Genomic DNA, 72,089 nt, shown 5'->3' with positions numbered 1-72,089 from the left:
GCAAAGAATCACCGAGCCAAATGACAGATGAACCCAAACAACTTATGGTTCATCCAGCCGCAAACCCGTTGTCACAAATGATTCGCCATACAAGCACTCTCCACATCGCAGATAGTGAAACGGACTCAACAGACTCAGAGGGACAAAGTTCTTTGACTAGTTCAGACAATTCTTCGGGTGACTGGTCTGAAGAAATAAGCTCAACTTCTGATGATTCCATACTGAGTGACTCCGGAAGCTTATCCAGTAAAACTTTGTCTAGCGATGACGATGAAACATTTCCACATCTGATGGTGCAACCAGCTGAATCAAACTCACAGACCGAACCAATTATCACAAGTGAAGACGAAAGTGGAAATGAATCAACAACACCACATGTTCCCCCAAAACGAAAAAGTAAAGGTTCAAATTTCCAAACTTTTACTTTAGATGACCACCCTCCATTAAGATGGCGCGAAAGGTTCCAAGAGTTTCAAGCATGGCTCAGCCTAGAATCACAAAGACCGGAAGCACAGACAGGAACGATTCTCCTCAGCTTTGTTTCCCGTTCTACAGGCACCCTACAAGATTGGTGGACAAGTCTGGGCGATTACAGACAAATGACGTTCTTGCAACTTCCATCTGTCACAAATGCCCTGACCTACCTGTATATTGAGTTATGCGGACAAGATGCTCAAGTCACTGAAAGACTTCACACAGAATTCTTTAAACTAAAGTGTTGTTCAATGGATAAGAGAGATTTGGAAAAGCATTACAAAAAGATGACTCAACGATTCTACCAAATAGGTGGAATTGATGACCCAAATCTAAAACAAGCGTTCCTCTCTTCCATACCAGAACCACTAGGAGAAGAAACCTTCAGACTTCTCTCGGGAACAGGAAGAACCTTAGCTGATGCCACGATTGGAGAAATTTATCAACTAGTTCTAAAGGCGTTGGAAAAGATGTGCTCTCAGCATAAATTTATCCAAGAATTTATGAAACAATCCAAGAAGCTTGGAAAGGTTTGCAACCAAAAGGGACTACGAATCAAATGCCAGTCAGAATCAGCATGTTCCTGTCGTCCAGAAAAAAGGAAACACAACAAAAGGTTTAAAACCTTTAGGACCTTTAAATCCTCAAGGGGAAAAGAACGCCGCTCCTTCAAGTTTCTAAGGAGGAAACGCTCTTTCAGGAAAAATTCTGACAGATGTTTTATCTGTGGTGCAAAGGGACATTATGCCAAACAATGCCCCAAAGGGAAAACCGCCAAACTGATCACCCACATTCAACAAACAACGGGCATATCGCTCGAAGAAAATGATCTGGAATCCATCTTCTCTACTGATGACGAGATCAATTCAGAATCCCTTTGTGCGTTCGAACAGCAAAAGACCCCAGATGAGTTCTACCACAGGGCAGCAATCAATACAATACAACCATCACCAATCATCTCTATGCAGATCCTCCCTACAAAGTATGCTCGGCCAGTCAAAGTAGCAGCCTTCTTCGACACAGGGGCATCATACACCATGATGAACCCTGATGTTCTCCCTCCAGAATATTGGAGGAAAGAAAAGCAATACTTCCACGCTGCAAACGGAAGCATCTTCTGCACAGAGCTCATCAGTAAACCGATCAAATTACAGTTCTTCCCAGGATGCTCTATTATTCATAGAGTAATTGGTTCAAAATTACCAGGAAAATATTTAATCATTGGTTTAGATGTCTATACTAAGAAAAGGGGTTTAAGAATTCTTCCTGGTGGCCTTGGTTTCAAACAACATTTTGCTCCATGGGAATCAAACCCAAACTATTTTCTCATGCCTCCTGATCCATTCTCTAAAGTCAAACAAAGACTCATAGAAAACTCGTGTGCCACAAATCATGCTGAATTCCTCCAGAAATGTGACCACCCTCTTTGGAAAAATCATCAGTTCTTCATCAGTTTAACATTTAAGCTCAACGAAGATGTTAACCCTACCAAGGCAAGCCACCCTGGTATGAACCCAGAGCATCAGAAAATGGCAACTGAGGAATGCAAAGAACTACAACAACAAGGACTGGTCGAACCAACAAGGCATGCCATGCTTTCTACGTCAACAAGAGATCAGAACAGGCCCGAGGAAAACAGAGGCTGGTCATCAATTATAAGCCTCTGAATGAATTTTTGGCAGACGACAAATTCCCCCTACCAAATAAAAATTCTCTATTTGCGAGCCTGTCGAAGGCCCAAATATTTTCTAAATTTGACCTCAAGGCAGGGTTTTGGCAGTTGGGTAATAAAGAAGAAGATAGGCCCAAAATGACCTTCTGCATTCCGAACCACCATTATCAATGGACTGTCCTTCCCTTCGGACTCAAAACAGCTCCATCACTGTTCCAAAAGGCCATGACTAAGATCTATGGCTCTATTCTAGATCAGGCCCTAATCTACATTGATGACATATTGCTCTTCTCACAAGATGAGCAAGCCCATCAAAATCTTCTGGCCCAGTTCATATCTCTCACAGAAGCCCATGGGGTCATGCTATCCGAAAAGAAGATGATCATCGGACAAGCCCAAATTGACTTTCTGGGGATGAAGCTAGTCAAAGGCCAATATGAAGCCCAACCACATATAGCCCAAGAGTTGCTAAAGTTTCCCGAAAAGGACTTCACAAAGGTGAAAATTCAACAGTTCCTAGGGATTGTAAACTATTTACGGGATTTTGTCCCGCAACTCTCGGAACTGACAAGACCACTCAGCGACATGCTTAAAAAGCAGACTCCACCATGGTCACAGGAGCAAACTGTAGCAATCAAAAAGCTAAAAGAGATAATGCAGACACTGCCACCTCTGCAGATTCCTTCTGACGGGAAAAGAATCCTACAGACAGATGCTAGTGATCGGTATTGGGGAGCGGTCCTACTTGAACAAGACAAGACAGGGAAAAGAAAAATATGTGGATACAAGAGTGGCCACTTCAAAGATTCTCAGCTCCATTATCACTCTACCCTGAAAGAATTATTGGCAATAAAAATGGGCATCACAAAATTTGAATTCCATCTGATAGGGCACCATTTCTTGGTAGAAACAGACTTTGCCGCGTCAAAAGGAATGCTTAGCCTAAAAAAGAGCAAAACGACAAATGGCCAACTGTTGAGATTAGCAGTTTGGTTTGACAACTACTCTTTTGATATTAAACACATTCAAGGCAAAAACAATACTATAGCTGATTTCTTATCCAGGTCACCCCCTGCTATAAATCTAGCCTCAGGATACTCACCAAGAACTATCCCCATTGTCATCAAAAAATCACCACATATAATCTCAATCATATTCATGATGGCCTCTTCCTCTTCTATCACACACACCCAATCTTTTCCCCGGGATGCAAAGAAGATCCTTTCAAAAAAATCCAAAAAATCAGCCAGAGAAAGAGCAACCCACAGAGCAATCTTCATCCAGAATCTCATGATCTCCAAGCTTGGACCTTCCATACAAAATGACTTTGGAATCCATCCAAAGTATCCATTTGCCCAAATCCTACCTCTTCGAGATGCTATCTTCACACCAAAACCGATAGCCCACCTTTTTTGGTACCTGGCTAGTGTCTTCACCATAGCTGTCGAAGTACAAACTATGGCCTTGCACACTTTGTAGGGAGGATCTGCATAGAGATGATTGGCGATGGTTGTATTGTATTGATTGCTGCCATGTGGTAGAACTCATCTGGGGTCTTCTGCTGTTCGAGCGCACAGAGGGATTCTGAATTGATCTCGTCATCAGTAGAGAAGATGGATTTCAGATCATTTTCTTCGAGCGATATGCCCATTTTTTGTTGAATGTGGGTGATCAGTTTGGCGGTTTTCCCTTTCGGGCATTGTTTGGCATAATGTCCCTTTGCACCACAGATAAAACATCTGTCAGACTTTTTCCTGAAAGAGCGTTTCCTCCTTAGAAACTTGAAGGAGCGGCGTTCTTTTCCCCTTAAGGATTTAAAGGTCCTAAAGGTTTTAATCCTTTTGCTGTGTTTCCTTTTTTCTGGACGACAGGAACATGCTGATTCTGACTGGCATTTGATTCGTAGTCCCTTTTGGCTGCAAACCTTTTCAAGATTCTTAGATTGTTTCATAAATTCTTGGATAAATTTATGCTGAGAGCACATTTTTTCCAACGCCTTTAGAACTAGTTGATAAATTTCTCCAATCGTGGCATCAGCTAAGGTTCTTCCTGTTCCCGAGAGAAGTCTGAAGGTTTCTTCTCCTATTGCTTCTGGTATGGAAGAGAGGAACGCCTGTTTTAGATTTGGGTCATCAATTCCACCTATTTGGTAGAATCGTTGAGTCATCTTTTTGTAATGCTTTTCCAAATCTCTCTTATCCATTGAACAACACTTTAGTTTAAAGAATTCTGCGCGAAGTCTTTCAGTAACTTGAGCATCTTGTCCGCATAACTCAATATACAGGTAGGTCAGGGCATTTGTGACAGATGGAAGTTGCAAGAACGTCATTTGTCTATAATCGCCCAAACTTGTCCACCAATCTTGTAGGGTGCCTGTAAAACGGGAAACAAAGCTGAGGAGAATCGTTCCTGTCTGTGCTTCCGGTCTTTGTGATTCTAGGCTGAGCCATGCTTGAAACTCTCGGAACCTTTCGCACCATCTTGATGGAGGGAGGTCATCTAAAGTAAAAGTTTGAAAATTTGAACCTTTACTTTTTCGTTTTGGGGGAACATGTGGTGTTGTTGATTCATTTCCACTTTCGTCTTCACTTGTGATAATTGGTTCGGTCTGTGAGTTTGATTCAGCTGGTTGCACCATCAGTTGTGGAAATGTTTCATCGTCATCGCTAGACAAAATTTTACTGGATAAGCTTCCGGAGTCACTCAGTATGGAATCATCAGAAGTTGAGCTTATTTCTTCAGACCAGTCACCCGAAGAATTGTCTGGACTAGTCAAAGAACTTTGTCCCTCTGAGTCTGTTGAGTCAGTTTCACTATCTGCGATGTGGAGAGTGCTTGTATGGCGAATCATTTGTGACAAAGGGTTTGCGGCTCGATGAACCATAAGTTGTTTGGGTTCATCTGTCATTTGGCTTGGTGATTCTTTTTTCACCTCAAAAAGCTGAAAAAAGACTTCTCAATGGTTACTACCCATAGATGGATACTAATAATTATGATGATGTGGTAAATATAGTGACTTGGTATAGCAAGTCACCGACAAGTAAATATATTTTTTCTACATTAATTTCGAATTTAGTTATTTTTTTTCCATAATTAATGTTGTTTCCAACCAATGAGAGACACTAGTTATATTTAGAAATTGACATGTATTTAAAAAATGAAAGTTTGCAATATTATATTTTCGTAATAAATACACGTTTTTATCAGGTAAACCTTCAAAAAATTTGAAAAAATCAAAATTTATTTTTAGAAATATTAATTAACAACTATAAATATGGACCATTGATATTAATCTAATTGTTAATATTAAAGTAACCATTCATGAGTAGTAACCATTAAGAGTGCACCCATATATATATTTATATATATATATATATATATTTGTAGAAGCAACATGCAATACATGTTTGCTTAGTTTTAAAGTTGTAAACAGTGTCTATAATTTTAATAAAAATAGTTCTATAGTATATATAAATATTTATATCAATAATCTCTATATATATGATATCTAAACACAACATTGACATAGATTTATATATATTTACATGGCTACATGACATATATATATATATTACAATAATATTTAAAATGAATAAATTATTAATAGAAATTAAATAAGAATAAAAAAATTCATGGTGTAGATAGTATACATGCATCAACTATTTTTAGTTTCTAAAGTATCTCGCAATGTTATCCTTTGGTAGATTTGATGAAGAAAAAAGGGCTCCAATCACTTGATAAAAAACAAACATCACACAAATTTATAAGATAAGAAAAGTCTTTATTATTTTTAAATAAATATGATTTAATTATTTAAATTATCATAAAATATCTTATTTGAATTAATTAATTTTTGTTTAAGTTTATGTTTGTTCTAGTTTTTGAATTTGGCAGTGACAACAAGATATTATATATTATATGTTTAATATAATATTAATATTATATGTGGATTTTAAATTTAAGTTTGTCGTTAGTTGATAGTTGATTATATTATATTATATATTTAATGTGAGATTATTCTAGTACGTGAAGTTTAAGTCTAATTAAATTTTATTTAATTTATAAAACATATGCTATTATTATATTTAAATAATTATCATTGTAAAATGTCTAAAAAAATATCGTATTTTAATTTGTTTAATTATTTATTTATTTAATTTTATCGTAATTTAAGTCATGTTTACAATCTACCCTTAAATAGAAGAATATTCTGTTAAATATAATAATATTTCGTTAAAGTTAACGGAAAAAAAAAATAAAAAACCGTTAAAACCAAGAATTTCTATTATCTACACTCTTTTTATGTAAAAGATATATATATATATTCTTTCGCTTTAATTTTTATTGAAGAGGCATCATTTTGCATCAAATTGGTGACATGAATTTTGTAAACCTACTCATTGCGAGCAGGTTGGTATACAGATAGATATATATATATATATACATACATTGCCTCAAAATAGTAAGACTCTTACAATTCTAGGAAAAATAATATAAAGACAAAATTATTAATTAAAAAAGATTACAACTCAATAATCATAATACAAGTAAATGTAGAAATAAGAGGAAGAAGAGAATTATACGAAACACAACTTTAAAACAAAAGAATACTACTACAAAATTGGGCTTTCCCGATAGTTTTTAACTGTCGCTATTGAGCAACGATGACACTCTACTAACTGTCGTATTTGCCTATGCTGACCTAGGGGTAGCTACGCTGACAGTTAAAATCTGCCACTGTTGCCGGCAATACCGACATTTATTAGTTGTCGCCGTTGCTGGCAACATCGATAGCTATTAGGTGACGTCGTTGCTGACAACACCGATAGTTGTTAGGTGTCGTCGTTTGCTAGCAACGCCGACATGTATTAGGTGTCATCGTTTGCTGGCAACGCTGACAGTTATTAGATGTCGCCATTGCTGGTAACGCCCACAGGTAATAGGTGTTGTGGTTGGCTCTCTATGGCGACAATTTTCTATTGTCGCATAGTGCACGCAATCGATTCAAGTAATATAGATGATAAATAGAGTATCGTTCCCACAAAGGCTATTAACCAATTACCAATAATTGTTCTTTGATTTCTATTTGGCTGTAAAAAATAGAGTGATTTTTTTTAATCTAAGACTTAAAATTAGAATAAACTTTGCGAAAATCAAGATTAATTCAATAATTAAAAACCTAGGGTATTAATTTCATCAACTTTTCATTCTATTAATTTTATTAATCAGTTATAAATTTCTTTCTTCCTATTCTAATAGCAGGTTAACATTAATCGATTCCTATTTATTTTAAAGATATAAGATTTCATCCTATATGCAGGTTTTCTACATCTTTGTGATAAATTTAAACATATAGCAGACATTAAGTATAGAAACCTAATTACTACACAAGTCATACATGTACTTTCATCCAATATGCAACCTATGTCTATATAATGATAGCATATTCTATCGAATTTTGAATACAAATCATAAATCGAGTCAATATTGATCAGGTATTTACTAGCATTAAGCAACCATTATATAGATTAGAATAGAGAAGAAAAATCAATAGAACATCATAATTAAATTAAATAGAAATCCAAGTGCCTACATTAAACCCTACATAAAAATGTTTAGTTCATATCAACCATGACTAAATCAACAAAATAATAATTCAGAAACAAAATATTCAAAAACTTGAAGAAGGAAGAAAAATATAAAAATGTAGAACAACTAGTCTAAGAATCAAAATTAGTCTCTAAAAATGTAATTAAAATTCGACCTAATTAAACCCTAAGTGTGAATTTATAGTAAAAAAATCGCAAATCTGTAGTTTTCCATTCTCTAGGTCGCGGCTCGTATAAATTTTTAAAGGCCCTCCGAATCTACTTGTGTCCTCAGGTGTCGCGACTCAAGCATATCAAGTTGCAGCCCGTGTCTTCTTTGCCCCCTTGCTTTAGCCTGTGACTTGCCTAACGTCGTGACTCAAAAGGGAAAGTCACCGCACTACTTCCCTTCAACGGCCTTGTGTTTCTGACTTGCCTAGAGTCGTGACTTATAAGCTCAAGTCGCGACTCTAATTCCATTATTTCTCAATTTAAGTGTTTCAACCTTGTTTCTTCATCACAAAGTGACTTTTACTGATCCTTAGCACCATTTTGAGTCGAACGACCACCAAGAGCGTCGTTTTTCCACAATTTTCTCTTCTTTTTACATTTTTCTCATGATTCTACGCATCAACCTACAACAAAGACAAACAAAAGCGTAATCTTGCATAAAACACACATATAGACTCAAGATTACCATAGAAACACATTCTAAAACAACACTAAAATGAAGTTATCAAACTCCCCCAAACTTACTCTTTGTTCGCCCTCGAACAAAGGACTCAAAACAAACCTAGACTCTAACAACTAAGACAATGTCCACAACATTAATTATACAAACAACAACAATTATGTCTCGAAATCATGAATGTTAATCATAAAATTCTCATAAAAACTACTCAACAGTTTATTCAATCTAGAATTTTGATCAAAAGACTCCATCAACACACTTTAGTCTACTAATATTTTGGATTATCAAATCAAGATCATTAAATAAATGTATTTGAAATTAATTATGCTAACCAAATTCTTTCCAAACAAACCATTCAAACCAAATAATTCCATAAGCTCACTTTACTTGTTATTCTCCACTAATATAAATCATGATATGCATAAGAATCAATAGGACTTGTATAGGCTTGTAATGATGGCTTAGGTAAAGGTAGATGAAAAAGTAATCTTTAAGACTTTACTATAAGCACATGACTCAAAAAATCACCAACTTTACTTCCATAGTAATACAATCCCATAATCTCCTTTCTTGTTTTTCTTTAGAGAGATGTAAAATATAATTTTTTTTTCAGAAGATAACTACACTCCCCCAAACTTTATTTTTCTATATATTCATATTGGGAGTGTATTGAACTCTTTTTTTTTCAATATATATACTCTCTCTCTAATCTTTTGTACTTTTCATTTTCTATACCCACTAAATTCACCAATAAACCCCATTACACATCAATCTCCATAAAATCATATACTCATAGTATATTAGGGATGGATATATTACTAAGTTTCAAGTATTAGGCGTAAATAATGGCTTAGAACAAAAAGATACAATATTAGGCACAAAAGGGGTAAACAAAGGATAAATTAATTTAAGGTCGGCAAGAAAAGCTCAAACGCTCCAAATGATAGCCTAAATCATATTCCTAAGCATACATGATATATTATTTCGCCTCAAATAACAAGTAAGCAAGTTCTAGAATTGTAGAAAATAATTTTCACTTTCTATTCATCTTTCCATTAACCAATTTCAACAAGCATAATCAATATCAAAAACATCAATTTAAATATCATGACAAAATATTCAACAAATGTTGTTTAAACTAAAATGAACTAACAGAGTGTTCAATCAAGCACACATATTTTTTTTTATATTTCATTTTCTTAAAATTATACTCATAACATTCACTTTATTCTCATCGGCACTTGTTGTCAATCATCATTCATGTTGATACTAGACACACTAAAACAAAACTCCAAACACTAACATAAACTAAACAAAACAAACAGAAAAATAAGCTCCCTCCCCCAAACTTAAGCTAAACATTGACCCCAATGTTTAAAAATAAGTTAAGAAATAAAACTTACTTGGTGCAAATCAATTCAAAAAGGTGGTGGATCTGGAAAAGGAAGCCAAGGTGGTGAATAAGGAAAATACTGTCGGTTTGCCTCCTGATTTGACCATCGGTAAACCAACTCATTTTTCCTGTCAACCTAAGCTCTATAATAATCATGAAGCTCTCCCAAATAAGTATGAGTATGTTGGTTTTGCCAAATGATATAATCTAATCTGGCCAAGTGCAGATCCGGTAGAGCCTTACGTGCCAAATATTAACGATATTCTCCTCTCCTTTCATCCTCAGCTGCCCTTGAATCGGCTGGTTGATCATTGGCAGGCGCAGGTTCCTCACCGCATCTCTTTCCTCTTCAACTCTCACCTGCCTGGGTTGTGGGACTGGTGGCTCCAAAGATGGGTCATTAAAATTATACACTATAGCACGAGAAATAGGCCCCATTGCCTTCCTATAAATATCACTAGGATATTTAGGTACCTCCCACACTTCACATAGATCAATAATCATTGATCTGTGCCCCAAACCAGCAGTGGTAGTTCGTCGACATAAATCCCTGATACTTGTTCGGATAACTACGCCAATATCAATAGAGAGTCCCGTCATAATAGCATATACCAGAAGACACCGATTAGTTCCCACTTCAGATAAGTGAGTGTTGGGCATAAGTCGCACACTCACAAAAAGAGTCTAGGCCTTGGCCACACAACTCATTTGATATCTTCGAAAATGCTTCAGTTCTCCATTTTGCATGACAAAAGTAGCACTAGGAATGCCTAATATTTTTTCCACCTCAACCCAATTTCACTATTATACACCAATTTATAATATTCATTCTCGTCTTGCGACAACATGGGTAATTGATATAGGGCATCAATATTATCAATATCACATTCTACCTAAACTCCTCACACAAACACCTTTCTATTAACTGCCCCAGGAAAATTGGCATAGAAATCATAAACCATTAAAAAAATTTCCTTGGGCATTTTATCATCCACAAAAAGTTTCCAGCTCGAATGATATTATAAGTCTCCTGAGGATAAGGGTCTGCTTGATATTCCATACCCCTCTCTTGAATTACCAGATGCTGAGATAACCTTTGATAGTGATCAAAGGCATCCTTACTAATAAACCTTGTTGGATCAAATTCTTGAATTGGTGGTGGTGGAAGCAGGGTTGGCTGAGGTTGGGGTGGTTGGGTGGGATGTGGAAGGGCGATTAGCACTTTTAGAAGAGGTAGCCATAATAGGTTGTTTTCTAGGATCCATAATCACATAATGTAGCAAATATAACAAAAAAAATTTGGCAGCACTTCCTCTAATTTATAGTACATTCCTCTACAGATTAACCCCTAAAAATACCAACTCAAAGACACTCAATAAATTAACAATGCAAGTAAAAAAATCCAATTCAATTCCTTAGCAAAAAATTACTTCAATCACAACTTCAAGAACATCAAAAAGGAAGACTAACATGCCTTTGAATCTTGGAGACAACCCACTGTTCAATTTCTCTTTCAATCTTCACTTACCACCAATAGAAAAAGTTAGGGTTAGAATAAAAGAAAGGAAGAAAGAAATAAACATGGAATTAGGGATTAGTGGATATGGCTTTAGGGTATTTTAAACTAAAGAATAATGGAAAAAAACTGAGAGCTTATGAAAAAAATATAATTGTTTTGGAATGAAAGAAATGGGAAAAGAGAGATATGGGCTGAAAAAAATGATTTTAAACCACCATTCCTCTTTCTGACACAGGCGCGTCGCGACCTAGGCATAGCAAGTCCCGGCCCGCATCAAATATTTCTCAAATATTTGTTTTGCAGGCGCTGCGACGCAGCCTAATCAAGTCCCGGACCGCTCCTTTTAAATAAAATAATTTGCTCTCTCACTCGTTATAGGGTCGCGACTTATAACCTTAAGTCACGGCCCGCCTCCTCCTTAAATTTTCATGCTCACTGACATATTGTGAAGCCGCGACTTAGAACCTCAAGTCGTGACTTAACCTTATTTTACAAACATGAAAACAACCGTTTCACGAATTGCACGGTTTTATTACAGACTTTGTACTAAAAATAAAGAAAAAAAATTAATAAAATAAATGAACTTTACAAATCTAAATTGACATTAAATAAAATTTTTTACTAATTAAAAATAATAAAATAAAAATAAAGTATAGGAATGCCTCCTCTAGTGCTGTCGTTAACGTCATTTAGCCGGACGCTGAATACCAAATTTAGAGGGGTTCAAAAACCATCACAGATTTGCACTTTTCCACAGGTCCTTCCAAATAATGCTTTAATCTATGACAATTTACTTTAAAATGTCCTATTTTCTCACTATGAATCTGTATCGCTCTATAAGGTAATGAGCAAACAACTATGAAGGGTCCCGACCATCTAGACTTTAGATTTCCTCAAAACAGCTTCAATCTAGAATTAAATACAAACACTTTGTCTCCCAGTTAGAAATCCTTTCTAATTATCCTTTTATCATGAAAAACCTTAGACTTTCTTTTATATAAATCTTTGCATTTTCATAAGCTTCATTTTGAAATTCATCAAGCTCATTCAACTCAAGAAGCCTATTTTGTCCTGCCATAAATAAATCAACATTTAGCTTTTTCTCCGCCCAATAAGCTCAGTGCTCAAGTTCTACTGGTAAATGACATGCCTTCCCAAACTCCAACCGATATGATGACATACCAATCAGAGTCTTAAAGGCTGTGCGATACGCCCATATTGAATCATCAAGCTTTTTTGACCAATCTTTCCTTGATGTATTTACAGTTTTCTCCAAAATACTTTTAATTTCCTAGTTTGACACTTTAAGTTGACCATTAGCAAGTGGATGATAAAACATAGTTGTAACGCCCTGGTTACCCCAGAACAGTTATGGTGAACAGTGAACCGGAAATTTGACTCGCTACCCGAGTCCTTTGGTTTAAAACGTGATCTAGATGCTATTATCAGGTTAAGGTGAAAACCCAATAAAAAGGAAAGGGAATATTTCATTAAGTTAAATAAACTGCTCATGAGCCTTTCAGAATGTTTACAAGTAGTTCGTAATACAAAAGTTTCGCTATTGTTTCAAATTTACAATCCCCGCCGGCCTAAGCGGCAAAAGTAGGGTAAACCCTTAGTCCCTCTAAGAACTCCTTGACCGTGGCGGTCAAGCGGCCCAGTATGTACACCACATCGCCCAAGCTCTCCACTCAGGGTTGGTTAAGCTTTTCCTTCCCTTTATCTGCACCACATAGCACCCATGAGCCAAGGCCCAACAAGAAAACACCATAAAGCATGATATAATATCAACAACGATCATAATAACCATACAGGACTAATAGTCCAACAAATAGGTGACAATAGCCAAAAGTCACAATAATGAGCATTGCTCCCTCTAGCCATGTGACGATAGGGTCACCAGGGCTTAACTGATAAGTGATTCTTTCATAAGCTTGGTCAGGACAGGTGTATGGTGATTAGTCACCAACATAACCTTCCTCACGACTCTAGAGTCGAAACTATGGACAACGTCCCCTAGCCATGTGACAAATGGTCACCAGGGTCATATACCTTGGCTATAGTCATCTGGTCCTAAACCAGGGAAGCGCTTATAAGTTCTTCGACTCTAGGGTCGGTCTAGCATTAATGCCATAGAGCCATTCAATGCATGATTCTCGACTTTAGAGTCGGTCCCTGACTAGTCAGTGTCTTAAACAGGTAATCAACGTACATCAGCATTTAATATGCAATCCACGTCCATATATATCAATCAACATGCCTCAATATCAAATCATGCATGTCATATACCTATACAGGGTGCAACTGTAATCATACACTGTTTTCTTACCTCTGGTCCGAGTGAGAATAATTATATGAACGACCCCTGAGAATGATCAACCTTTATATTCCTTGACGGTCACCTAGTCATAACCAAATTATAGGATTCATCAATAAAAATGATAACCGAGGGTTCCCAAACCAAATCCCAGCCCCCGAGACATCAAATACTACCCAACCGGGTACTAGGTCCAACCCCGAGGCCTGTGGTTTGAATCCCCAAGCTAAAAACCACATTTTGGAAAAATTGACCTTAAGGGCCGCGACCCTCCCCTGCTGCGCCGCGGCGCGCCCTCAAACAGAGAGGGCTTCCTGTCTGCCAAACGCCAAGGGCCGCGGCGCACCCCTGCTGCGCCGCGGCGCCCAGCCTAAATCAGCAACATGCCTACGCACGAACTAGTTTTTCCCCTATGCGATTTCCTCTCAAACCAGTCCTTCAAACCTTCATAAAACCACTTCCTAACATACAATTAAACCCCCAAACAACACCCTTAGCTCACTCTCATCAAACCCCAATCAAACTAACACTAAAACCCCCTTTGATTTTCACTTCCCACATCAAAAATCATGAATTGAAAACCAAAACGAAAACAGAGCAACACCTGAAACCAAAGGCTAAAACTCACCTTGAAACCGGTTTTGGACCTCCCTTACAAGCTGAACCAAGTCTCCAACCCAGCCTTTAAGTTTCCCTAGCTTGAATCCCCACCAAGAACTCAAAACCCTCAAAGGAGAAGTGAAGAAGATGATGTACGGGAAGGATGAGGAAGTGTCTCTGTTTTGCTCTGTTTATTCTACAGCCTTCAAACATGATATATATCCAAGCCAAAAGACTAAAATACCCCTAGGTCTTTTAAAGCTTCTAAAGCCACTTCAAGGGTAATTTCGGCACATTCCATTTATCCCGTTAATCATAATTAACGCTTCCCAATTCCCGCTAATCTCAATATCCTCAAACGCCAACAATTCATATCCCGTTACCCTAAAATCCCCGGTAACGCTATAATCATCAATATCACCCCGAGACTCACCCCGAGCCCTGAGCTCAAACCTGTTATGACCAAACCGTTAAATCATGTTTAAAGATCGTCTCATGTAGAAATACTCGAACCAATCCACAGTATAATGTGGTCTCACAATGTATCATAAGCACGCAAACAAATATTCAATTATACCCTCAACGGGCCAAATTACCAAAACACCCCTGTAAACAAATGTGGACTCACATGCTTGCATTTAACTTCATATTATAATATAATTCTCATAAACATGCATAAACACATTTAATGGCATAATTAAGCAGTTATGGCCCTCCCGGCCTACTAATCCAGCCATTAAACCATAATAAGGAATCTGGGGCATTACAATAGCCTTTTGATGATGACCTCCATAACGAGCGCATAGAGTTATGAATGATTTATTACAGAAATGGTTGCCTCTGTCACTAATACTTGCTCTTGGAGTACCAAACCGAGTAAAAATATTTTTATGAAGAAATTTAAGTACCTCCTTACCATCACAAGCAGGAGTTGTTGTAGCTTCCACCCATTTAGAAACATAATCTACTGCCAGCAAAATGTACTTATTATTATAGGATGATGGGAAAGACCCCATAAAATCTATTCCCCACACATCAAACAACTTAACCTCCAGAATTCCAGTCATTGGCATTGGAAGAGATCACAACTCTTAACAAAGGCACTAAAATCTTTAAATAACGTAGGCCAATAAAACCCACATTACAAAACTTTTGCTGCTGTCCTTGTTCCTCCAAAGTGACCACCACAATGCAAAGTATGACAGTGAGTAAATATGGAAAGCATTTCCTCTTTTGGGACACATCTTCTAATTACTTGATCAGCACAATGACAAAAGAATGGGCTCATCCCAATAATAATGCTTAACCTTTGAATAGAACTTTTTAAGTTGTTGTCTTCACATGTCTGGAAGCACAACTTTAGCTACCAAATAATTGACATAATTCGCAAACCAAGGTAGCTACTCTTCACTTTCCATAGAAAATAATTGTTCATTCAGAAAATTTTCATCAATTTGCTCCTCTTTCTCATTATGCTCTTCTCCCTTTGTCCCCTTCTTATCATGAATTTCCAGATCAAACTCTTGCAGTAATAGGACCCATCGAATCAGGCCAGGTTTAGCATCCTTTTTGGTCATAAGGTACTTAATAACTGAATGATTTGTATAAACAATCATCTTATTACCAATTAAATATGGCCTGAACTTGTTGAATGCAAAGAAAACTGCAAGTAATTCTTTCGCAGTTGTTACATAATTTAATTGAGCATCATTCAAGATTCGACTAGCATAATAAATCGTTCAGAATACCTTGTCAACTCGCTGTCCAAGAATCGCTCCCACTACATAATCACTAGTTGATAGCTTCATTTTAGTGTCATTTTAGAATGTGTTTTTTGCAAGATTACGCTTTTGTTTGTCTTTCTTGTAGGTTGGTGCAGTGAATCGTGAGAAAAATATAAAAAGAAGTGAAAATGGTGGAAAACGATAATTTTGACAGTTGTTTGACTCAAAATGACGCTAAGGATGATTAAAAGTCTGTTTTGGATGAAGAGATGAGTTGAAAGAAGTAATTTGAGAAAAAATGGAATTAGAGCCGTGACTTGGGCTTACAAGTCGCGACTCTAAGCAAGTCACATATATGGTTGTTGGAGGCAATTAGTGTCGTGACTTGGGCTTACAAGTCACGACTCAAGGAGAAGTCAGAGGCTATGCAAGGGAAAAAATGGGCATGGGCTGCGACTTGATGATGCTTGAGTCGCGGCGCCTGAGGACTTACACAGAATCGAAAAGCCTTAAAACTAGACACAGGCCGCGACCCAGAGAAGGCCAAGTCGTGGCCGGCATATGAAAAAAAAAACTTATGTAATTTTTTTACTATAAATTCGTATTTAGGGTATAATTGGGTCGTTAGGTCAGTTTTTAATTACGTTTTTAGAGACTAATTTTTATTCTTAGGCTAGTGATTCTGCATTTTTATATTTTTCGTTCTTCTTTAACTTTGTGAGTCTTATGTTTTTGAATTCTTATTTTGTTGATTTAGTCATGTCTGATATGAACTAAACAATTTTATCTAGGGTTTAATGTAGTCACTTGGATTTGTATCTAATTTAATATGATGTTCTTTTGATTTTTCTTCTCTATTCTAATCTATATAATGTGTGTTTAATGCTAGTAAATACTTAATCAATATTTGCTTGATTTATGATTTTGATTCAAAATTTGAAAGATGAGAATTGAATATGCTATCATTATATAGACATAGGTTGCATATTGGACGAAAGTACCTGTATGACTTGTGTAGTAATTAGGTTTCCATGCTTAATGTCTGCTATATGTTTAAGTTTATCACAGAGATGTAAAAAACCTACATATAAGATGAGATTTTATATCTTGAAAGAGAATAGGAATCGATTTATGTTAAACTGCTATTAGAGTAGAATGAAAGAAATTTAGAATTGATGAATAAAATTAGTAGAATGAAAAGTTGATGAAATTAATACCCTAGGTCTTTTTTATATTGATTTTCATCTTTAGTTAATTTTGTTCGGGTTGTACCATATAAATACTTTCATCAAGTTAGCCATTCAGAAATACTATCTTGACGTCCATTTGTCATATCTCTTAATCATTGGCAGCCGTTGTGGATAAGAGGATACGAATGGATTTGAGCATGGCCATATGAGAAAATGTTTCTTCTTAATCAACACCTTCTCTTTGAGTGTAACCTTTGGCTACAAGCCTCACTTTGAAAGTCTCTACTTTCCCATCTACACCTCTTTTCTTCTTGTATATCCACTTACACCCTATGGGCCTCACATCTTCAGGTGGATCCACAAGTTCCCAGACAGAATTGGAATACATCGACTCCATTTCTTTATTCATGGCTTCATGCCATTTCTCCTTTTCAGGATCATCTGTTACCTCTTTAAAGATTAATGGATCGTCCTTGTCTGTATCAAAAACAAGGACATGTGCCTCATGTTCGTAGTGAACAGGTTGTCTCACAATCCTCCCACTACAATGTTGCACCTGGATTTCTTTTCCAGGAATCATGGTTTCCTCGGTTTTTTGTTTACCATTTAACGATGATGGTGATTGAATCTTATCAGCTGTGAGTTCCTCCAATACTACCTTTCTCCGAGGTTTATATTTTTTCATATAGTCATGTTCAAGGAAGTTCGCATTTGTTGAAAAAAATTCCTTTTGATCCTTGGGACTATAGAAATAACCACCTCTTGTTTCTGGAGCGTAGCCAACAAAAATGCACACTTCTGACCTTGATTCAAGTTCCCCTAATTTAGGTCTAAGAACATGAGCAGGACAGCCCCAAATTCAGAAATGGTGCAAACTAGGTTTGTTTTCATTCCACAGTTCCAATGGAATTTTGCTAATGGTCTTAGATGGGACTACATTAAAAATGTATGTCTTTGTTTGAAGTGCATATCTCCAGAATGAGAGAGGAAGTGAAGAGTAGCTTAACATAGATTTGACCATGCCAAATAAGGTCCTGTTTCTTCTTTCAAAAACACCATTTTGTTGTGGCATTCCTTGTGTTGTGAGTAGGGATAGAATACCATGCTCCAATAAGAAATATATGAATTCTAAATCCAAATAGTCTCCACCTCTATCAAATCGAAGTGTCTTTAGAGTCACACCTAACTGCTTCTCAGCCTTAGCTTTGAATTCTTGAAACTTACCAAAGGTTTCAGATTTCCTAAGCATTAGGTAAGTGTGACCATATCTTGAGTAATCATCAATAAAAGTGATGAAACACTCATACCCACCTCTTGCTTGTACATTGATTGGAAAAACAACATTGCTATGTACAAGCTTCAAAGGTTCTTTGGCTCTATTGCCTTTCGCTGAGAAAGGACGTTTGGTCATTTTTTTTCTTCTAGAAAAGATTCATAAACCGGAAGAGTTCCAACTCTTAGTTCTCTCAAAGGTCCATCTTTTGTTAACCGATTTATCCTATATAGACTATATGACCAAGTCTAAGATGCCAAAGATATGTGTCATCCTCGTTTGAAACTTTTTGTCTTTTGTTACCTTGCGGTTTTGCTACTTTAAATAATTCTGAATTATTGAGCATTCGTTCATTTGGTTTGAGCATATACAATCTGTTATTGTGTTCTGCTTGACATATTTTGAAACCATTCTTTGAAATAACAATCACATTATGACTAAGAGAAATATCAAAAAATTGTTCAAGCAACATAGATAAAGAAACTAAGTTACTAGAAAATCCTGGAATAAAATAAACATTAATCAAAATTACATAATTGTTCCCAAAAATTAAACGGATTGTTCCATTTGCTCTTTGTTGTGATCAATTTAATATTTGATTTTAAATACGCAAGTGCACGCAATCACACAAGTAATATAATGATAAATAAATCGTCTCCACAAGGATTGCAAATTAGAAAGAAAAAAATAAGCAAAATAATTACTAAACAATTTAAAGAAATTAAAAATCAAGTGGTTTGTTTATAGGCTAAGAAAAATATTAAAAAAATGGAAATGCTGAAATTAAAAACTGAACTGAACAAGAAAATTGAGAGAAATATATGGATTGCAAAATGGACTTGAATTATTGAATTCCCCTATATTATTCATCCTGAACAACTTGCGGACAGATTGCTGCAGCAATATTCTAGTAAAACTCCCAGGTTAACAAGAATTCATTTAAACACCCATAAAACTTTCCCAAATTTTATGACATTATTTCTTCTACCTAATTAAACATATTCCTATGCAAAATCAGATTTAAGAATGCAAATCAAAGTTTAATTCTCAAAAGTTACACAAGGCAAATAACATATCCCTATGTTACTTACTAACATAACCTAACCTAGATTATGACTTGTGTCATCCAAGTTCTTCCCATTACATTTAATCTTTCCAGCATTAATCATAATTAAATAACTTGTCATTGCTGGACAAACAACAACAAGAAATTAATATAAGCACACTTGAATGAACAAAGGAGATTTTACTAGAATAAAGTGCATGAAATTTATAGACTATAACATAGGGTTCATCAACAATTCAAGCCACCAAAAATTTATTTCATGGCTGAGTTCATAAACATTAATTCACAATCAAAACAGCCCATAATATTCAGATTTAGAATCCAACTCAGAAATTAATGAAATAATGTTTAGGAAAAGAAGAAAGAACAAATCCAAAATGATGCTTGAGCTTTCTTTGTTTGTCCTCCTTCTTCCTTGTTGATATTTTGAGTTTTTCTCCTCTCTTTTTCTGGTTTTCTTTTCCAAAAATGGCTGCTGCTTTTTTCATACGGCTGAAACCCTCTTTTGTGTATGTTAGGTTTTTTTCCTTCCTTTTCCAAAAGTACCATATTGCCCCTTTTTCCCAAAAAACATGAAGTCCTCATTTCTTTTGATTTTTGTCCTTTTCTCCAATATGCTGACTAGTTCTTTATGCCCTTGCCACCTCAACCAAAATGTCAGCTCACCCATTGACTGCCACACGTTCCATGTGCCACAAAATCTGCCTGATCAAAATGCTTCAATTTCACTGCAGTAAACCTGAATATTCAGCCATCAACAACATAATTTCATCAAAATAGATTCATATGTTAGCTCATTCCTTTGTGCAAATATTTGTCCATGAAATTATTATCTTTAGCCCGCTAGCTATTAAAAACTAAAAAAATAATTAAACTTAATTAAGATAATAAAAACACCAAAGTTAGCAACAAAAGCTAAAAATAAACTAACATCACCCATGATTTTTCACAATTATAAGTTCAAAAGCACATGAAATAACTCTTTATTCAAGAGTTATCACTCTTGCTGAAACGAGCGCTCCACTTCCAACTCGCATGGTCACCTCGCCATCTGATGGCTCCCTTGATGACTCAAGTATCTGCATGGAAGAACAAACATGGTTAGTGGCTCCTGAATATAAAACCCAGGATGACATATCGTCTTCCACTATAGAAGCTTCAAGTACAAGTAAATCATATTTAGCTTTCTTGTTCAGCTTAGAGAGATACTTCTTGCATTTCTCTCCTAGTGACCTTCAACTCCACAGTGGAAACTGTTTCCTTTTGGTTCTTTCATCTTGGAGTTGTTGTCAATTATTTTGTCCTCGGCTTTTGGTGCCTTCTTGTCTTTATTGAACTTTTTGCTCTTTCCCTTGTCCTTATTATTGTTCTTCTTTCTCTTCTTGGATTTCTCCTCAGAGTTTGATGATTTCTCCTCTACCACATTTGCTTTAGTCTCTTTAGTAATGGATTTGTTAAGAGACTGAAATGTCTGTAGTTCATTCCCCAGCTGGGTCATGTTGAATTCCAACTTATTCATAATATAGTTGGTTGTGATCGGAGAAAAGGCAGTAGTGAGCAATTCCAGTATGATGCTTACTTGTGTACGCTCATCAATGATGGCCCCATGTATTTCTGCTTCACGCATCACATTAATCATGTGTAAAACATGTTCACGTACAGAAACACCTTTCTTCATCTTAGTAGTCATGTAGGTTCTAGTAGCCTCATGTCTACTTTGATCAGATTGCTCCCCGAACATGGCCTGTAGAGAATCCATTATCTCAAACGCAGTTTCCATGGTTTCATGCTTTGTTCTCAGAATATCATTAATGCTCACAAGCATGTAACACCTTGCCTTATTATTGGATTGAGTCCAGGCATCATACTTGTCCCGAACATTCTTCGAGGCAGAGGCAGCGGGCTCTTCAGGACATTCCTCAGTCACGAAAAATTTGTGGTTCTCACAGATTAACATAAGATTTAGATTTAGATTTGATTTCTCTCTTATAAAATTATCACCATTAAGTTTTTCAAGCGATAGTAAAGCGGTCATAGGATTGTCACCGTTCGACATTAATGAAATAAATAAATAAAAAAAACAATAATATTATCATTTGAAAAAATATCAATGTTTTGGAAAGTAAACACGATGCGTGAATGCAACAATTAAAATACATAAATTAACATTTACTTTTCCACAATAAATCTACCCAACAAATAAAGTATCGCCTTAGGGTCGGTCAAGTTAAATTCATATAGCTTATAAGACAATCTTATCTTTATAATTTAAAACTAAAAATAATGATTTATTTTCTCTTTTAAATATAAAGTACCGCTAGTTTGGTCAAGATGCAATTATCCATTGCAAAAGCTTAATTACATCTTTGTAAGTGCAACCCATTATTTCAAATTTCCTGATTAACTTAGAGAGTTCTGCCTTAGGGTTGGTCAAGCCTAAAATACATCACTTCCTCCTTTCTTCGTAAGAAGCCAACCCTAATATTGATATGTCTAGAATCCTTCCTTAGGGAGACGAAAACAAAGCCGCCTCAAGGCCCTATTCATATCTCACGGTGTTGTACTAATAATGGAGACCATAGGTCACATTGAGATGTTCACCTTCTCCCACTTACTATTTAAAATCAAATGTGTTTTATTAAACTAATCAATTAATTCCAAATTAATTACTAGTTTATTAATAACCCTATGAATGCAATTAATAAAAAAAATCATAATTATAAAAAAATATGTTTCTATAATTAATGTGATCTAAATAATTACACATTACATTCATGTAACTTTACTAAAACATTTTTTACATAATGTTGGTTATCTCTTAAAGGCCTATAAAAACATATTGTCTTTATTTTAGTGTGAGTTACCAAGTTTTAACTAATTTAATACTTAGTAAATTACATGCAATTAATTCACCAAAAAAAAATCATATAAACAAATAGGACAATCCTAGATAATCATGTTTCTAAAAGATGCATGATTAATGAGAAACTGTGTGGGGTTTCATAAATGACATTTAATGGACTAATGAATGATCATGTTATTAATCAAACATCAATGAACATTTATTTAAATAAATACAAAAAATAAATAAATAAACAATAAATGATGAACTGAGTACTAATGGGTATTTCTAAGATTTACAACCCTTTGAAAAATTAAAAATAAAATTGCAATATAAGCCTATGTAGCTTTCAAAACTCTCCAAGAATGCTCCTCCTCTCATTTAATCTTTAGGAACTTTGTTTTGCCCAACTTATTAATTAGAAACATATTTTCTAATTAATTTATTTAATTAAACTAATTTTTAATTAAATAAATATTTTTTCCATCTTTTTAATTTAGTTTAATTTAAATAATCAAATTCAAATAATTATTTAAACTTATTATATTAAAATATCTTAACCAACTAAAATATATTTTATTTTCTAATAAAATAAAATAAGATAATTAAACTTTTAACTTCAAATAATTTAAAAATTAATTAAATAAAAGATATTTTATAACAACTTAGGAATTAGGGTTTTGTGCACCAAGATTGGGGCCCTAGGGCCGGCGGCACAAGGAGCCAAGGGCTCAGGTGGGTGGCAGGCAGGCATGCAAGGGCTCGGCCAGGGGCCTGGCGCACAGGGAGGCAAGCGGGTGTGCATGCACATGGGCGCTGGGTGCACGCTGGGAGCCATGGGGTTGCACGTAGGGAGCCACAAGGCTGCACGCTGGGAGCCGCAGGGCAAGGGTATGTCTGGCTCCCGCGACAGAAGGTGGAGGCTCAGGGCCTGGGTGCCCGGGCGGGTGAGGCAGCAACGGGGCTAGTGTGTGCGACTGCAGGAGGCTCGGGTCGTGTTCCTCTTTGGTGCATGGCTCGGGTCTTCTTGATTTTATTTGTGTACAGATTTTTAAATTTAAATTTCAAGAAATAAAATTACAAAAAATCTTATACCCTTTATGACTTACACAAGATCTAGAAAAACAATAAAATTCCCAACCCAATAGCACCATATAATTAACGATCCATCATTCAACCATGCATTCAAAGAACATATCCATCCATTCAATATACATATCAACATACATATAACAAATGCATGAAACCCACACAATATTTAATATATATATATGTATAGACTGCTCTGGTACCAATTGTTGGTATTAAATGATCAAATCAAAGGTACGCATTGGAATATATGGACCCATTTTAATAAATATTAATACTAGCTAGGATCATGTACATATATAAATATTAAATCACATAAAAATAGATCAGGAATTACCTCTTGTAGCCTATCAAGTGTCCTTGAGTCTTTTTGTATAAATCAACGATCTTCCTATCCAGTGTTCTGAGATCTCACACACTGCTCTTCCTAAACAATCCCCAAACACACAAGGAAGTGTGTAGGCACATAGGATTCAAAATGTTGATTTATGTGACTTCCTAGATGTACTCAACACATGAGATCTAGAGAGTTTTGATAGAGAGAAGGTTTAGAATAGTTTTCAAGTTTAGAGAAAACTATCGCTTTTGAGATAGAGTCTGATTAACCATCATTATCTTAATATTATGTATATCATATTTATAAAGATATTTAATCTAATTAAATAGTCTTTATTTAATTAAAATATAATTCAAATTAAAACTAATTAGATATTTTCATTTAATAATCTATTTAAATCATATTTAAAAAAGAGTAATTAAATAACTGATTAAACAAATTTATTTGAAATTCAAAATTCAAATCCCAGGAATAAAAACCCTGCTGCTAGGCACCACATACTCTACTGTACAGTGTGTGTCGCCCAACCCTATTAGGGTTACCCTAATTTTCTCATTTGTTTATTTAATCAACTTTTAAGATAAAATAACTATTCCAACACAAATATCAGTTAATTTAAAATTAATTTTATCTTAAAATATCAAATTTAAATTAAATAAATATCATATTATAAATAAGATATTTATTATTTTCTCTCTTTATATTAATCTAAACAAGATTAATATTAACTTTAACATGTAGTTTTTAAAAATAAAAACTATATAGTTAAATAATTAATTAATTCATAATTAATCAATTACCCATAATTATCAAATAATTATTTCCTTGCCCTAGAAAATTAATTCCTTTGCAACTTAGTCCTTTCTCTTAACAAATCTTTCTTTTGACATCCTTACCCTTGACAGTGTAGGACAGAGATGATCTAGGGACCATGGACCTATAATATGAAGCTCCAATAAACCAGAATATTAATTAAACTCTTTAATATAATAATCTTATTTATTAATTCCATTATCACTCCACTATAAATATGGAATTTCACTCTAAGTATTTATAGAATTATATTTACAGAGTTTTCTTTAGTAGTCCATTGATATAATCAATATATGTAGTTATATCCTCCATTATTGGTTCGTTAATTAGTGCTGGTCAAAATTGCCGTTTTACCCTTATAATTGCCTCTTGATCCTTAAGTACCATTAATTCACTAGCGAATAATTAATCCATAATCGAATTCTAGATTTGAGTTCAATAACAATTCAATTCGAGAATCAACCCTTAAGGGAACCAATATTCGATCCGTTAGGAAAGCATGGATTCCAATATTGTAATTCATGTTCCCAGCCATCCATGATATTGAATCTCCAAAAGAAAATTAATTAGCCTCATCATTCTAAGATACCTTAACGAGTGAATCAAAAGATACAATAAACATAAACAGGAGTTCATGAATACTCAGGATTTAGACTGATATACAAATGATCATTTGTTAGGACAAGAATTAAATCTTTACGTCAAACAACAAGTTTATAAATATAATTAATTCTCATCGGTCCTGTCATATATAATCTCTATTATTTACATCACGTTTACTAAGATGTCTATCCACATCAGTAATCTGAATCTAGATTACTTGCATCTCCTATGCTTAGCAAACCGTACTAGTAACCATTCATTAAAGATTCCTTACTTTAATATGTTACTAACTATTTTATTCATTATATATGATCTTAATTCTTTCATACTAATACTATATTATATTCTCTTGAATGAATAGGGAATTTTCTGGATATTATTATATAATTAATTCACACAATAATTATAACACTCAAACATAATAAAATTGTACGTTTATTTAAAATCAATAAAATGTTTTTACATGCTTTTAAGGCATTAATCCTAACTTATATAATATATCGAACTGACTGAGTTCGATGGCCAACTTTAGTAGACGTCCCAACATTTCAGACTTTTGCAAGACCTGCCTTAAAGGTTGTTCAATTAAGACGTGGATGGTGTGGGACTAAAAGTATGGTTTGAGCTTCTTGGAAACCAAAATAAGATAGAATGTGAGCTTTTCTACTAATGGATATTGGGACTTAGCTCCAAGAATTCTTTTATCTACATAGTACACTGGTTCCTGCGCCCAATATTCCTCTCGAACTAACACAGTTCTGACTGCATTTTTCGTCATAGCCAGATATAGAAAAAAAAACATTCTCCAGATGCCAGTTTTGATAGTGCGGGAGGTTCAGCCAGGTGAGCTTCCAGGACGTGAAATGCATGTTCGCATTCTTCGGTCCACTCAAATTTTTTGTTTCCTCTGAGCAAGTTGTAAAATGGAAGACACTAGTTAGTGGATTTTGAAACGAAGCGGTTTCGGGCCGCCACTTTTCCAGTTAAACTTTCTACTTCCTTACACGACCTAGGCAACGACATTTCTAATAATGATTTTATTTTCTCTTGATTTTCCTCTATCCCCCTTGTGTTGACTATAAACCCCAGAAACTTTCCCGACGAAACTCTGAAAGTGCACTTCTGAGGATTTAACTTCATGTCGTACCTACTTAGTATGCTAAAACACTATTCCAGGTCGGACACATGGTTACTGGTAGTCTTTGATTTAACGATCATATCATTAACATACACCTTTATGTTTTTCCCGATCTGGTTAACGAACATTTTGTTGAATAATCGTTGGTATGTTGCATCGACATTCTTCAGCCCGAATGACATAACTTTTTAGCAGTATATGTTATGCTCAGTCATGAAGCTGGTATGCTCTTGGTCTGCAGGGTTCATCACAATCTAGTTATATCTAGAATATGCGTCCATGAAAGACATGAGCTTGTGGCCGGCTGTGGTGTCTACCAACTGATCAATTCTAGGTAATGGGAAACAGTCCTTAGGATAGGCCTTGTTGAGATCAGAGAAGTCAATGCAAGTTCTCCATTTCTCGTTTGGCTATTGGACCATAATGGGTTTATCAACCCATATAAGATATTTTGCTTCCCTAATAAATCATCATTCAAGTAGGCGAGCTACTTCTTCTTCTAAAGCTTCCGACCATACTCTCCCCAAAACCCTTCGTTTTTGGGACTTTGCAGGCGCATTCTTGTCCAAGTTCAAAGTATGCATTATCACATTCGGACTGATTCCCACCATATCTTTGTGTGACCAGGTGAAGACGTCAAGGTTCTTTCTTAAGAATTTGACCAGCTCCTTCTTCCTTTCAGATCCAAGAGTTTTCCAAACTTTTACAACTCTTGAAGGTGTTTCCGGGTCGATACTAATTTCCTCGAGCTCCTCCAGAGCTTTGAGCTCAAATCTATCATTGCCTATTCGCATATCAGTGTCATCATGTTGGGCAACCTCTTTATCTCCTTCTCGATGTTCTTCGGTCCCATGTGTAACTTCCATTACCCAAAACTCCGCTCCTTCTTCGACTATGACCATTGCCTGCTGCCCGGGTTGTGATTTTCCCTTCATGGTAATGCTTTAGCATTCTTGGGCAGCGAGCTGGTCTCCTCTTACAGTGCAGGTGTCAGATTGAGGTAATGGCCTCAAAAACCACCAGTGCAAGTCATCCCAAAATCGCATTATACACAGCCAGACAATCGATTACAACAAACTCAAGTATTTTAGTAACAGTTCGTGTATCATCCACCAGTCCCTATGGTTGATATTCCTTCACATGAAAATTCATACTGTGTCATTGAGGTCACCTTAAGATTAGTTACGGATAATCCCATCTTTTCTAGGGTGGACCTGGAAAGCATATTTACTAAACTCCCGTTGTCAACCAATATCCTTCATACCCTTCTATTAGCGAGGTGAACGGTTACCACCAGGGGGCATTATGTGGGAACTGAATGTGGTTAGCATCCTCTTCTATGAAAATGATTGGTTGTTTTTCCAATCGCTGTTGTTTTGATAACTGTTTCTCAGGGATAAATTCCATGTCATTGTGAGTTTTCATCTCCTGTATATACCTCTTTTGGGCTCCATTGCTCGTGCCCGCCAAATGGGGACCTCTGAAAATAGTAGTTATATCTCCTCCCACTATTGGTGGAAGGTCAACTTGGTTCTCCTAATCAATCTAAACCCTAGGCTCACCTATCAGAGTTTCCGGAGCTGGACGAGAATTCTGCCCGACAGATTGAAATGGAACAACTCGGTTTTGGACGTACTGGGCTAACGATCTAGCTCGAATGAAGGTTTCGATCCTATCCTTCAATTGTCGGAAATCATCAATGTTATGGCCGATGTCATTATGATATCGGAAAAACTTAAAGGGGTCTCTCTTTGTCCTCTGGTGCCTTAATGGCTCTGGTTTCTTCCACAGAAGGCGATTAGAGTTCACTAGGAAAATATGTTCACGTGTATCCGTCAGGTCAGTGTAGGAGACATAAATGGGCTTGAATTTCTCCCCAGGCTTGTTCTTCTTTCTGCCATTCTAGTCGCCCTCACCATTCCCTTTCCTCTTATTGTTTCCCGCTTGGTTATTCTGGGTAACAAGTTGAGTCGTAGCTGCAACATCTACCACTGCTCCAGCGGGCAGAAAAGGGACCTGGCTAGTTCCTGTGACAGCAGATCGTGCCTCCTCCACGTTTATCCATTCCTAAGCCCGGGCTAAGAACTTATCTACACTTTTAACTCCTTTTTGCTGGAGCTCCTACCATAAATCGCCCCTATAAGGATTCTCATTCTCATTGCCATGAGCTTGGAGCTATCATTAGCGTCTCCAGCTCGTGCTGCAACATTGGTTAACCTGCTCAGATATGCTTTCAAGGATTCACTAGGTTGCTATATTATGTTGGCCAATGAATCAACCTCTACGCGTGTTTCCTTTGAATCTCGGAATGCTCTCTTAAACTAGGAAGACAACTTTTTCCATGAGCTGATCTAATGTTTTTTGCACTTTTTCAACCACTCTTTGGCAGGTCCAGTCAAAGTTGTGGGGAACAAAATACATCTTAGGTCAAAACACAACATTGTGGGCCATCAACAGTGTATTGAACATCCCAAGGTGGATATGTGTTTCCATCAAACGCAGGCATGGTCGACATCTTGAAGCCAATTGGATACGGAGCTGCTGCAATGTTTTGGGCGAAAGGTTCGAGCTCCTCATCAAAATCACAATCATCAATTACTTTTCCAGATAAGAGCTTCTTCATTTGTTCCTCCATCAAGGCCAGTTGCTCGAGGGTTGGATCTTTGGTCTCTAGGATAGCTGGGAGCTGTCCATCAGCCTTCATCCCATTGTACGTGTTTGATGGGTTTTTTTTCCTCCATGTTCGAGGCTAGTTAGGTGGGACATTCCCATTGTCATGTATAAAAGACGAACCTCCCCCATGCTGAGTATAACTCATATCGTCATTGTGAGTTGGATACCTCCTTTGTGAATTCAGATGGCCACGTAGGTCAGGATGTGGATCAAAACGAGGACTTTGCGTGAAACTAAGATGATTCCTCATGTCACTTTCAGACCTACCTCCACGCTGGTCCCCATCCAGTAACTTCGATTTGCGAAACTTACGAAAACTTACGACCTGTGGTTGAGATCAAGGACCTAGATTATCAGCACGTGCTTGTGGGAAGTAAGTGTCCACTAATGGGGGAGGATTTCTCCTACTATTTCCATGAACTGGAGCATCTCTTTGTGGATGCAGTGGTGTAGGATGTTTGACCGGTGATAGCGGATGTCTTATTGATGAGGCTACCCTCGTCCCATCAGGTCGGACTAAATTAGCTCGTCTCGGTTCTACCTCGATCTCCTGAGTTCTTTGTGCATTTGGTTCTGATCGCAATGTATGGGGATTCTCCAGGGCATTTTGTCTTCGTGAATTCATCCCAGCTCGCCCTACTGGGTTGTTGTGAACATTCCTTGGAATTTGGGTGGAAGGCATGGAGCTGGAAGTCGCAGTTCTAACCGGTCGACTAACATGGGGATGATGGTTCCTGTGATGATTAGCAGGTTGAGAACTCTATTGATTTCACTCTGAAGGTATAGAGCTCGGAGTTGCGGTTCTGACAAAATGACTTGGATTGGGTCGATTATTCCCGCGGGACCTATTGAACCCACTTTGCCTCTTTCCAACGTTAGCATCGGTCGCAAGAGGGGGTAACCGAGCCAGGACCTCCCTGATCTGTCTGTTAGCTCGAGAAAGATGGCTCCTTAATTGGGCATTCTCCATCTCCATGGCTGTTAGCTATCCTAGATTAGGATTTGGTGGGACTCACGTGGGACTCCCTGCATCATCTTGGCCCACCTGTTGTTTTCCAAGACGTTGTTGAACTTATGGGCCCTTTCCAGTGGGAACGGTTGTATGATGCACCTCTTGCCCACCAGGCTGCTCCATTTCATTGTCATGCATCAATCAAGTAACCACCATGATGAACGTTGAATGAAACTTGTAAAGGATTAAGAATTAATGTCCTCTCAACGAAAGCACCAAACTGTTGACGCAGTTTTTCACCAACAGTAGATTAAGAAATCCAACAAGAAAGATATTAGTGCTTATTTGTAATCCGTAATGAACTATGTGAACAACTTCTCATACACACAATTTGACATGATTCAGTGGTTAAAATCCACATAGTCCACGAGACAATATTATTACTCTCTCACAATTTCTACAGAGATTTTGTACTACAAAAAGGAGTCCCTTTTCCTGTCCATCATCCCTGATGTTTATATTGGAATTTCTTGGACATGTTTGGATAACCGCGTGCACAAATATGGTAAACAATCAATTAAGATAATTCTCATTTACATAGCGATACTATTGCCTATGAAAATTACTCTCGTTATCATGTGTAATGTCGGTTTTCTCGAAATGGTTATTTTGTAATTTTTCCACTGAGAGTATTTTGTCATTTTACATATTTATGGGTTTAGATATGTATGGATTCCAGTGATAACAAAGATTATTAATTTCTTATGTTTGAGAACCTGGAATGAGATTTAAATCTCGGAATGTGCATAATGCCTAATAAATAATTAATTACGTGTGTTAATTTAATTATTTATTTATGTTGTGAATGTTATTATTATTATGAGCATAATAATATTAATAACATGATATGAATTCATTTTTATTTTATTACACGGTTTATTGAATTATTATTCAAATGGATTAAATAATGGTAATTGCATGTAATTATGAAATGACTATAATGTCCCTATGTTTGAATTTACTTGGGGGCATTTAAATGACATTAGAATATGATTTCAAATGCAATTTAACTGATTAAATTCGAAATTTAATTCAGTTATAATAAGATCACCATTTCTTTTGTTTAATTTTAAAAGAAATTCATTAAGCATAGGGTTAGAATGGGTCAAAAACAACCAAGTGGTTAAGCCTTCGTTTCTTTTTGTTTAAGCACGATTTAGAGGGCCTCTCAACAGTTCAAAATCGTGGGAAGAGAGGGAGAGTCGCACTAGTGGAAGAAAATAGACGTTCTTGAATTTTCTAGAGAGAGAAAGGGAGATTTTGGGTTTGAGAGCTCTAGGAAATTTCTGGGTGGTTTTGAGTGTTTGAAATATCTTTCCTATGATCTAAGGAACGTTTTTGACATGACAGAAGGGGCTAGAAAGTTCGTTTTCAAAAATCACAAATTTTCACCATTAAAGTGGGTGTTCTTGAATAATTTCGAATCTAAGAGAACATGGGAGGTTCCGGGTATTTTTGAAGTGTTTAGAAAGCTTAGAGGGACCCTAAGAAGTGTTTTGAACGTAAAGAAATGGATCAAAAAGCTCTTAAACAAAATTTTGTATTTTGACCACCATTTTTGGCGGTACACTGGCGACAAGACAAGCACGATCCGCCCAATATGGGTCGGTTTTCTTGAGCTTCAAGGGTTATTTGAGGTGTTGGGATCTTTTGGAACAAATTCCAACCGGTTTAGAGTGTCAAAAATAAGTGGAAAGAGGAGTTAGAATCTCACCGGCAACGGAGAAGAAGATTTCGGCGAGGCTCCGGCAAATCCTATCTGGGTATTTATGGAGGTTTTTTTCTTTGATTTTAGAATCCTAAAAATTATTCCATTAATTTTAGAGCATTTTCCAACTGGTTTGGTATTTTTCTGATTTTTCTTTGAATTACTATGATTTATTTAAGTTTAAATAGAGATTAATTATGAAAAATATTTTTATTATTTAGAAAAATATGAGTTTATGTTCGAATGAGCTCTGTATGATTTAGAATTGTTTTGTATGTTTATATTTAATTTTTTATCATATTTGATAATTTTATTCAATTATTTACTTTTAAATATGTGATTTAAGAAAATAAATATGGAAAAATTATATAAAGTATTCTAAAAATTCTGAGAATTTTTCTATATGTTTAAAATGAGATTATAAGGCTCTTTGTAATTTTATTTCTAATTTTTATCATTTATGTAATTTTCATGATTTATTTGGCTTATTCTATATTTTAAATATGAAAAATATTAATGTTACTGTTCTAAACCCTAGGTAATTTTTGTGTGTTACTTTAGGGTATCGAAATCAGTCTGTACAGTTAGATTTTATTTTTAAATCGTTTATATATTTTTCTTGAATTAATTGGTTTTCTATTAAATCAATTAAGAAAAATAGTTATTTTGCCCAGAAAATTCTAAAATAATTTTTATAAGTTTATTTTGGATTTTTGAACAGTTATGTATGATTAGTTTGAATTTTGGCCTGACTCTATAATTATTTTGAATTATTTGGGAAATTGAGAAAAAATAATTTATAAATGTTAAAAATTATTTTTCTGGTCTTATATGAGTATTTGCTGATTATTTAGGGTTTTGGAAAAGTTGTTTATTAAATTTTGTTGTCATATGATAATTTTTATAAAATTATTGAGTCTGTAATGTAATAATGATATTAAAGGGTATTTTGGTAATTTTCACATAAAAATATTTGTATGAATTCATGCAATATGTTAGAAACATTATTATTTGTGCATGTGACATGATAGTTTGAACCTTTGTGGAAAATAATTTTAATTTACGTGTCATGCATGTTAAAATTGCATAGCTAAATTATTTCGATAATTAGGGTTTCGAAATAAAACCCTAACACCTATTTTTATTTTACCTGAATTGTCGTTGTGTAATTGGACGTCTAGGAGCTAGTGGTCGTCGATGTGACACAACAAGTTGTTCAGGACAGGTCAGTGGACAATTCACTGCTTAAGGTAAGAAGAGTGGACATCTGCGCACAGGGTATACGTTATGCGTACAACCTTATGTTTCTTATTTGTTTAATTATGTAATTATATTTGTGACTTGAATTGTTGCATTAGGTTGACTAGCATGAGGATAGTGCAAGGAATTTTAGTTAGTAGACATGCTTAGATGATAGAGTAGGCGTGATACTAGATTTTATCTGCTTGTGTGAGTAAAGCATTTGCAGGAATTATCTTGGGTGTGTATATCTCAAGATAATAAGATGCCACCACGGAACTGTCGAGTGTGAGTACAGTGCAAGCAGGGCAACGATGTCTCGAGGGAACGGCCAAGTGTGAGTATAGCGCAGGCTGGACTAGGTGCCACCGTGGGAATGCCGAGTGTGAGTACAGCGCAGGCAAGGCAGATTACATTTCATGTCCGATCAACATGGCTTGTCAGTATTTATGTGTGTGAGTATAACACACATTATGTTAGTGTGATATGGTGTTTATATATCGCACAATGATTATTATGTTTATGATGTTTATTCTTTTGTTGTTTTCTAGTTTGGGAGTTATGTCCGACATAGCTCTTCTTACTGGGTGTTATCTCACGGGTACTCCGTGTCCAGGTAAAGGCAAAACAAAGCAGTGAGTGGTGTGGGCTTGAGGCATGGATGGAACAGAGGCTGGGCTCCAGTTATTTTATGTTTTTAGAAATAAATGTTATGTTTTAAATTTTCAAACTTGAACAGTTATTTTCTTTATGTTGTTGTTATTAAACCTAGCGTCCAACATTTTTACTTTTAAATAATGAGATCTCATTGACTGTTTAAATTTTAAATAAATATTTTCTCTTAGTGTCTTAAAGTATTTATTCTTTATTATTTTTAAAAGGACTCCCTAAGTAACGTCTCGGGAAATCAGGGCGTTACATCATGGGCAATAAATGTATAATACAACCTGGACATTAATGAGAGTATAAGTGACCTCCAAGTCTTTCGGGATCCTTCATGTGCGTCATGATCAGGTTTCCACAAGTTGAACATCTTTATCGAGCTGTTGATTTAAGAACGTAGGAACTCAGATTCGAGTTAAGTTCAACCCTCCTAAAGGCGATCTGGATATTACTTGCATGTCGCCCAGTCAATTCCTAACTCGAACTATTCATATCATCACAAGCTAGATGATTTACTCGCTTGATATTTCTATGTGTTTATCTGCTAGATGTACCCCTAGCTGAGTGGTTGAATCCATGCTAATTTTTAGGGTATAGCAGAACTAAATTCATAGAAATTAAACAAACAAAAATAATATATAACATAATTATCATGGCTAAATTTAAAACGAACAACACTTCCACTATATTTGTAACTTAACCGTCTGTCGATACCAGTTCAAATAATTCAATCAATTAAAAAAACATGCAATTTTTCTTCTTTATATCTCCCCCAGCACGCAATTATATATATCACAGAACCTACTTAACTAAGACATGCAAGTTCTCAACCTTCTGTTATCACCACAACACGCAATTATAATCCAAGAACCTACTTCATTATGGATGAATATTTAAGATATTCAAACTCCTGTAATGTACACTTGTATAATATTAAAAAGAATAAAAGATTATACCTCTTCCAATCAATATCAATATTTTCTAATGCTCCATGCTAATTTCACTACCTAAAAATAAAATTAATGCTTGAAATATTATAACATGGAATATATTGTACTCAAAAGTAATACAAATATTTTTATTTAATTTTGTGTGTACAGAAATAAGTATTTTATATGTATTTAGTCAAAAATTTCATAAATAAAACAAGGTCCAATTGAAATAAAACAACCTTTTTTTTTCTTTTCAAAATGTTGTTGTGACTTTCCCAAAATCTTCTCTCAGTCTCGGAAACTCTACTATAAAAAAGAATCCCTCTTCTAGTTTTCAAAATGTTTAAATACTTGAGAGTTGTAGATATAAACATGTTATATATTTTTTATTAGACTATTTATTCTCATTATTCTCACAAAAAGAAAAAAAAATGAATGAAACTCAGAGTCCAATATACATATGATTTATCAACCAATATGATAATATCAAACAATGTAGAGCCAATGCATAGATTAATTTATTTATTTATTATGTATAGGTGTTGAATAATCAACTTGCAATGATTTAGAAGGGAGTGGTAACAGTGAAAATTTGGGGAAAAGAAAACAAACTCAATTCAATATTCAACAAATACATTAAAAATTTCCATAGTCTCAATCTCTGTCTCATAAATTAAAGCCTATAAAATCTCCCAAGACCTTGTGAAAATTTAACCCATTTGATTCCAGATATACAAAAATTAATATATATATATATATATACAATCCCACGACACCCACCCAGAGAGAAATCAATATAGAAATCCTCTCGTTTGTCGATTCATATGTCGCACTCATCACACCCACAACTCCTAAAAAAAGCAAATATTTTATTCTTTATATTTTTCCATACTCAAAAGTTTCAATGAACTAATTTTTTATCTCTAATACTCTGATTCAAAACAATATCAATAAATTAAAATTTTCAAACTAGAACAATTCAAAGAAAATACAAAGTATCAAGGCAATACACTAAGTGTATTATATCAAACACTTTGTGTGCAACTCAAAATCCAAACTAAAACACATAATTATTTACCAAAATACATCCATAAATGACAAAATCAAAGGTAATGTGTATATAAATGAATGTAATTTTGCATGAAAAAGGTATACTAACCTTGAATTTACAAGAACAAATTTGGACCCTAAAATTTGAGATTTTAGGGTTTTAAACTTTAAATTTATACAAAGAAATCAAACAATAGGTCAAAACTATAATTAAACACATATTAAACATAGCTTTCCATGCAGTAAATAACAAATAAATGGGTTGATATAACCTTGGGAAAAGATGGACACTACAACCTTCGCCAAGCTTGAGGAATTCAAGTCCCACGGCTGCAAATGCAGGAGCGTCGCACGATGTAATGACCCACTACTCTAGACTTTTGGACCAGTAACGAAACTATACATACAAATCCTTAATAAAACTTACATTTGCGAAAATACTATAACTTTATTAGAAAAACTTGTAGAAATAAGAGTTACTTTCATAAAATAAGTAGGACATGGGATCTCATTGTCTTTAAAACAAAACATAATTTAAAGTGAAAAGGAATTACATAGAAAGTGCGGAAAATACATGTAAAACCATAAAAAGGTATAACTAAGACTACAACCTCAAAAATCGAACTCTCGACTCCTTGAATCCATTCACCACCGATACACATTCTCCCAAGCATCCACGAATCTTACCGCCACTATAGCTATTTTCCTGCACATATAAACAAAAAGGAATGAGCCTAATGCCCAGCAAGGAAAATCTAACACATAGTTCATAAACATAAATTTCATAAGAAACATAAAAACTTAACATAACACTTTATCATACACATACTATAATGGCCATTATTACTTGGGGTCCCATAGACTAAACAAGTCATATGCCCATGAGATTAGTGGGGTCCTACTAGCTAAGTAGGTCATATGCCAATAATCTATTTGGGGTCTTGTTAGTCATATGGGTCATTTGCCCAAGCCTACAAACATATATATCATAACACTTATCATAACATAAGAAACATAAGATAGCATATAGAACATATAACATATGCATTTCTATCCTATTTTCCTTACCAAAGTTACCGGGATAAGAGGACAGCGTTGGGACTTTTGGAACACTCCTAAAACCATATATAACAGGGTGAGTAGATTGAAGAAAAAGTAATGAAAAGAATTGAAGGAATGGAATGACTAAACCTTTGAGAAACATACTTACCAAAAACTTATGAGCAAGTTCTTAGATTTCCTAACCAAAATAAGAATGAGGTTAGAAGACTGAGTAGAAGACTATGAGAAAGAAAATAACATAATACCGATGAACTAGGGTATAGAAATACCTTAAAGACTTGTAGACCAATCTAAACCTCGAACTGAAATACTATGAAACCTTACTTCCCCAAGTGTTTGATAAGCTTATAATGATCAAGCTTATGATTCCCCAACCCAGGTGTTTACACTCTCACACTCACTTAGCACTTGCAGCCTCTGAACTTAGAGCAAAAGATGCATAATGGCTGGGTACTAGGTCCTATTTATAAATTTTAGGAATGAAAGGATCTAAATTTTACTTGAATAAAAATAATAGCTTTTTAGGTGAAAATAATTTGAATAATCGTTCAGCAGAGGCTGAAGACTCGTTCAAAAAGGTGCTGGACTTATCAAGAGGTTGAATGGCTGAAAGGAAAAAGAATTCAAAAACTTTTGAAATATACTGAAGGAGGCGATATATCGCCCCCTGTAGGCGATATATCGCCTGGGCTAGTATGCCCGAGGCTGTCGTGCATCGTCTCGTGTTTTCCGTATCTACGTGCTGCGATATATCGCCCTCTATAGCTGCGATATATCGCCCCCTATAGCTGCGATATATCGGCACACACTGATTAATTAAACACAAAATTACACATTTTTAGCTAAGTTTGAATGGATTAAACAGCCTTGACTAAGCCCTCAACGTATTCAAAGCTGCTGACTGACCTTATAGCATTCAAACTTTACCCCTTATTAAATTTAATCCTCAAAATAATTAATCCTTAATCACCCATTCATAACATGTGCTTAAAATCCTATTGGTCCTTATCTAAACCTTATAGTATAATAAATATTATCCTTAATATCAGTCATATAATCAAACCTTAGGTTAAAATTAATATTCTTAAACTATAGGTTAAACTTAGAAAATCTATAAGTACTACTATGAGTGTCCAAATAATTCCCGGTCTGAACCAAAAATCCACAGTTACAAAGATAATGCTATAAATACTATAATACTACTATCTATCTTAGCTAAGTAAAGTTCTTGGACTCTACACACGACCGGTTGGAGGATCTTCGGCGTCGCACGGTGGCTGGAGGATCTTCGACAGTGCACGGTGGCTAGAGCAATAGTCGCACGACAAAGATGGAGAAAGAAAGAGGGAAAGAGATAAAGAAATTAAAAGGCTCTATACAAAAGGGAAACTAAATTTCTTTTATATGCAATGCCAACAGTCCCTATTGGAGCAATGCCAACAGCTTATGGTCGTTAACAATGCTCCAATAAGGACTATAATGCTGACAACTTATAGTCGTCTACAATGCTCCAATAAAGACTGTGACCTTTAAAAAAATTAATATATTTTAAACATATATATTAAAAAACATTATAACTAATAACTTTATAGAAAATTTTAAATTATTTTACAATATTTAACCAATCAATAGAACAACTTGTTTTTAACTAATATTACTTTATAAATATGTTAAAGAATAATATAGTTAAATTAAATATAAGTATATTATTCTTTATATCATAATTAATTTAAATTTTAATTTAAAAATTATTATAAATACAAAAGTTAATAATATGAAAAATTTAGAAATAAAAAAAAATCTAGTTTTAGAAGTTTTAATAAATACATAAATTTTATAAGTATACATTTACATAAATTAGTTTATTATTCATTAATTATATTTTTTTTATTTGAATTTCGGCGACATTTTATAACTGTCGGTGTTGGCCTTTTATTAATTTTCGCTGTTGGGGTCAATAATAACAATATTGAGAGAATCCATTAGTCTTGAATTAACTGTCGGCGTTGGGGTCAACAACAACAGTATTTTAACTATTGGCATTGATCTCGAATTAAATGTTAGTTTTGGGGTCAATAGTGACAGTCAAAAGCAGCAGTGACAATTATTAAATGTCGGTGTTGGTTTCTATGCCTACAGAATTTAATTGTCGGTGTAGAGTCTCACTAAACATATACAACAGTAAACAAAGTTGACTGTCGTGGTTAGGTGTCGTGAAAGCCCAATTTTGTAGTAGTAGATACAAATAAATATGTAAAGAGAAATATAAGAAAAGAAGATAAAAGAAAGAGTAGAAATAAGAAATGACAAGAACAATAAGCAAAACTCTCTCACTCACACAACCAAACTGAAGAGCATTAGGGATCACCAACTTGAACAAGGATTGCACCCTTTGCCCAAAAGCTTATTTCCCCCTATCTCAAGCACTAAGGGATTCTCTCAATATTGGAAATAGCTCTCTGGAATAATCAAGCATTTTTGGTGTATTTCTAGCCAAGTGCTCTAGTGGATAGAAATAGTGTTGTCTTACAAGTGAGCAATAGGCGGGAATTTATAGAGTTTCGAGACACCCTTTGAATTTAAAATTCTACCAACCCCCATGGTTGTTACCAATGTTTAATTGAATGTTTATGGAATTAAAAATGAGTTTTGAGAGTTACATGAGTTGGAAGAACCGTTCAAAGTGGAAAAAGAGTATAAAATTGGTTGCACAAGTCTCTGTTCGCGGCCGTGTGCATCTGTCCACCACGTCGTGGCCACAAGCCAATTTTTAGCATATCACTTTTGTGCATTTTTCCAAACGGCTCTATACTCTTCGCACATGACTTTGTAACCTCCAAACACATTATGGGGGTTAAAATCATGCCTCCAACAACCATATCACAAATGGCTTTGATCAATTCAAATAAAAAATGTGTATTATTAAATCTACACATTATTGGATGATATTTGGGATTACAAATTTGTAACTAATTTTGTAACTCCAAAATATGTTACATTTGGGCACACACATGTGTCTAATTTTGCAACTCTCAATTATATGTTACAAGCTGTGACAAATCACATTTTTTTACATTATTTAATCTAATATTAATTATATGAAATAATATAACATTCCTCCACTTGATTAAATAATTATTTTTTGTAACACTTATTTAATCAATCAAACATTATACTAAAATATAATATTCCCCCATTTGATTAAATAAGTGTTCTTTGGATTGGTGCATAATGTAAAATGTCTTTCGACTTGAATTTTACCTTAGTGTAATTATCACAAAGTTTGTTGAAATTTTGGTTGTCGAAGATTGAACCACTATCTGTTGATAACAAACTAGTGATACCACACACGCCTTTTCTATGTTCACTTGAGACATCAATTTCTCACTTTTCACCGTTAATGGTCATGTGCACATTCCATTTATAGAATTTTCTCGAGAATGACGCCCAATTCTCATGAAGGGTTGCACCACCCCTAGGTCTATAAAGGTAGAACTCTTGCAGTATTTTGTTACCCTAAAATATTTGTCTTTTAAAGACTAAGTTCACCCTCATTTTTGTAACACTCTTGTTCTCATATCTCAGATGAGACAAAATTTGAGTATTTGATTGACTTGTTATTACCTATTAAACCTAATACTAGTTTGGTTACTAACATTAAGATAGGTTATCATCAACCATGAATCTCTTTAGAGAGTTTGAGTCTCAACCCTTGAGATGTAGAAATGATTCTGTAATGCCCTAGATATTCCAAGACAGTAACTGTGAACTTTGAACCGTGCTTAACTCGATAATCGAGTCCTTTGGTTATAAACGTGGATCTAGGTGTTATTAGTAGGTTAAGGTAAAAAAAAACTAATCAAAAGGAAATGATATATTTTATTTAAAACATAAAGCTATTCATGGACCCATACAAACATTTACAAGTTATTTACAATCCAAAATGGTCATTACAGTGTAAAATTTACAACCTGCCGACCTAAGCAGCAAAAATAAGGTTAACCCCCTAGTTCCTCCGAGAACTCCTTGGCCGTGGTGGTCAAGCGGCCGTATATGTACACATCACCACCAAAGCTCTCCAATCAAGGCTGGGTGAGCTTTTATTTCCCTTTACATGCACCACTTAGCATTGTAGTGCACCAAAAAAAAATTTTAGTTATTAAAATTTTTGTATTTTATTTTATTTAAGTGTTAAGTGTGGTGAATTATTTTATTTAAATGTTGTTTATTTTATTTAGTTGTTGTTTGTTGTATTTAATTGTTTGTGTTTTTCTATTTGATTGTTAGAATTGTTTGTAGATTTTTTGTGAAATTATTTGTTAAATGATATTTTTTTATTTTATTTTCAAAATGTGATTATATGAAATTTTATTTCCATGGTAGATAGTGGTGCACCCTAGTAATTTAGTGTGTGCTAGTGCATGGTAGCATGGTACACATGCGTAGAATTTTTTACACACTTTGAAGTTGCCTTTTATTGAGTTTATTAGAACTAATTTAAAATAAATAAATGGAAGGGGAAACCATGGTGGACGTGTGGCTTAGAGTGGGTAAGGAAGAGGTTTATTTCTATACATTTTATTATTCAAATAAATTAAAAAAAAAAAAGGTGATAATGTTATTTTGGGAAAGGAAGTGATCATCTTTTATTTTTCCACGTATTGTGATATAATTAAATAAATATGAATTAAGACAAAATATGGAACAGAATAGGAAAGTTACCTTTTTCTTTTATTAGAGTCTTTATGGGAAAATTAGGATAAATAGGGAATGGGAAAAATGGAAGAGCATTATGCTCTTGGGGCTGCCGAATTATTGAGAGAAGAGAGAGAGAGAGAGGGTGTGACCTAGAGAGAGAAGGAGAAGAAGAAAGAAATGAAGAAGGAGAAGAAGAAGGGTTCAAGCTAGGGTAAGGCTCTTGTTTTGATTTATGATTTCTTATGTTAAATCTAGTATATTGATTTGGGTTGTCTCTAACTTTTGGTGTTCATCTTCTTCTCCATCTTGATATTCAAAAAAATACAACCCCTAGGGTTTGAGCAAGGAGGTGCTTCTAGATTAGATTCTTGATTTCTATCAAGAGAGGTATTGAAATTCCTCCCTCAATTTTGTGGTTATTGGTTTTTGATGAGTGATATTTTAGAGGGACTATGGTTGAAAGGGAATTTTTGTTTTGGGTAGAATAATAGGCTATTTAGTGTTCTTGTTATCTTGCTCGTGATGTGTTTATTTGATAATGCATGAAGGGGGTTTGGTGTGGATTTTCCATGTATGATGATTAGTGATAATTTATGATTTTATACATGAAGATTTCGGCCTAAGCATGTCTAAGAATCCCCTCTATATTTTGTTTCATGTTTTGTGATTTTTAATGTTAGATCCATGTTCTATGACCTATGTAATTTGGGTATGATAATAATTGGGAATCCTGATAATTGGATCCATGAAATTTTGATAGGATGTATATGATATTATGAATAAGTTAATTATGGCATGCATGAAAAATAATAGGAACATGATAGGTTTAATATAAAGGCATATATGAAGATTTGTGTTATGTTATTCATGCATGTTGTATTATAATTTTGTTGGGTTGCATGTATGAACTCATTAGAAATAGAATAAGATTTTGTAAGGTTGTATATGAATATGTGTTAGTTATGTTCTTTGAATTATTTGTATTATAAGAGCATGTTAGGATTTGTGATTTATTGTGTTTATGAAACATGAATGATCTTGTATGAATTTTATTAGGCATGAGGTCAAAGATAAAATTCATAGTGATTTATGCTTGCTGATTTTGTGATTAAATGATGAAAAGATTGATGAAATAAGGATATGTATGCATAAGAATGGCTCTAATGATATGTGGTGTTTGTTAAAATAAAATGGTGTTTTAATTCACACTTAAAATGATGTTTTTGCACAAATAATTACCTACAGATTTTTTTTTATATTTTTGAGAAAATATGAGATTTTAAAAATAAGGATTGTGATTTTAATGATAAATTTGATTGCTGGAATTTTTGTTAAAAATGTAAAGTGTGTTTCAATAAAAGGAATTTGATTGATATTTTGAAATAAATTGAGAACCTAAACTATGGTAAAATTTAAAAGTGGTATTTTTAATATAATATGAGTAGTTATTTTACAAGTTATGATTTTATTTAATTGGATTAAGAAAAAATTTGGATTTAATTCCCTTGTGATTTTTAAATAATGGCTGAAAGTTTAGTTTAAAAAGTTTTAAATAATTATTTAATTTTCACATATGAATTTATGTTACATAAAATTAAGTATTAAAAATAATTCAAGCAAAATATATTTTTCCCACACTTAAAATTATTATTTTTCTCACATCAACTTATGTAATTCTATTAACTTAAATTAAATTGTTATTTTCTAAGGAGACATGATAATCATAAGTATTTTCTTTTTTTTTTATAAATAATTTCCAAGCCTTTGCTTTTCTTTGTAATTTAAAAATAATAAATTGGTCTTTGATATATTTTTAATGGCTAAATAAAATTGTTTTTATGAAATAAAAAGAATGTCTTGGGAGATTTAATGAACCTAGTAATTTTAAGAAGATAAACAATGGTAAACAAAACATGCTACTAAGTCTATTATTTTTAAAACGATAGAAGTAAGACGCATGGAATTATCGTTTTAAACGCCACATTTACGCAATGTTCCCACATATGCATGTTACATGCAAATTAACTTTTACGTCCAAAATTATGTCTATTATGCAACCATGTAGTTTTTATAGAAAGATAATGCATGCAATATAGGTAGAATGAGCATTATTCTTTTATGACCTTATGTGTAATTAAGGATATTTGTATGTTGTGTGTAACTCCTACCATGTGTGCATGGCCCATGCACACATGAGCTATATGAGAGGGAAAAATAGTAATTATGTGAAGCTAAGGAGTGTCGTTTTGATTATGGTATAGGCTCGTTGAGAAGTTGTGGTTTTACTTAGCTTGGACCTGAGGTAAGGAAGTTAGAATTTATGATTGTTATATTATGAATGGTAAGACTGTTCTGTGAATGAAATGTTATGAATTATGAATGTCATAATGTGATGATATGTTGGCTTGTATGAACGTTGTATGATATGAATGGATGTTAGCGTGATGAACATGACACATCAAAATGAGTTGCTAAGGATAAGAAGACGAAACCCGAGTTACTAACGATATGAAGACGTAACTCCATGGGCGGATGCGCCGAGGTTATTCAAGGACCAGAGACTCTTGTTTACCTCAAAGGGTGGCATGGACAAGTTAGCGGGCTATGTTCACAAGGAATTATTTATGATTGTGTTATGATGTTTGGTGATGTTTATGATTTTGTTATGATGTTTATGATATGATGGTGGCATTATGTTGATGTAAATGTGTTTATGTTTATGATATTGATGCCAAGTTTATGATGATACTATGATGTATAAAGATGAATGATAGTGTTTGTAATTTGTTGTATCTTACTTGCTTGTTGTTTGTACTTCCTTACTGGGCTTTTAGCTCACCCATCTTACTTTCCCTTCCAAGTAGCAAATAGGTTTCTCTATGGCACGCGGTGAAGTGGGGAGTTCTATCGTTGTGGTGTGTATGGCATGGGGGCATCCTATGGACGAAAAACGATCAATTAAAAACACCATTTTTAATAATGTTATGTTTTAAGAGACTTTTTAAACTTATCAGTGGGACTTGAATTATTGGTTGTTTTAGAACTTTGCATAAAAACTGATATTTTCTTTTAAAACTATTGGGCCCAACTTGCATGTTTTAAGCAAGACCCCACTGAAACCTTTATAATAAGTGGCTTTCTTTTATAAACCAATGAAAATGTGAATGTTTTATTAAGTACTAGTCTAGGGCGTTTTACAAATGGAATCAGAGACGGTCGTCCATATTTCCAAAGACCCTCCCCATACATGCTAAAGACGGGAAAATCTCACCTCACTGCGTCGTAAGTATTTGTTTATGTGCTATTACTTGTTTCTGTTTTACTTAATTTTGTATAGTTTCGTAACTGCAGTAGTAAAACGCCTCATGTATTGAAAACGACTAAGAAACAATTGCTTAAGGAGATCCGCGCGATTCCTAAAGTCCAGCTTGACGAGGACCCCTACGATTGGCAGATAGCGGTCTTGAAAACGACAAAGGAGGTTTGTGATCGCATCCAAGGGATGATGAATAAAATAGGAGCCTTGCTATGTCCCATAGAGCAATTCTAGGTGATGAGAGAAGCATTGTCAATGTACTCGAAGGCTCTCCATCAGTTGAATCGATCATGGAATGATGTTGTGCCAGAAGACTTGGAGTTTAGCACCATGGAGTTTGTGATTCGAGATTTTCTGGTAAATTACAATTTTAGATGTCTAGAACTGGTGTTAGTAAAGACGGATGATGGAGAAATGGAAGAGTGTTTGGAGACGATGCAAGATGTGGAAGGAGAATTGGCAGTTGATGAAGTATTACGAGCCATACCGCGTCTGACTGCAAGGATGGAGATTATGGCGAGTGCTCCTGGCTATTTCCACATCCCGGAGAACATTTTTTATTATAATTCAGGGATGAGTCCACTGTTGAGGACTAGAGTCCATTACGTAATCGTCGCATGGGGTGCTAATAAATAAGATGGAATAATAATAATTTTCTAAGACCTTAAGGGATTTATGTTTTGGTTAATTAAAAACTTTTTGGGATTGTTTAATTTTGGAATAATTTAAACATTTTGAATGCTATGGAAATTTTGTTGCAAATTCTAAATGATGTGGTTTGAATATATGATTTTTGCAAATATCTATCAAACCAATATGCAATGTTCCTTCCTTATGATTTTCCTTTGATTGCCTTAGAACTTCATCATGTTGACCAAAGGAAGAGGAGGAAAGGGAAGAGGAAGAGGCAGAGGTAGAGGAAAGGGTGCATCCACAAGGTCTGAAAATGCGGCCACCCCTGACGTTGAAAAGCCATCTGTTCAACCTGCAGGTCCAGCAGCACCATCTGTGGACCTGGCCGCAGAGGTAGCAAGGTTAAGAGAACAGTTGAGACTGAGAGATGAGGAATTAGCACAAGCTAGACAAGCATCGCAAACATCCCAAATGCACCAAATACCTCAAGTACCAGTGGCGCAACCTCAGCCGCCAGTACCACCACCTGCACCACTACTAGTAACCTATGGGTTCGAACCAGTATGAACGCTTCAGGAAACAAGCCCCGCCAGCTTTTGAGGGGAAAGCTGACCTAATGGTGGCAAAAGATTGGTTAAGGTCGGTTGAGGCTATTTTTGATCATATGGAGTTAGATGACCGTTGTTGACGGTGAAATCTCATCAACGAAATTAGATTGGAAAACTCAAAGGTAAGTCAGGTGATGTTTATATAATAACTAAGAATAAACTTTAAGGAAAAGTAAACACAGATCAACAATGGAGCAAGCCTTGGTATATTTCTCAATAGCCTCTGCATACAATGAATTTTCCAAACCCCTTCTCTGTGGAAGTGGGGTTCATTTTATAGTAGGCTCTAATGGCCCTGGGTACATGGTGGTCCAGGGGACCAGATGGTACACAAGTACACTAACAGGAGAGTGGTTCCAGGGGTAGTGGTGCGGCTCTGGTACAAGGTCAGAGATCATGGGAGCACCTCACCTCCTGTACCTGGTCATGCCTCCACTACCTGCCTGGTACGGGTGTCAGAGGAGTGGCTGGTGAGGACAACAGATGGTACTTTGTTCGTACCTCCACTACTTATCTGACGTGGGTACTATGTCCGTACTCTAACTCCTTTCAGTTCGTCAGTGGACTCCGTACCTCATGAGATCAATGCCATGTGACCTTCATTTGCAAGGCATAGATGCGAGGTGGTAATGACCCATGCGCTGGCCGTGCATTGCAAGGCTCCTAGTGGCGAAGGGCCTAGCTATACTTTTCTCCTTGCGGCATGGATCCAGACTAGTGACGTGATGGTGCAATGACCTCCCGAGAAGATGGTGGCCTACGGGCCTCGCTGGGGGTGCACGCGCATGAGGGCCTCGCTGGGGACGTGCGCATGGAGGGCCTCGCTGGTGGCGCGTGTCGGATGGCCTCGCTAGGGGGCGCGCGCGCATGAGGGCCTCGCTGGGGGCGCGCGGCTGATGGCCTCGCTGTGGGCGTGCGCATGAGGGCCTCGCTGGTGGCGCGTGCCTGATGGCCTCGCTAGGGGGCGCGCGCGCAAGAGGGCCTCGCTGGGGGCGCGCGCATGAGGGCCTCGCTGGTGGCGCGTGCCTGATGGCCTCGCTAGGGGGTGCATGCCTAATGGCCCTAGGACCCAATGAGAGTTTAGGCGTATAGGGGTCTAAGTCCGTTCTTTGGGTCTTTTATAAGCGTGGAATATTGAGCATCCACGGGTGTATGTCCCGGGCGTCTTTGGCAGCGTTTACGCGTATGAGTGCATCTTGACCCGTGAGCATGTCAGCCCTGCGCGTGCACGTCGGACCTCACTATGTGAGGGCCTGTGCACCTATCCTCTTGCAGTATTCATTGTGGCCCCTTAGCTTAGTAGGGCCAAACCTTGTGGTTCATAATGTGTTTTTTCTCAGGAGATGATCTCTTGTATTCAACAAGGCCTACAGGCTCGAGCCCAATAGCATGAATAAGTGACCTTTATCCCTATGTTCCAACCAGGGACTAAAGAGTTTTTATTTGGTGGAGTTTTGGCATCCACAACTGCCAAAGGGCTTCCTGTGTAGTTTATTTACTTAAGATGGATGCACGAATTTTGTGGGACGTGACTAAACAGACCTGTGATCCGAATACCATGACCTGGGTGGAGTTTGTCCAGGCATTCAATAAGAAGTATTACAGTCCAGCTGTGCTAGCAACTAAGGTTGGCAAATTTATAACTCTGGTACAAGGGAATCTTTCGATCACTAACTATGCACAAAAGTTCGATCGATTGGCCAAATTTGCTCCTGAAGAGGTGCCAACTGATGCATTGCTAGTCCAGAGGTTTTTAAGGAGACTCAAACCAATGATCGCGAGGGACGTTAGGATGACCAGTGTTGAAGTGGTCAGTTATGCAGAGGTACTGGATAGAGCTCTTGAAGCTGAATATTTGGAAGAACGGATATGGAAGGATAATGATGCTAGAAGAGAGAACAACTGCAACAAGAGCTTCCATGAGAGCAACAAGAGAAAGGCTAATGAATGGCAGAATAATGGTGCTAATAAGAGACCCAGACCTCTGGCCACGAATAACAACATTCACAACTCTCAGAACCATACCAACCGCAATAATCGCTTCAATGACCGAAATCGTGGGAACCAGCAAGGCAACCGAGTAGAGCATACTATTTGTCCTAAATGCTCGAAAAAACACCCAGGAGAGTGTCAGGCGGGTACCAACAAATGTTTCAAGTACGGCTAGGCAAGACACTTGAGAAAGAATTGCCCACAATGGAAGGCGGGACAGAACAACAATAACAATATGGTGCCAACAAGAGTTTTTTCCTTAACCCAGAATGAAGCGGCCAACAGCAACACAGTAGTTACAGGTCAGCTCCCTATATCTGGTACAATGTGTAGAGTCTTAATTGATTCTGGAGCGACTCATTCTTATGTTTCCATGAATATGATTGATAGACTGAATATGCCTTATAAGATGTTTGAACATACCTTTAGTACATTGTTGACATCGAGAGATATGATGTTGTCAAATAAGTGGTTACCATCAACACCTGTGATGGTAAGGGGCAGGGAGTTCCCCGCAGATCTCATAGAAGTGAGTATACCAGACTATGATGTCATACTCGGCATGGATTGGTTATCCAAACATGGGGCTATGATAGACTGTCGAAAGAAGACCGTAGAGTTTAGGTCAAAGGAAGGAGAGGTCTTTTCCTTTAGAGGCGAAGTAGCAGGCTCTCGAACACCCATAATATCTGCAGTTGAAGCACAGAATATGATGCAACATGGATGTTTGGTGTTCCTTGCCAGTGTGGTGGATAATTCCAAGGAGTCAGAACTAAGGCCAAAAAATGTACATATTGTTTGTGAGTTCCCGGAGGTGTTTCTCGAGGAATTACCAGGACTACCCCCGGACAGAGAAATCGAGTTTGTAATCGAGCTTGCACCTGAAACTGCACCAATATCTAAAGCACCCTATTGAATGGCACCGACAGAGTGGAAGGAACTTAAAAACCAGCTACAGGAGTTGTTAGATAAGGGATTCATAAGACCTAGCCATTCACCATGGGGAGCACCAGTCCTATTTGAGAAAAAGAAGGACGGGAGTATGAGGATGTGCATCGATTACCGAGAACTCAATAAGGTCACCATTAAGAATAAATATCCTTTGCCTAGGATAAACGACCTTTTTGACCAACTGCAAGGGGCAGTAGTGTTCTCAAACATTGATCTTCGATCTGGGTACCATCAGTTGAAAGTGAAAGAGGGGGACATTCCGAAAATGGCTTTCAGAACTCGCTATGGGCACTATGAATTCTTAGTAATGTCTTTTGGACTCACCAATGCCCCAACAACATTTATGGGCATGATGAATATGGTATTTAAGGATTTCTTGGACAAGTTTGTAGTAGTGTTCATAGATGATATCCTCATTTACTCGAAGACAAAGGAAGAGCACGAGGAGCATATGAGGTTGACTTTGAACAGATTACGAGAACATCAGTTGTACGCCAAGTTCTCTAATGCGAGTTTTGGCTGGAACAAGTAACTTTCTTAGGGCACATAGTGTCTAAGAATGGGATAGCAGTAGACCCATCGAAGATCGAGGCCATTAGAGACTAGCCCCAGCCAAAGAATGCCTCAGAAGTTCGGAGTTTCTAAGGGTTGACGGGTTATTATAGGAAGTTTGTCGAGGGTTTCTCGAAGATCACCACCCCGTTGACCAACTTAACCTGCAAACATCAGAAGTTTGCGTGGACAGAAAAAAATGAAGAGAGTTTTCAGACCATGAATGATAAGTTGATTTCTACGCCTATCCTTTGTGTTCCCACTGAGGGCGGGAAATTTGTGGTGTATTGTGATGCATCAAAGAATGGATTGGGATGCGTGTTGATGCAAGATGGGAAGGTGGTAGCTGATGCTTCTACACAACTCAAGGATTATGAGAAACGGTATCCCACTCATGACCTTGAATTGGCAGCAGTAGTGTTCGCACTAAAGATATGGAGACATCACCTGTACGGAGACAAGTGTGAGATATACATTGACCACAAAAGTCTGAAATACTTTTTCACACAAAAGGAACTGAGCATGAGGCAGCGAAGGTGGTTGGAATTAGTAAAGGACTACAATTGTGAGATTCTATACCACCTAGGCAAGGCCAACATGGTTGCAGATGCTTTGAACAGGCGAGGACATGGGAGTGTCTCAGCACTCCATACAACAGAGATGCTTCTTCAGAAAGAGATCATAAATGCCGGCATCGAAATTGTGACGGGAAGTTTGGCGAACCTCACATTGCAATCCTCCCTATTAGAACAAATTCGAGAAGAACAGAAATTAGATGAAGCCTTAGTGAAACAAGAGGCTTTGGTACAAGAAGGTGGCAACAGCAATTTCACAATGTCTAATGGTGGATTGCTGAGATACAAAGATAGGATTTGCGTGCCTGACAATGCTGAAATTAAGGAAAGTATTATGAAAGAAGCGCACACAACGCCTTATTCCTTGCACCCAGGGTCCATGAAAATGTACCAAGACCTTAAGGCATTATATTGGTGGCATGGAATGAAGAGGGACATTACTAAGTTTGTTGCTAGATGTTTAACATGCCAGCAAGTCAAAGCGGAACACCAGAGGCCAGTAGGATTGCTACAAGTGCTCTACATTCCTGAATGGAAATGGGAGGATATAACAATGGATTTTGTGGTAGGGTTGCCTAAAACCACCAAGAAGCACGACTCAGTGTGGGTGACAATAGATAGACTCACTAAGTCTGCCCATTTTCTGCCAGTCAAGAACACATACTCGGCGGATCAATATACTAACTTGTATGTTAGTGAGATAGTGAGACTTCATGGGGTGCCAAAGTCGATAATTTCTGATCGTGGGTCAGTTTTCACATCAAACTATTGGAAAGGGCTACAGACAGCTATGGGATCAAGACTAAAGTTTAGCACCGCGTTTCATCCTCAGACCGATGCCCAGTCTGAAAGGACCATTCAGATTTTAGAAGACATGTTGAGGTGCTGTGCTTTGGACTTTTCAGAGTCTTGGAACCAATATTTACCCCTAATGGAGTTCTCGTATAATAACAGTTATCAATCTACTATTGGGATGGCTCCCTATGAGATGCTTTATGGGCGTAAGTGTAGATCTCCTTTGCACTGGGATGAAGTTGGGGAGAAACAGATTTTGGCCCTGAAGCAGTTAGGGAAGCCAGTGAGGTGATTGAGAAGATTCGCCAAAGGATGCTTACCGCGCAGAGTAGGCAAAAGAGCTACGCTGACCTCAAGAGAAGGGACATCGAGGTTTCAGTGGACGAGTTTGTTTTCCCGAAGGTCTCGCCAATGAAGGGTGTTATGCATTTTGGAAAGAAAGGGAAGTTAAGCCCTAGATATATTGGTCCATTTGAGATTTTGGACAGAGTAGGGTAGGTTGCGTACCATTTAGCACTGCCCCCAGTATTAGCTGAAACGCATAACGTCTTTCATATCTCGATGTTGCGTAAGTATGTGTCAGACCCCTCTCATGTTTTGGGTTATGAGCCGCTACAGCTGAAGCAGGACCTGAGTTATGATAAACAACCTGAGCGCATTATTGAAAAGGGAATCAAGGAATTGAGATCCAAAAGGATTCCACTAGTTAAGGTCCCATGGAAGAATAGTATGGAACGGGAAGCAACATGGGAGTTGGAGGAAGACATGAAAGAAAGATACCCTGATTTATTTGGTAAGAAAGAATTTCGGGACGAAATTCCTTTTAAGGAGGGTATATTGTAGTGCACCAAAAAAAAAATTTAGTTATTAAATTTTTGTGTTTTATTTTATTTAAGTGTTAAGTGTGGTGAATTGTTTTATTTAAATGTTGTTTATTTTATTTAGTTGTTGTTTGTTGTATTTAATTGTTTGTTATTTTATTTAATTGTTAGAATTGTTTGTAGAATTTTTGTGAAATTATTTGTTAAATGACCTTTTTTATTTTATTTTAAAAATGTGATTATGTAAGATTTGGTTGAATGCACTAAGGTGCATGGTAGATAGTGGTACATCCTAGTGATTTAGTGTGTGTTAGTGCATGGTAGCATGGTACACATGTGTAGAATTTTCTACACACTTTGAAGTTTCCTTTTATTGAGTTTATTAGAACTAATTTAAAATAAATAAATAAATGGAAGGGGAAACCATGGTGGACATGTGGCTTAGAGTGGGAAAGGAAGAGATTTATTTCTATACATTTTATTATTCAAATAAATTAAAAATACGGTGATAATGTTATTTTGGGAAAGGAAGTGATCATCTTTTATTTTTCCACCTATTGTGATATAATTAAATAAATATGAATTAAGACAAAATATGGAAGAGAATAGGAAAGTTAGCTTTTTCTTTTATTTGAGTCTTTATGGGAAAATTAGGATAAAGAGGGAATGGGAAAAATGGAAGAGCATTATGCTCTTGGGGCTGCCGAATTATAGAGAGAAGAGAGGAGAGAGAGGGCGTGACCTAGAGAGAGAAGGAGAATAACAAAGAAAGGAAGAAGGAGAAGAAGAAGGGTTCAAGCTAGGGTAAGGCTCTTGTTTTGCTTTATGATTTCTTATGTAAATCTAGTATATTGATTTGGGTTGTCTCTAACTTTTGGTGTTCATCTTCTTCTCCATCTTGATATTCAAAAAAATACAACCCCTAGGGTTTGAGCAAGGAGGTGCTTCTAGATTGGATTCCTGATTTCTATCAAGAGAGGTATTGAAATCCCTCCCTCAATTTTGTGGTTATTGGTTTTTGATGAGTGATGTTTTAGAGGGACTATGGTTGAAAGGGGATTTGTGTTTTGGGTAGAATAATAGGTTATTTGGTGTTATCTTGTTGGTGATGTGTCATTTGATAATGCATGAAGGGGTTTTGGTGTGGATTTGCCATGTATGATGATTAGTGATAATTTATGATTTATATATGAAGAATTCGGTCTAAGCATGTCTAAGGATGCCCTCTATATGTTCTTTCATGTTTTGTGATTTTCAATATTAGATCCATGTTCTAGGACCTATGTAATTTGGGTATAATAATAATTGGGAATCTTGATAATTGGATCCATGAAATTTTGATAGGATGTATATAATATTATGAATAAGTAAATTATGGTATGCATGAAAAATAATAGGAACATGATAGGTTTAATATAAAGGCATATATGAAGATTTGTGTTATGTTATTCATGCATGTTGTATTATTATTTTGTTGGGTTGCATATATGAACTCATTAGAAATAGAATAAGGTTTTGTAAGGTTGTATATGAATATTTGTAAGAATGGCTCTAATGAAATGTGGTCTTTGTGAAAATAAAATGTTGTTTTAATTCACACTTAAAATGATGTTTTTGCACAAATAATTACCTACAGATTTTTTTATATATTTTTGAGAAAATATGAGTTTTTAAAAATAAGGATGGTGATTTTAATGATAAATTTGATTGCTGGAATTTTTGTTAAAAAATGTAAAGTGTGTTTCAATAAAAAGAATTTGATTGATATTTTGAAATAAATTAATAACCTAAACTATAGTAAAATTTAAAAGTGATATTTTTAATATAATATGAGTGGTTATTTTACAAGTTATGATTTTATTTAATTGGATTAAGAAAAATGTTGGATTTGATTCACCTGTGATTTTTAAATAATGGCTGAAAGTTTAGTTTAAAAAGTTTTAAATAGTTATTTAATTTTCACGTATGAATTTATGTTACATAAAATTAAGTATTAAAAATAAATTAAGCAAAATATATTTTTCCCACAATTAATATTATTATTTTTCTCACATCAAATTATGTAATTCTATTAACTTGGATTAATTTGTTATTTTCTAAGGAGACATGATAATCATAGGTATTTTCTTTTTCTTTTTCTTTTTTTAAATAATTTCCAAGCTTTTGCTTTTCTTTGTAATTTAAAAATAATAAATGGGTCTTTTATATATTTTTCATGGCTAAATAAAATTATTTTTATGAAATAAAAAGAATGTCTTGGGAGATTTAATCAACCTAGTAATTTTAAGAAGATAAAGAATGGTAAACAAAACATGCTACTAGTCTATTATTTTTTAAAACAATAGAAGTAAGACGCATGAAATTATCGTTTTAAACGCCGCATTTACGCAACGTTCCCACGTATGCATGTTACATGCAAATTAATTTTTACGTCCAAAATTATGTCTATTATGCAACCATGTAGTCTATTATGCAACTTTTACGTTGAGAAGTTGTGGTTTTACTTAGCTTGGACCTGAGGTAAGGAAGTTAGAATTTATGATTGTTATATTATGAATGGTAAGACTGCTCTGTGAATGAAATGTTATGAATTATGAATGCAATAATGTGATGATATGTTGGCTTGTATGAACGTTGTATGATATGAATGGATGTTAGCGTGATGAACATGACACATCAAAATGAGTTGCTAAGGATAAGAAGACGAAACCCGAGTTACTAACGATATGAAGACGTAACTCCATGGGCGGATGTGCCGAGGTTATTCAAGGACCAGAGACTCTTGTTTACCTCAAAGGGTGGCATGGACAAGTTAGCAGGCCATGTTCACAATGAATTGTTTATGATTATGTTATGATGTTTGGTGATGTTTATGATTTTGTTATGATGTTTATGATATCATGGTGGCATGATGTTGACGTGAATATGTTTATGTTTATGATATTGATGCCAAGTTTATGATGATGCTATGAGGTATAAAGATGAATGATAGTGTTTGTAATTTGTTGTATCTTATTTGCTTGTTGTTTGTACTTCCTTACTGGGCTTTTAGCTCACCCCCCTTACTTTCCCTTCTAGGTAGCAAATAGGTTTCTCTATGGCACGCGGTGATGTGGGGAGTTCTATCGTCGTTGTGTGTATGACGTGGGGGAGTCCTATGGACGAAAAACGATCAATTAAAAACGCCATTTTTAATAATGTTATGTTTTAAGAGACATTTTAAACTTATCAGTGCGACTTGAATTATTGGTTGTTTTAGAACTTTGCATAAAAACTGATATTTTCTTTTAAAACTATTGGGCCCAACTTGCATGTTTTAAGCAAGACCCCACTGAAACCTTTACAATAAGTGGCTTTCTTATATAAACCAATGAAAATGTGAATTTTTTATTAAGTACTAGTCTAGGGCGTTTTACAAGCACCCATGAGCCTAAGCCCAACAAGAAAACTCGTCACTGCATTTATATAATATCAAAAGATGATCATGATAATCATCCAGAGGTTATAGCCCAAAACAAATGAGTGACTGAAGTTGTAAGTCATTAATGTGGGTTTCGCACCCTTTACAAATGAGTGACCGAGTCACCAGCTTAAACCGGATGAGAGAGTCACTAATGTAAACCAATTGAGTGACCATGGAGTCATTGGTGTGGGTTCCGTACCCTTAGCCATATGACGATGGAGTCACCTGGGCCTTCTGGCCCTGGATCTGAGTGACTAGTCATGGAACTAGGCAAGCACTTTTAGTTTTTGAACTTGGGGTTGGTCTGGCATTAATGCTCATGATGAGTCAATCAATGCTGATATCGATTAGATCTAATCTTTTCGGCTTTGCGTTCATGACGCTTATGCCGCTTCTGACTTATAGGACAATAACATACGACCTTGATTAGTAAGTTACAACTTCATAGTCAGCTCTGACACCACTGCCGATTCTGACTAATAAGTCAGTGCCATTCACAAGTAAGCAAATTTGCTAAGCATTTGATATGCAATCAATGTCCACATTTAAACACTCAACATGCCTCATGAGCAACCATGCATGTCACATATGGGGTGCAGTTTTCTGACCTCCGGTTTGAGCGAGAAATAGTAAAAGAACGACCCTTGAGAACGATCAACCTTTTGATTCCTTAGTGGTTACGTAGTCATAACCAATTATAACTTCCATGAATGAAAATCAACAATAAAAGGGTCTTGACCTAAACCTCACTCCCGGGACTCCGAATTGTACCCAAACGGTGAATATATTCGACCCCGAGCCTTAGGAATTGAAACCCCGAGCCAAAAATACTTAAAAATGCCCAAAACAGGAATCTGAGGAAACAGGGTAGTGCTGTAGCACTACCCCCTAGCGCCCAGCACCCAAGTCAGACAAGAATCCACCCTCAGTAACGTTATAGCGCCCACTTGTGGGCGCTACAGCGCTACAACCAGCCAAACCTGCCCTGATATTTTCCCCCTTCGACTCCACCATTTCCAACTTGAAACAAAAGCTTCCAAACATCATTTTAAGTCCCAAATGAACCCAACAACCATCTACATAAGTCCTAGGCATCACAACCCAAGTAACCCTAGCCAAAAACTCCCATCAATTCCCTTTAACCAACCTAGAAATCCAAGTTAAATTCCAAATAAAAAACATAGCAAAGCAAGAGTTTTAATGGCTAGAAACTTACCTCAAGCTCAGTCTAGGATCCTCTTCAATGGTGGAACACAATCCTAAGCCCTCAAGATCCATTTCCCTAGCTTGAATCCTCAAATGAAGCTCAAAAATCCAAAAGAAAAAGGAGAAGAAAAGGATGTACTGGAGGAAATGTTTATGCTCTGTTTTGGCCTAAGTTCCAACGCCTTCAATGGCTCAAATATATCATATGGTGAAAAGACCTTTTTTCCTCTATGTCAAATAAAGTTTTCTAAAGGCTCCAAAAGGTAAAACTGTCCTTTCGTGCCGATTTCAGTAATCATAATTAACACCCTCCAATTCTCGCTATCCTCAATATTGTCAAATACCAATAATTCATATCCCATTACCCTTTAATTCCCGGCAATGCTCTAATCACCAAAATATCCTGAGACTCACCCCAAGCCTCGAACTTAATCCCGTTATGATTAAACCGCTAACTTGCACTCAAAAATTGTCTCATGCCGAATGGCTCGAACAAATCCACATTATAATGTGGCCTCAAAAATGATTCACCAACATGCATAAAATATACAATTACGCCCTCAATGGGCCAAATTACCAAAATGCCCCTATGATGAAATGTAGACCCACATGCATGCATTTAACATCATCTTATAATATAATTCACATAACCATGCATATAACAATTTAATGGCATAATAAATCAATTATGGCCCTCCCGACCTACTAATCCAACCATTAGACCACATTAGGGATTTGGGGGCATTACAACTATCCCCTCCTTACAGAAATTTCATTCTCGAAATTTACCTAAACAGCTTGGGATGCTGACTCTGCATACCTGACTCCAGCTCCTAGGTCGCTTCCTCAACCTTGCTGTTCCTCCACAATACCTTAACCAAAGGTATCATCTTATTCCTGAGGACCTTGTCCTTTCCGTCAAGTATCTGGACCGGTTGTTCCTCATAGGAGAGATATGCCTCAAGATCCAGATCTTCATACCTCAAAACATGAGTCACATCAGAGACATACCTCCGAAGAGCTGAAACGTGAAACACGTTATGCATAACTAACAATACCGAAGGTAAGGCCAACCTGTAAGCCACCTGACCAATCCTCTCCAGGATCTAAAATGGACCTACAAATCTAGGGCTCAACTTGCCCTTCTTCCCAAATCTTCTCACCCCTTTCCATGGCAAGACTCTAAGGAAAACATAGTCTCCCACCTGGAACTCCACGTTCCTGCGCTTGGGATCTGCATAACTTTTCTGTCTACTCTGAGATGCAAGCATCCGAGCTCTAATCTTCTCAATGGCCTCACTAGTCCTCTGGACTGCCTCGGGACCCAAGTATCTCCTTTCCCCTGTCTCATCCCAATGAATTGGAGATCTGCATTTCCTACCATACAACATCTCATAAGGTGCAACCCCAATGGTAGACTGATAACTATTTTTGTAGGGAAATTATATCAAAGGTAGATACTTACTCCAAGATCCACCAAGGTCCAGCACACATGCTCGCAGCATGTCTTCCAATATCTGAATCATCCTCTCAGATTGTCCATCTATCTGAGGATGATAAGCAGTACTAAACTTCAATTGCGTTCCCATGGCTTTCTGTAAACTTCCCCATAACTTGGAAGTAAAAGTAGGGTCCCGATTTGACACGATCGACCTTGGTGCTCCATGGAGGCGCACAATCTCTCTCACATAGAGATCTGCGTGCTGATCAACTGTATAAGTCTTCCTCACTGGCAAGAAGTGATTACTTGGTATAGCGATCCACTATAACCCAAATTGAATCATGTCGACCAACAGTCCTGGGTAACCCCACCACGAAATCCATCGTGATGTCCTCCCAATTCCACTCTGGGAACCAAGAGGCTATAATAACCCTGCCGGCCTCTGATGCTCAGCCTTGACCTGTTGACATGTCAAGCACTTAGCCACATACTCCACTACATCCATCTTCATCCTCGACCACCAATACAACGATCTCACATCCTGATATATCTTCGTGGTGCCTAGATGTAAAGAATAAGGTGTAGTATGAGATTCATCGAGAATCTCTCACCTCAAAGCAGTGTCTAATGGAACACATATCCGACTCTGGTATCTCAACAAGCCCAAATCAAACACTGTGTAATCTCTAGATGCTCCAGCCAAAACATCCTTTCTGATCTTGATCAGTTGTGGATCACCTAACTGACCATCCTTAATTATCTCCAACAGTGTAGACTGTAGCGTAATATTGGCCAACTCTCCCACCAGCAACTCTATACCAGCTCTGGTCATATCATCTGCTAATTCTCTGGTTATCAACCTCGCACCATAAATCTGTCCCGAACCCTTCCAACTTAAAGCATCAGCTACCACGTTGGCCTTTCCAGGATGGTACAAAATCTCACAATCATAATCTTTTACTAACACCAGCAAACGCCTTTTTCTCATATTCAAGTCTTTCTATGTGAAGAAGTATTTCAGGCTCTTATGGTCTGTATAGATCTCACACTTCTCCCCATAAAGATAATGCCTCCATAATTTTAAAGCAAATACCACAGCCGCCAACTCTAAATCATTAGTAGGATATCTTTGTTCATACTCCTTCAACTGATGTGAGGCATAAGCAATTACCTTCCCTGACTGCATCAGAACATAGCCCAAACCTTGATGTGAAGCATCACAGTAAATCACAAACTTCTCCTGATCTGTTGGAAGACTCAGAACTGAAGCTGTAATCAATCTTTGCTTTAGTTCCTATAAGTTGTTCTCACACTTGTCTGACCACACAAACTTCTGATTCTTGCGTGTCAGCTCAGTCAATGAAGTAGCAATCTTTGAGAACCCTTTCACGAAATGCCTGCAATAACCTGCCAATCCAAGGAAACTTCTAACCTCAGAAGCATTCTTTGGCCTTGGCCAATCTCTGACTGCCTCGATCTTCGCTAGATCTACCTTAGTCCCCTCCTTACTGACAATATTCCCAAGAAAAGATACCTGAGATAACCAGAACTCACATTTCTTGAACTTTGTAAGCAGTCTGTGTTCCCTCAGTCTCTGTAGAACCAATCTAAAATGTTGTTCATACTCTGACTCTGACTGAGAATAAACCAAGATATCATCGATGAAGAAGATCACAAACTAGTCCAGATAATCCTTGGACACTCGGTTCATTAGATCCATAAAAGCAGCTGGGGCATTAGTCAATCCAAAAAACATGAGTAAGAACTCATAATGCCCATACCTAGTGCGAAAAGAATTCCTCGGTATGTCTCCCTCCTTGATCCTCAACTGATGATAACCAGAATGAAGGTCTATCTTTAAGAATACCTTTTTACCTTGCAACTGATTAAACAAATCATCTATCCTTAGCAGAGGAGCCTTGTTCTTGATTGTTAACTTATTCAGTTCTCTGTAATCAATGCACACCCTCAGAGAACCATCATTCTTCTTCACAAAAAGAAACGGCGCTCCCCAAGGTGAGAAACTAGGTCTGATAAAACCCAAATCTAACAGCTCTTGCAACTATACTTTCAATTCTTTCAACTCAGCTAGGGCCATTCTGTAAGGTGCTCTAGACACTGGCTTCGTCCCTGGTGCCAGTTCTATCACGAACTTAATCTCTCTGTGTGGTGGCAACCTTGGGAAATCTTCTGGAAACACATCCAAGAATTCACAAACTAATCTGGTCTCACTGGCATGACTTGAGTGGTGTCAACCACACTGGCTAAGAATCCAATGCAACCTCCTTGCAATAGATATCTAGCACACATAACAGAAATCATAGGTATACGGGGTCCATGCATAGTACCAACAAACACAAAAGGATCCTCACCTTCAGGCTCAAAGGTGACCATCTTCCTTCTGCAATCAATGGTTGCCCCATACTTCACCAACAAATCCATACCCAGAATCATGTCGAAGTCAGTCATAACTAACTCTATCAAATCTACTGACAACTCTTTGCCCTCCACTATCACTGGCAAAGATCTGACCCATTTCCTAGATACTACCAACTCCCCAGTGGGTAATAAAGTCCCAAACCCCATAGCATAATAATCACATGGTCTACACAGTCTATCAATAATTCTACTAGCAACAAAAGAATGTGTAGCACCAGAATCAATCAAAACATTATAAGGGGTTCCAGCACTAAGAAGCTAACCTATAACTACTGAGAGAGAAGCTTCAGCTTCCACTTGTGTCAATGCGAACACTCGAGCTGGGGCCGAGCTGTCCGCTTTTCTGGGTTCTTCCTTTCTTGCCTTAGGGAAATCTTTCTCACTACTCCACATAAAAAGCAAGCCCTTGCCTTACACTCTCCCAAATGATGCCTCTTGCACCTAGGGCATTCGAGATAAGTCTTACAGGCCTCACTACCGCTCTGACGGCCCATTGTAATACCATGGGGTCGCCTGTCAGGATCTGGAGCTGGGAAGGTGTCAGGAACCTTCCTCTTCTGATCACTGGGGCCTCCACCCCTACCAGAACCAATAAATGGAGAACCTGTCCTCCTAAAATCCTTTCTTGTAGACCTAGTGAGTATTGGACTACAGGGTTTGGGACTTTATTTCCTACTAGGGAACTGGTAGTTTCTAGGAGGTGGATCAAGGCACTGCAGTGATGGTTGATAGTAGGGAACTTTCAGTTGACTTGATTGAGTTAGACATGGAGGATTTTGACATGATCCTAGGAATGGATTGGTTGGTCAGGTATGGGGCTAATATTGACTGTAGGAAGAAGATGGTGACTTTTGAGCCTGAGGGCGAGGATCCTTTTGTCTTCGTGGGTGCGGTATGTGGACCTCGCGTACCCATGATTTCAACATTGAGAGCCAGAGACCTACTACAAGGTGGGTGTATAGGTTTTCTGGCTAGTGTGGTGGAGACTACCAGGGTTATGCCAGCAGGGCCAAGGGAGACTAGATTGGTATGTGAGTTCTTGGATGTATTTCCTCAGGATTTACCAGGGTTGCCGCCGCACAGGGAGATTCAGTTTGTTATTGAATTAGCACCGAGGACAGAACCAATATCAAGAGCACAATATAGGATGGCACCAGCAGAGTTGAAGGAGTTGAAGATACAATTACAGGAACTTCTTGATTTGGGATTCATCAGGCCTAGTTACTCTCCATGGGGCACTCCAGTTTTGTTTGTTAAGAAGAAGGACGAGACTCTGAGGATGTGTATAGACTGCAGGGAATTGAATAAGTTGACCATTAAGAATAAGTATCCTCTACCAAGGATTGATGACTTGTTCTCAAAGATTGATCTTCGATCTGGTTATCACCAGCTGAGGATCAAGGACGAGGACATACCGAAGACGGCTTTCCGAACACGGTATGGGCACTATGAGTTCTTGGTCATGTCTTTTGGTTTGACCAATGCCCCGGCAGCTTTCATGGATCTAATGAATAGGGTGTTTAAGGACTTCTTGGATCAGTTCATCATTTTCTTCATCGACGGCATCTTAGTGTACTCCAGTTCAGAGGCAGAGCATGAACGACATCGTCCACAAGTCTTACAGAGGTTAAGGGAGCATCAGTTATATGCCAAGTTTAAGAAGTGTGAGCTTTAGTTGCCAGAGGTGACTTTTCTTGGGCATATAGCTGGCGCATAGGGGATTAAGGTGGATCCCTCCAAGGTGGAAGCGGTGAGAGATTGGCCGAGGCCAAGGAACGCCTTGGAGGTGCAGAGTTTCCTCGGGTTAGCAGGTTATTACAGACGGTTTCAAGAAGGATTCTCAAAGATTGCTTCACCAATGACAGATTTGACACGAAAGAACAATAAGTTCATTTGGTCAGAGAAGTGTGAGGACAACTTCCAGGAATTGAAGCAACGACTTATTACCGCACCTGTACTAAGTCTTCTCTCGGAAGAAGGAAAGTTTGTGGTATACTGTGATGCCTCAAGGTTGGGTTTGGGTTGTGTGTTGATGCAAAAAGAGAAGGTCATAGCTTATGCATCGCAACAACTAAAGGAGTATGAACAGCGGTACCCTACCCATGATTTGGAGCTGGCGGCGGTGGAATTTGTACTGAAGGTTTGGCGGCATTACATGTATGGGGAGAAGTGCGAGATATACATTGACCATAGGAGTTTGAAGTATTTCTTTACCCAGAAGGATCTAAACATGAGACAGAGGCATTGGTTGGAGTTGGTTAAGGATTATGATTGTGATATTCTTTACCACCTAGGGAAAGCCAATGTTGTGACAGATGCATTGATCCAGAGAGGCTCGGGGTAGTTATTTAGTTCTATTCAGATCTCCAGAGAGTTAGCAGATGAGATGGCCAGGGCAAAGATAGAGCTGTTGGTGGGCCAGTTGGCCAATATTACCTTGCAGACGACCCTGCTAGAGCAGATCAAGGAGGGTCAATTGGTAAATGCACATCTACAAGAAGTTCGACAGAATGTCTTAGCGGGGATAGCTAAGGATTATTATGTTTCTGAGACTGGTATGCTTCGATATCAGGGGCGGATTTGTGTCTCAGCAGATGAAGGAATCAGACGAGAGATACTAGATGAGTCTCACACTACGCCATACTCACTTCATCTGGGTACCATGAAGATATATCAGGATCTACGGACATTATGTTGGTGACCCAGGATGAAGAAGGATGTGGTGGAGTATGTGGCCAGATGTTTGACATGCCAACAGGTGAAAGCTGAGCATCAGCGACCAGCGGGATTGCTTCAGCCTTTGGGTATCCTAGAGTGGAAATGGGAGGACATTACCATGGATTTTGTGGGAGGTCTACCCAGGACAGTGAGACTTCATGACTCAATGTGGGTGATAGTGGACAAATACACCAAGTCAGCCCATTTTCTACCAGTGAAGTCGACTTACACAGTGGAACAATATGCAGAGTTGTATGTGAGGGAGATAGTTCATCTCCACGGGGTTCCTAAGTCTATTGTATCTGAGCGAGACCCTGTCTTTACCTCTAAGTAATGGGGAGCTCTGCAGAAGGCCATGGGGACTCAGTTGAAGTTTAGCACAGCCTTTCATCCTCAGACTGATGGACAGTCTGAGAGAACGATTCAGGTATTGGAAGATATGCTTAGGGCGTGTGTGATTAATTTTGAGGGATCTTGGAGTAAGTATCTCACGTTGATCAAATTTTCGTATAACAATAGTTATCAGTCCACGATTGGAGTAGCTCCTTATGAAATGTTATATGGGAGAAAGTGTAGATCACCCATTCATTGGGATGAGATGGGTGAGAGAAAATACTTGAGACTAGATATGGTTCAGAAGACAAATGAAGATATTGAGAAGATTTGAGCCAGAATGCTTGCTTTGCAAATGTTGACCTTGATTTTGGCCAACTGACACGAAGTCAAATTTGCTTGATGTGGACAAATACGTTGAAATGAATGTAATGACAAAAATAATAAAGACCACAAGAGTCTATAGTGGTTCGGCCCCAGAATTTGGTAACAACCTACGTCCACTTGAACTGTTATTGATATATAATTCAAAGGAGTGATCAAAGAACTAGGGTTCAATGAGTTTCACCAACCTCTGAAGAACAAGACAATATCTCAAATAGAATAACTCTAATCTCAGATCATTCGAAAGCCAAAAGTCCCTTCCTTGAGCTATCTTTCTCTATTTATAGGCTCAAGGGGGATTACATTCATTTGTTACAGATATTCTTTCCTAAATAATCGGATACTCAGGAAATCATGGGAGTCAATCTCGGGATTGACTAAGATCTTTATAAAATTATCATGAGACACGCGGAACCTGCGACCATACTGGTCGCAGGTAAACTTTGACTGCCTTTTGCTTACAATATCTCTACTGGTCGATACCTTAGCGGAATTCCGCCAGGTGTCAGCCACGTGTTCAGAAATCACTTGCCACATCATTCGTGCTTGTTTTTTGGATAACATTTGCCCCCCAAGTTTATTTATTACGAGCAATAAATAAAATTTTGAGGAAACGACCCTTCGGTTACCCCACCATACCTGTTAGAACACTTCGTGCAATCCTGGAAAAAGCAACCTACCCTTGTCTAATCACTGCTTTTCTCTTCCCAAGTAACCTTTCGACGGCTATCACCCTTCCCCATGCTTCGAAAAAGGGGAAGTTGATGATTACTTCCTTTTAATGCTTACGGACAAAAATATATATATAGCCTCTTCGAAGTCTCCTTTTTCTTTTTACGCAAGCCATCACTCTTTCAAGAAACCTCTGTCTTCCTCTGGAAACCGTCCTTCGGCATTTCAAGATTCAGTCCGTGAGCCCTTTTACGCCCGAAAAATTTCTCAACTCTCAACGATCTTCATCCTGGTAAGTATCTAGACTCTTACGCTTTATATTTTTGCCGTGCATGCTTCTGTAGACCGACTGTTGGGTTCACTCATTTCTGGGTTGAAATGCATGTCAGTAGGGGGGGTTTAATAAGTGATACTGAATGTTGTGTGATATTTCTCTGTTACTAAGGAGTTACGAGTTAGTTTGATAGTTAAGATCATGACTTTAGGACATAAAACTGAAGTAAAAATTCGATTTTTATGCTAGCTGAAAAACCAGGCTTTTCCCGCCCTAAAAGGAGTTGAAAAATCTTTTTAAAAAAAAAACTTTTTACTTTCACTTTTGATCTGTTTCTCAAACAGTTCGTGTGAAAAATTTTAGTTTTTTGTTAGAATGTTGTTGTATAAAAGCTTAACTTTTATACTCGACCAGCGTTATTCTAAAAAACTTTCAAAATTCTTCATCCTCACCTCCCCATTCTTCTGTTTGCAGACTTTAATGCCAGATTTGTGGGGAAGTGAGCGGCCCATCGACAACGATCTTCTTACCCAACTGCTCGAAGGCGAAGAACAACCGATCGACCGAGTTCACGAGATTCCATTTTCACGATCTTTCTCTAGACCTCATCCATCGCCACCTCAAATGGCCCACTCTAAATCTCTAGGCAAGAAATAACCTGACTCTGAAAATAGTTCAAACTCTTTTGCCCAGCCTGATTCACAGGCTAGGGTTCCCTCGACCAGTGGTCGAGAAAATACCGCCCCAGACCCTCGTATCCAGGTCAGGGCCCGCCCTCAGCATCAAAACCTTCCTGATGTCGAGTGGTATCTCTCCCCCACCAGCCAAGTGACTCCTCAGATGCTTGCCAATTATCGCAGGAAGTATCCTCTCACAGGAGTCAATCTCACAATCCCAGCTAATGACCAAAGAGCTAACCTTCCCGGGGGAGTCTATAGCGCTTGGTCCAGATATCACATAGAGGCGAGGGCTATCCTCCCTCTACATCCTTTCTATCAGGGGGTGCCCAACTATTTCGGTGTCGCCCCCTTTCAAATTACTCCAAACGGGTATAGAATGTTGGTTGCACTCTATACCCTCTATAAGCTTAAAAATTGGCCTGAACCCATTCCTCATGAGGTCAATTTCCTCTTCGACCTTAAGTCCAACCCTCAACAATACGGGACAGGCTTCTTCCATCTCTGTCACTAGGAGACTAGCCAAACTTTCCTGAGTGACACTACCCACATTTCCAACGTGGGGCAGTACAGTAGGGAGTACTTCCTCACGCCTGACATGACTACAAACAACCTGGCCTTCGCTCGCGGAGGTAAATGCTTTTTTCACTGGTCGCTACTTTTCCTTAATAAATTCTCCTGAACCTTTATAAAGTATACTATGTCTTTCAGGACCATGGTTACGTCCGAGCCCAACACCAGACACGGTGTTGAGGTCCAACGCTCTGGCCAGGATGGCAGATGCAGAAAAAAGCGTCAAGTCCCTAGTCACCGATGAAAATGTGAGGCTATCTGGCCTCCTGGCTCCTCGCCATGAAACAAGAGGACCTGTGATAGCAGATGCCACGGCCGAGGGGGATCCCGAGCAGCAACCCCCAGCGTCTCCTACCCAAAGGAGGCCAACGGGGGTTACGATCAGGGAACCCACTGGCGTCCCTTCAGCAAAGAGGCCTTCTGCACCCCAAGGCAAGGGGAAATAAAAGGAAACAGAGTCTGTCATAGACCTGGATGAATCCTCAGATGAAAACAGTATTGTTATCTTGCTTTTAAATAGCTTGCCAATTCCTTGTCACTTGTTTGACGGGGACGAAAATTTTACGTATACTCCAAATCTAGGGCCAGACTTCTTCGTGCCAGATAGTGAGTGTATGACTAATAGAGTCAGTAGTATAACGACCAATAGTTGTAGCTCGGGTATTAAACTTTGTGACCTCTTTTCTGTTTTACCAAGAATTTTCATCCGCCTTTGTCTTATCATCTGCATATTTTTCTTTGTATGCAGAGATGGCTACTCCCAACATTTTCGATCTGTACCAGGCTCAAGAGGAGGCAGAAGTCCCCCTGGTTCGTCGAAAGACATCCAGGAGGCATAATGGTGAATAAAGCCAAGGACCCCCGGCCAAGAAAGGTCGAACAGAAGATCCTTTCAAGGATGTGCCAACTGGACAGGCTTCTGCTCCTGCTGAGAAGGAGGCTGCCCCTGCTGCCAACCCTTCGCCTGCGGCCCGAAGGGAGCACACCCCGTAAGTAGAGCTTCCTGGGACCAAGCTCTCGAACCGCTCCCTACGATCAGCCAAAGATCGCCTTGCCCATATCTTGAAGCACGACCATTGCAGGGAGGCAATGGCTGAAGCTGAGAGCATGGGGGTTGACCAGATCCTTAACAGGGCTCTTAATGAAGTGGCCAGTGTAAGTAGTTTTCCTCTTGAATTTTACTTCTCCTTTTTGTAGTATAGTCTAACTTTTATTTCCCTGACTGCAGGCCATTCTGACAATAACTGCTGCTCACACCCGTGCCCTGACTACCATTTACTAGGCTCGGGAAAAGGTCATCGAGGAGTTCCAGGTGAGAGCCATCGAGGAGCTTCAGGCTGTAGAAGCTAGGCACGTTGGGGAGTTGGAGGTGGTTATTCATCAGAAGGATGTTGCGGTGGCAAAGCTGGCGGAGGCTGAAGCTTCTCAGGAAGCTATGAAGAAGCAGAGGGATGAATATCAAGATTCTAGCCGAACCCAATATTGTGAAGTCAAGAGGCTCAAGGAGGAGCTCCTAGCTAAGGACAAGGCCATAGCTATTCTTGAGAGCCAAATTGAGCAGCTGAAGCTTACCAATGCTAATAATCTGGAGAGGTACAAGAATGCGACACTTCGGTGTTTCTACGACTTTTGGAAACACAACTGGGGTGCCAATTTTAACTACCTTCCAGAAGATGCCAGGAACGCTGAGTTGGCCCGCTGCACTGCTCGATTGGCTAAAGAAGAAGAAAGAGCAAGGCTTCCTGCTTCCCCAAGCATCCAGCCGGTCGTTGACGCAGAGGAGGGAGGAGTTGTTGATAATTCGGCCAATCAGACTGCTGAGCAAGACCCTCCTGCTCCTTAAACTTATTTCTCTCTTTTTTATTTTTCTTCAATTACACGACCCATAGGTCGTGTTTGTAAAGACAATTTTTACTTTTAAATTTGCTGCTCGGGCAACAAACTTTTCCTTTTACTTTAAACAATTACATCCAAGCAGTGATGCTTGCGGTGTAAAGGAATGCTTTATGATATTATAATATTTTTCTTTATATTATAAAATCTGTTCGCATGACCGAACTTAGCATAGTACTTTGGCTTGACTTAATCAAAATATAAATTTGAAAAACACTCTAAGTACCGTAGCATGCTTTCACTTATTTTGTTCATGTGTTTACGTACCTTTTGGTATGCTTTGCTATCGATGTACCTTATATGCCCCCCAAGTGATCGAGTAGCTTTAGGTCCTTGGTCACTTGCCTTGACCACGACCTGTGCGAACATTACTGCTTGATAGTAAACATAACATTATAATACAGCAAAACAACACACGTAATGAACAAATACTTGTAAAAATAAATTTACAAAGGATGGCAAGAATGATTGGATGCGCACAGTCCCTTATAATCTCGTATTAATAATGGACTAAACATGTCTTTACGAGTGATCTTAAAAAGATCTTACACTTGTAAGCGATTAGCCATACAACATGGCTAACCCTTTTTCCGAAACTTGTAAAAAGTAAAAATTAATACAAGCCAGTTCTTTAAAAAGGATTGTTTATTGGTAGTACTTGCGCAGGTGTTCACCGTTCCAGTAGCGTGGAACAAGATCTCCATTCAAGCGTGCAAGTTTGTAGGTGCCCGGATGAAGGACTTCTTCAATCTAGTAAGGTCCTTCCCAGTTTGGTCCGAGCACTCCAGCAGTGGGGTCGCAGGTATTCAAGAAAACTCGTCGTAGCACTAGGTCGCCGACGTTGAATTTCTATTCTTTCACCTTTGAGTTAAAATACTGGGCGACCTTTTGCTCGTACGTAGCAACTCGGAGTTGGGCTCTTTCTTGTATCTCCTAAATTGAGTCTAGGGACTCCATCATCAGTTGGCTATTCTGGCTCTGTTCGTATGTAATGCGTCGATGTGAGGGGGGATCTAACTCGACAGGTAACATGGCTTCGTATCCGTATGCTAAGAAAAATGGGGTATGACCTGTCGTTGTTCAATGAGAAGTTCTATACAACCAGAGGACTTCGGGCAACTATTCTGGCCATGCTCCTTTAGCATCTTCAAGCCTTTTCTTCAGGTTGCCCTTAAGCATTTTATTCACTGCATCAACTTGCCCATTTTCTTGTGGATGCGTGATTGAATAAAAGCTTTTAATGATCCCATGCCTTTCGCAGAAGTTTGTTAATAAGTCACTGTCAAACTGGGTGCCGTGGTCTGAGACAATTTTTTGAGGAAAACCATATCGGCAAATAATGTTTTTGATGAAAAAGTCAAGAACTTTCTTGGTCGTTATGGTAGCGAGTGGCTCAGCTTCGACCCATTTGGTGAAGTAGTCGACGGCTACAACTGCGTACTTTACTCCTCCTTTTCCCGTTGGCAGGGATCCAATCAAGTCTATACCCCATACTGCGAAAGGCCAGGGACTCTACATCTGTTTTAACTCATTGGGAGCTGAACACGGGATCTTGGAAAATCTCTGACACTTGTCGCATTTTCGCACAAACTCCATTGAGTCTTCGTTCATAGTCGGCCAGAAATAGCCCTGCCTCATAATCTTTTTTGCCAAACTTTGCCCCCCAGCGTGATCCCCGCAGAAGCCTTCATGTACTTCCCTCATCAGCTCCTTAGCTTTCTCTGGTGTAATACATCTGAGCAGTGGCATGGAATATCCCCTTCGGTACAGAACACCATCGACTAGTATATACCTAGCAGCCTGCCTTTGAAGAGTTCTGGCTTTGTTCCTATCTTCCGGTAGTACACCATTTGTAAGATACTCTAAGTAAGGCGCCATCCATGTATTTCCCATCTGAATTTCCATACTGGTTTCAGTTGCTTGTATGCTCGGCTTGTTCAATCTTTCTACTGGCACAATATTCAAAGTGTCAGCATCTTTTGTGCTTGCGAGTTTGGCTAAGGCATCTGCGTTCGAATTCTAATCCCGAGGTATTTGCTGGAGGGTGTACTTCTTGAACTGGGCCAACAAATCTTTAGTTTTGTTCAAGTAGGCCACCATTTTGAGGCCTCGTGCTTGATATTCCCCTTGAACCTGATTCACTACCAGCTGTGAATCACTGTAAATATCCAACACCTTTATACTCATGTCTTTTGCTATTCTTAATCCAGCGACGAGTGCTTCGTATTTGGCTTCATTATTCGACGCTGTGAAGTCGAACTTGATGGCGCAGTGAAATCGATGCCCCTCTGGCGTTATCAAAATCACTCCTGCTCCTGCGTGAGATTCGTTGGACAACCCATCCGTGAATAACTTCCACGATGGAGCTTCATCTTGAGGCTCAGGCGCACTAGGCTTTTCGCACTGCTCATTGTCTAGGAGTTCGGTGAACTCTGCAATAAGATCAGCCAAGACTTATCCTTTTACTGCTGCTCGTGGTGAATATGTAATATCAAACTACCCTAGTTCGACTACCCATTTTAATAAACGCCCAGCCGCCTCCGGTTTTTGGAGGACTTGTCGAAGGGGTTGATCAGTTAAAACTGTAATGGGATGGGCTTGGAAGTAAGGACGTAGCTTCCTTGAGGCCAAGATTAAACAATAAGCTAACCTCTCGATGGGAGGATACTTTAGTTCTGCTCCGATTAGCCTCTTGCTTACATAGTAAACCACCTTTTGTATGCCTTCTTCCTCTCGTACTAGTACCGCACTAGCAGCAACTTCAGTGATCGCCAGGTAAATGAACAAAGTTTCTCCTTTTATAGGCTTTGACAAAATAGGAGGCTGTTCCATATGGGATTTTAAGGCCTGAAAAGCCTGCTCGCAGTTCCCTGTCCATTCAAACTTCTTGTTGCCCCTAAGTAGATTGAATAAAGGGACGCATTTATCCATTGATTTGGAAATGAATCTACTTAGGGCGGCAATTCTCCCAGTTAAACTTTGTACATCCTTGATCTTCTTTGGCGATTTCATGTCGATCAGGGCTTTTATCTTGTCGGGGTTGGCCTCGATTCCTCTTGAATTAACAATGAACCCCAAAAATTTGCCTAATCCAACTCCGAAGGAACATTTGAGAGGATTTAGTTTCATCTGGTACTTGTTCAATACATTGAAACACTCTTGTAAATCCTTCACATGTCCTTCTGCTTTTTTTGACTTTACCAGCATGTCATCCACGTACACCTCCATGTTTACTCCAATAAACTCTTTAAACATGTGGTTAACCAATCGCTGGTAAGTCGCACCTGCGTTTTTCAGTCCGAAGGGCATTACTTTATAACAGTATAATCCCGTATCGGTTCGAAAGCTGGTGTGATCCTCGTCAGGGGGATGCATGCTGATCCGATTGTAGCCTAAGTATGCATCCATGAAGGAGAGGATCTCATGTCCTGCAGTAGCATCGACCAACTGGTCGATCCTTGGGATTGGGAAGCAATCCTTTGGGCAGGCTTTATTGAGGTGTGTGAAATCCACACAAGTTCGCCATTTTCCGTTAGGCTTGGGAACTAGCACTGGATTAGAGACCCACGGTGGATAAAACACCACCCTGACGAACCCATTCTCCTTTAATCTTTCAACTTCTTCTTTAAAGGCTCTTGACCGATTCTTATCGAGCAGCCTTCTTTTCTGTTGCACGGGTGGAAAACTCTTGTCTACGTTCAGGACATGGCTGATAACTGCGGGATCTATTCTAGCCATGTCTTTGTGCGACCAGGTAAAGACTTCCTGGTTCTTCCGCAAAAACTCCACCAGTGCATGCTTCGTGGTTGGTTCTAAGTTTTTCCCGACTTTCACGACTCTGGTCGGGTCTTTTTCGTCAAGTCGGACCTCTTCCAGGTCCTCGACGGGTCCAATATTTTCCTCAAAATCCCCAAAGCGAGGATCTAAATCTCTATCCTCACTTTGAGCAACACCCTATTTGGTGACTTCATCACCGGATTGGGCTTGTGTATCAATTGCCATCTGCAACCTATCTGGGGGAGTGCTCTTTGACGTTCCCTTCTTTGCCTTTGTGACTGAGGCGTTGTAGCACTCCCTGGCCTCCCTCTGGTTTCCCAATACGCATCCTACCCCTGCGTCTGTCGGGAATTTCATGGCTAAGTGCCATATAGAGGTGACGACCCGTAGATCAACTAGTATAGGCCTCCTAATTACAGCATTGTACGATGAAGGACAATCGACTACTATGAAGGTAGCGAGTAATGTCCTGGTAGCAGGCACTGTACCTGCTGTCACTGGTAGTCTGATTGACCCTGCTGGGGCGAGTCCCTCACCAGAGAAGCCGTATATCATTTGGTTGCAAGGCTCCAAGTCCTTAACGGAAAACTTCATGCGTTCCAGCGAAGACTTATACAGGATGTTTACTGA

The 72,089-nt window shown here is 37.7% G+C and overlaps 2 long non-coding RNA genes across 3 annotated transcripts; both read left to right on the top strand.

Moving 5' to 3' along the window:
• The first annotated feature begins 41,240 nt into the window (after window positions 1-41,240).
• On the top strand, window positions 41,241-44,515 carry LOC133782256 (uncharacterized). 2 transcript variants are annotated; one of them, XR_009870412.1, is made up of 3 exons: window positions 41,241-41,577; window positions 41,701-41,753; window positions 43,628-44,515. It is a non-coding gene; the product is annotated as an uncharacterized LOC133782256 (long non-coding RNA). The 2 variants fall into 2 exon arrangements; XR_009870411.1 differs by having other exon boundaries at window positions 41,241-41,753.
• A 7,101-nt stretch (window positions 44,516-51,616) lies between these two features.
• Window positions 51,617-54,971, top strand: LOC133782257 (uncharacterized). The gene is made up of 3 exons (XR_009870413.1): window positions 51,617-52,413; window positions 52,536-52,588; window positions 54,688-54,971. It is a non-coding gene; the product is annotated as an uncharacterized LOC133782257 (long non-coding RNA).
• The last annotated feature ends 17,118 nt before the right edge of the window (window positions 54,972-72,089 follow it).

The sequence above is a fragment of the Humulus lupulus genome, chromosome 6 (genome assembly GCF_963169125.1).
Source record: "Humulus lupulus chromosome 6, drHumLupu1.1, whole genome shotgun sequence".
NCBI lineage: Eukaryota > Viridiplantae > Streptophyta > Magnoliopsida > Rosales > Cannabaceae > Humulus > Humulus lupulus.
This window is presented reverse-complemented; position numbering and strand designations above follow the sequence as displayed.